A 72089-nucleotide genomic window follows, 5' to 3' on the forward strand; every position below is an offset into this window, starting at 1 on the left:
TATCTAAAACTGATGTGTGCACATAGTGCACAGCAGCATTACTGGTACTAACACCAGCAGAAACGTGGTTGTGCTATTGGCCTGACCAGGGGTATATGAGTAATTCATGTTACCCATGTACCGCTCATCACGTCAGTTGTACAACACGCGGTACTCTGCGTCAGTGTCGGAGCTAAGGGCCCCAGTGCAAATTTTAAATTGGGCCCCCAAACGTATACATAACAATTCATATGGTCCACCAAAACCTGCCATGGACAACCTCAGTATGAGAGGTGTAAGCAGAGGAGGGGAACAGTTTGTTAATGGTTACCACTATTCAAAATATAAATAGACAGCTGCAATTTTTAAGGAGGCCTGGATCTTGCACCAGCAATTTGTCCAGCCTGGCTATGCAACCCTAAGGTATACTTAGAGTGGATACGAGATGAACTTTTACTCATTGCATAATTGTGTTCCTTTCCTATAGTTTATAGGGCATTCCTCAAGCCAAATACTTTTTTGTTTTAATACTCTAATTCCCTATAAACTAAACAAGCCACGCCCACAGGTTTTTAGAGAGCCAAGGCACTTTTAGACAGTAGCAAGGGCTCATGAGAGCTCAGTCTGGGTAGGAGGAGGGGGAGGTATTTCAGAGGAGGAGGGGGGGGGATTAGGTTTTTTTTTTGCTCAAGATGCAGATAAGCCTGCCTCTGTGTAATGTTTACAAACAACATGGCTGCTGTCGTATCACAGGAAGAAATAATCATATTCTATTAAAGCGGTTTGCTGCTAGATTTGCTGTGTAAACTATCTAAACTTTAGCTAAGATATATAGACAAGTTATTTGTTATTGTTAGTTTTTCATCTCGGATCCGCTTTAACCTTGTAGTTCACCAAACGTGCAAGTGATTGTACTGTACCTCCAATGGGAGGACAGAATTGCTCCTGTGCAGCAGAGAATGTACCAGGGCATGTTGGGATATTTCTAGGACAAGTGCTTGTGCTGTACCTCCAATGGGAGGTCAGAGCTGCTACTTTGCAGCAGAGAATGTACCAGGGCATACTGTGCCAATTCTTGGACAATTTCTGATATAGTAATCCACTTTTCCTGGTCCCTTGGAGTTTTCTATAAAGGGAATCTACTGACCTGGGGGTAAGAGGAGGATGCAGAGGGGACAGCAGAATACATGGGAGAAATGGGACACAGGAGGACAGGGGATAGAGGAGGACACCGGTACAGAGGGGGACACCAGGAGGACAGTAAAGGTACAAGAGGGACACCCAAGTGGTGGATCCAGCAGATGAAGCGGCACGGTGGGGAAGGCAGGAGGATGCACTGCACATGAACTTGTGTGTTCATAGTAATATAGGACATCCCCTGAAAATAAGCCCTAGCTCATTTTTTGGTGCAAAAATTAATATGACACCGTTTTATTTTCGGGGAAACACAGTACATAGAAAGTATGCTTCACTGCCACTGTTAACATATGCATTATGTGGTAACGCACTCCATGCACAACACTTCCAATGCGCCATTGTGAACAGTACAATACAATAATAACCAGCCTGGTACACACCTCCAATTTTGACTGGCCAATCACTGACCATTTTGCATGTAGTATTAGAGCTTACCTACACAATCTGCTCACAGGAGTCAAAATCTGTTGGCCCTAATACTACATAAAGGTGGTAAAATGGAAGACGTGTACCAAGATTTTAGATAGGAGACCTATGGAGAGGGAAGACTCTGGGTCTTATACTGGGCCCTCGTTCCACCGCTGTCCCGTTCAAAATTCGCACCTTCGGGACTCCTCAGCAAGCTTCGGCGGCACTTGCATCCCTGAATGCTTCTGAAGCTGGGTGTATCCATATTGTGCATGCGCAGTACAGAGATATACTGGTCTTCGGAAGTATTAGGGAGAAATGGAGCACAACTGACTCCAGGAGCTGCATGTACTGCACATACGTAAGCCTTGACTTGTGCATGTGCAGTATAGATATGCTTGTCTTCAGAAATACTCAGGACAGATGGTACGCAGCCGACTCCAGGAACTGCATGTACTGCGCATGCGTAAGCCAGGACTCGTGCATGCCAGAGATATGCTGGTCTTCGGAAGTATTTGGGAGAAATGGAGCACAACTGACTCCAGGAGCTGCATGTACTGCACATACGTAAGCCTTGACTTGTCCATGTGCAGTATAGATATGCTTGTCTTCAGAAATACTCAGGACAGATGGTACGCAGCCAACTCCAGGAGCTGCATGTACTGCGCATGCGTAAGCCAGGACTCGTGCATGCGCAGTATGTATATGCTTGTCTTCAGAAATACTCAGGACAAATGGAACGCAGCCAACTCCAGGATCTGCATGTACTGCGCATGCGTAAGCCAGGAATCGTGCATGCGCAGTACGTATATGCTTGTCTTCAGAAATACTCAGGACAAATGGAACGCAGCTGCATTTAGCATCCAGGAAAACTGGGCTGACAGAAAACATTGGAAGATGAATGCCCTAAGATAACACTCTGCACACAAGTAAAACGTCTGGCAGGCAATTGTGGATCTTGTTTATTGCTGAGTCTGGCCTGGATAGGAATATACAGATGCACAGTAGAAATAACAGCCAAGTATGTACAAAGTATTCTGATGAATTAGGATGTTTGTGACAGAAAGAAAGACCTCTAATGAAGAATGCATCAGACCTGCAGGATGTGCCTCCCGTTTTTCAAATCCGTATAATAGTAAAATCACGTTTATCAGCAAAGCACAACAATTTATACATTAGTATTAGTGTGTCCTACCCCTGTCTTTGTGCCCCAATGGTGCAGATATTAACAGTTGAGGTCATTCGTGTCACAGCAGTGTGGATTAACTACCTCTGTAAGTTTCACCACATGCATGTTGGTGGGCTTCGAGAACAGGATTGGGAAAGGCTGCATTACATGTATGTTTTGGTTGTTTTTTGCAATGCACACAATTGAAGAGGAACTGTAAAGACTTATTGTAGAATACAGTCAATTGTTCAGGGTATGAAAAACAGAAATTTGCCTTTTAACCCCTTCCCCACTGCTGCTAAGCCCCTTAAAGCAGTAGGATCAGCCATGCTATGCCAGGGAAAAAAAAACATGTATAAGTAGATAAATACTTGATCTACTTACATAACACATATTTTGTACTGTCCACGTTTTGATTTCAGTGAATATTATATAGTAAATGAAGAGAATTCTGTTCCTGGTGGGAACCATGTCGTTTGCCCAAAGTTTAGGCTAAATCCTGATGTCATTTCTGCCCTTTACTTTTTTTTCCCTTTCTTCTCCAATCGCTGAGTCACCTCAGCCTTGCTTGTAAACACACGTGAGCGGGGGATCGTGTTTCAGCTAGGCAGGGAAATAAAGGGAAAAGGAGGAATATATTATAGATCATAAGAACCCCCAGCATGCAACTATTTGGCACTGACTATTAAAGGGCCAGTGCTCCTTAAGTATGTGATAACTCCAAATCATAGCAGAAAAAGTTTTGAATGCAGGATTAGCATCTTTATCACTTAATACACTCAGACCAGTTGCTGTTGAAATTAGATTTTTATGGTGACCCTCCCGCTTTAAAACGTTACTATCGCAACCAGGGTGTAGATATGCGTATTTATTTATGTACCCGTCCGCTCGCTATCCCCAGCGCAGTCCCGTTACTTTCCATCGCCATCTCGGCGGTCAGTAATCGGTGAATGGGGATAGTTGTTCCCAAAGCCGATCACAGTGCCTGTAATGATTGAAAGCTGGCATCAGCGTGATGCCGGTATTCATTCACAAAGTGAAAGTAAAGAACACATACACAACACTTCTTGTGTACTGTTCACAGAACACAGGAATTAAGCGTGACGACATCTTGTTGGCAAAAAGTAAAAATACATCCACGTTCACCGTTATATATAGAAATAAATAATGTTCATTGTGCAGAGCCACAATAATCCAACAGACCGTTTCAGATGCATGTTGGATTAGTTTGACTCTGTAATATCAACAAGCTGACACTTCATTGCATTCCAGCGGATCAGGAGGTGTGGTTAGCTATCAGGGACAACAAAGAGCTGATTTGCATAGCCAGCAGTGATGCATTGTGGGAGACATCATATGCTCACTCCAACCTGCATAATACCTTCTGTTTTAATAAAGCAAATTTCTGCTTTGCATTGCGTTTTAGTAAGAGGGCTTTTTGGTCCTTTTCAGCCCCTTACACATTCCTAGGGGTTCTGGTTCACCATGAGCTTGCTGGACCATTTATAACTCAGATTACTCAGGATACCCACTTTTAGGTTAATCACCCTGGTTTCAGGATCAGAAATGTTTATTATGTGGAATTCTTACTCCTCCCAGAGCATTATGGGAAACCAAACATGCAGAGCTGCACCTGAAAAACATTAGACAGAGCTGAACCTGACAAGACTAAAGAATCTACTGTATCTGCAATGCTGGTTACAAAGAGTTAAACCCTGAGCAGTGCCTAAAAATGGAATTCTGAATTTACCTGGTTTCTCCTCCGGCCCCCGGTAGCCAGCGAGGTCCCTCAGTATCCTACGGGTTCCCTCCGTGCTCCCACTGGCGGCTCCATTAGGTGTGCGACTTTGCTTGGAGTTGAGCGCAACTGCATATGCGCAGCCTGTCCGATTCGATAATACACCCGTCGCTGTGAGCATTCTGCGCAAACGTAGATAAGTCTTTCGAGAACTAGGCTCACAGCGATCGGTGTGGGATCGAGGTGTGCATGCCTCACATGCGCAGTTGCGCACGACTACAGGCAAAATTGTACACTAATGGAGCCACCAGCGGGAGCACGGGGGCCCAGAGGACACTGAGGGACCTCACGGGTTACTGGCGGCTGAAGGAAGCCCCAGATAAGTTAAGAATTCCATTTTTAGGCACTGCTCAGTGTCCCTTTAATCTGTAAGCAGGAGGTGGGTGGGCTGGCTATGTGCTCAGCAGTTAGAGCTGCTTCCAAGCTGCAGATCTTCCACTCTCCATGATAATGCAAGCTTTCATGAATGGATACTGGGTCACATGACCCATGATTTTCCAAAGGGAATTTCTCTGAAATGGCTGCATCAAATATGAAAATGATGTGAGCAATAGCATAGTCTGCTATTCACCTTTACCAATGATGAAAACTCTGGCCAGTGAACTAAGGGCTAGTACACACTTGTCTTCGATTTGATTTTAGAATCGCATACCTTTTTCCAATCGCAAGGTCTCCGTAGGAATAACGAGAATCACAAAGCGTTGTCCACAGGGGTGCAATGCGATTTCATGAAACTGCAGCGACTGCAGTGATTTTTGAACGTTTGCATTTGTGAAAGCGCAGTAAAAATGCAATGGATACCATTTTCATTGCATTTTCTTGGTCAACAATCCCAGGAGACCTTGCAACTTCCTGCTGAAAGGTGTTTTCCTACATGAAAAAAAATCCAAATTGCATCCCAAACGCACAAAAATTGCGCACTGTGTTTGGAGATTCAGTGTGTACAGGCACTAAAGCTCTGAAGCAGTCTTCTACAGTATTAGTGTTTGCACCAGTCTTTGCATCATAGCTTTACTCTCAGTCTGTCTCCCTGACCATTCTTATCTTCCTGACCGGTTTCGTTTCCCTGACCGTTCTCCTTGTCTCCCTGCCCGGTTTCGTCTCTCTCAGCGATCTCGTCTTCCTCTGTCTGGCGGCTGTGATTATCTTTAGTTGCCAAGCTCAGCTGCTGCGCTGCGGACGACAGTCGGAAAAGGACGGGCACCTCCCCGAGGACTGGATTAGTCTTTTGCAGCTCCTGAATCCATCTGATCAGCAGCTTCTCATCCCCCGCCATGCACATGGCGTACACTGGGCCTTCCTCCACTGTAGGGCAGAAGAGACAACAGCCTGGAGTCAGAATTCATTTTACTCATTCATATAGTTCCAACAAATTACAACCAATGGCATCAGTCCCTAACCTGAGAGCCTTGTCTACCCCACACTACTATTGATGAGCTGAAGATATACTTCCTTCTGTCCACTCCCCTCAGATTTCTGTGAAGGCTACTTAGGTTGAGGCCTGGGGGCAGAGCCAAGACAAGGTCCTCCAGACCAGCACCCAAGGCTGAGACCCCAAAGTGTGCCCCTCCATCCCTCCCACCCCAGCCGTCACACACTGATTGCTATTAGACTAAGAGGCGCCCCAGGGCCCCCTATACCTTAATCTCTAGTTATCTGGCTTGCAGTCACTGCCATGTATCGCCTTTTCTTATTTCTCTCCTCTTCAAACACAACAGGGGAATGATAGCTGGGCGAGTTGTGCGCCCCCTCCTACACTGCGCCCTGAGGCTGGAGCCTCTCTCACCTCTGCCTCGGACCGGCCCTGCCTGGGGGGGGTGATCAGCAACCCAAGAGGGGAGGTGTAAGGCTGATGCACAGAGACAATCAGGCTCCAAACATAAAAAGTGGGCTGCACAGGTAAGGGGGAAGTGGGTGGAGAATCTGAAAAATGTAAGTAGAAAAGAGGGCTGCATGTGGAATGAAGGACCCATTTTTTTTTTTTTTTTTTTAGCATTTATATATAGCGCCAACATCTTCCACAGCGCTGTACATAGTACATAGTTACTTAACTCTCTCTCAGAGAGGCTCACAATCTAATCCCATAGTCACATGGCCATCATAACCTAGGGCCAATTTTTAGGGGGAAGCCAATTAACTTATCTCTATGTTTTTGGGATCTGTGAAAAAAATGGGGTGCTCGGAGGAAACCCACGCAGACACGGGGAGAACATTCAAACCCCGTGCAGATAGTGCCCTGGCTGGGATTTGAACCAGGGACCCAGCCTCGCAAGGCAAGACTATTCTATCCACTATGCCACCCTGCTGGCCCACAGGGAGAATTCTCATGAAGGGAGTAGGGCACTGTTGCACATATAAGGGGGGGGGGGGGGGGGGATTGGTCTGGCTGCATGTTGGTTCCAGGTCAGACAAAAGCTATAGATGTCATGGGGTCTGCATGATGATCCCCTCCGTTGTTCTGCTCTCAGCCCAATTACCATCCTCAACTAGGTTGCGCTCAATTGCACACTTGCTAACTGCACATGCTCCTAGCCACAGGAAAGCAATCAAGGAGGTGCCTCGGCTGGGCCAGTGCTTGCGCCATAGTGCACGACTCAGACAGTCGCTGAGGGACCTTGGAGGACACCAATGGGCCTCAGACTACGGCGGGATGGAAGCAGCTCTGGATAGATAAAAATCAACTTTTTTCCCTCCAGGTTTCCTTTAAATGGAATTTTAACCACTTAAGGACCATGGTGTTAAACCCCCCTAGTGACCAGGCCTTTTTTCACAAATTGGGCCACTGCAGCTTTAAAGGGAACCTAAACTAAGAAGGATGTGTTTTTTCCTTTTAAAATAATACCAGTTACCTGACTCTCCTGCTGATCCTGTGTCTCTAATACTTTTAGCCACAGCCCCTGAATAAGCATGTAGATCAGGTGCTCTGATTGAAGTCAGACTGGATTAGCTGCATGCTTGTTTCAGGTGTGTGATTCAACCACCACTGCAGCTGAAGAGATCAACAGGACTGCCAGGCAACTGGTATTGTATAAAAGGAAACATCCATATCCCTCTCAGTTAAGGTTCCCTTTAAGGCCTGGCTGCAGGGCTGCACAACTCAGCACACAAGTGATTACTACCCCCCCCCCCCCCCCCAACAGAGCTCTCTGCTGGCGGGGTCTGATTGCTCCGCCAGTGTTTGTTTATTTTTTAATGAATATTTATTTATTAAATACATTTTACTATTTTATTTTTTTTAAAACCCCCCCGCCAGCCAATCAGCATGATCGGCTGTCATAGGCTTCAGCCTGACAGCGGATCACAATTTTGTTCCCTGTACAGCGCTGCCTTAGAGCGCAGCGCTGTACTTAGTTAATAGACGGAGGATTCGCCATCTAACAGCCTCCGAGTCGTTGGGAGACTGAAGGCGGGGCGGAGCTCCGTCATCAGAGCGGAGATGCGCGCACTCTCCTGCAAAGCCCATTCCCAGCCGTTCACGCCAATTGGTGTGGAACAGTCCTAAGACTGCCGCACTGCTCACGCTAATCGGCCCCCTGACATTGGCGAAATTATTTGTCGCCATCTCGGAGGTAAACAGGAGAGAGATTCCCTGTTCCAAACGTCCGCCAGGGGAGTTCCTACAGGGTTTCCAGAGCTGCCACTGGGCAGCTTACTCTGGCCACGCCCCCTGCTGCTCCCCCGCCTTCCTGCACGTTCTGATGGCCCCTACTCATGAGCTACAAATGTAGCCAGTCGCTAGCACACGGGAGCGTGTGGGTGACAGATCGGCGACAGCTCGTCGCCGGGTCCCTCCGCATACACACTGCAGAAGAGGAATTAGTGGTGCGACGGAAGCTGTCGTCGACGTTCCTCCCCCCCGCCGGAAACTCCGTGCACTGCCTATTGGTTGCTGTCGCTAGTCCGCATACACACGCGGACTAGCGACAGTTGCGGCGGCAACTGTCGCCAGGCGATTGACCGCGCCAATCGCCTGGCGACAGCAGCGACGAGTGACGGTTCGGGGCGCACGCGCCATACTCACAGGCGACCTGTCGCCGCAACACGCGCGTGCCACGTGGTTGCGGCGACAATTGTAGCCTGTGACTATGGGGCTTGAGAGACACAATGTCTCTCGTTGCAGCATCATGACCCAGAGGTCACCAAAGTGAAATTGAGCCAGTGCGGCCCACAGGAGCAGCGTTTTTTGCTGATACCTGATACACTCAGCCCCACGGATCAGGTAGCCTACTTTTTTTGTTGAGCCCACCTCGGGCTCTCTTTCACTAAAAAAGAATAAAAATAAAATAAAAGAATTTACCTGGAGCTTCTTCCAGTCTGGACTCATACTATGCCCACAACTTCCTCCTGGTCCCCTCCGGGCAGCGGCTGCGATCCCACCGCAAAGCTGGGTTACTGCACACACGCGGCCCTTAGCCACGCTCCCTGGTTGTATTCTGCGCATGCATAGTACGCGTAATTCGCTATTGCACATGCACAGAATGCTCCCCGTACCAGGAGCGTGACCAGGGTGCACGCAGCTAGAGGCCACACATGCGCAGTAGCTGCCAACTGACGGCGACCCTGGGCTGTTGCCGCTGCTGGCTCAGGAGATCAGGAGAATGTCGTGGGCACAGTAGGAGTCCAGGGGGCTGGAAGAAGCCCCAGGTAAGTTAAAATCTTTTTTATTTTATTTATTTATTTTTTTTAGACCTATGTTTCCTTTTAAGAACCAAATCTTAAGGTGTAGATCGACTGACAGACTGATCTCTATCTGATCGGAGAGAGATCTGTTGACTGCCCATACAGAGGCGGTCTGCAGCCGTCGTGATATTGAACGCCATCACCGCTATGCACCTGATTTGACCACACTGGACCAAGATTTCAGCTTACGCGATTGAAACATTCAACCAATTTCGGCCCAAAATCATCCATTGGGGATGCTTGTTGTGGCACCAATTTTCATCCGATTCAATAACATGATTGAATCAGATGGACTATCGGGCCGAAATATCACTACATGTATGGCCAGCTTAATAAAAACCCAATCCTAACTGCAAATTTGTTCAGCCAGGCAGAACGGTCTCACCTTCTTCCGTTTCAAAGGAGTAGTCATCTATGAGATCTCTGTCCAGATCCATGTCTAGCTTAATAGGGTAATATAAGCTTCTTTCCGGGTCTACCTCTGTCTGAAAGCAGAAGACAAAACACTGAGTTAGGCCTGGTTCACATTATAGATCGCTAGCACAAGCGCTGAACGCTTTTTAAAGCGTTTGTTTTCAGAGCGATTTGCACTTTGAAAAGCGCTTTTGTCTGGCGATTTAACAATGTATTTATTCAGAAAAGCTCTGGGGAAATCCCTTTTCAAATCGCTTTTTCAAGTGTTAGCGATTTCCCTATACTTTGTATTTTTAATTATTTATTTTTGTATTTATATAGCGCCAACATATTACGCAGCTCTGTTAAGAGTATATATAGTCTTGTCACTAACTGTCCCTCAGAGGGGCTCACAATCTAGTCCCTACTATAGTCATATGTCTATGTATGTATCGTGTAGTGCCTGTATCGTAGTCTAGGGCCAGTTTAGGGGGAAGCCAATTAACTTATCTGTTTTGGGGGTGTGGGAGGAAACCAGAGTGCCTGGAGGAAACTCATACAGACAGGGGGATAACATACAAACTCCTTGCAGACCTGGCTGGGTTTGAAACCAGGGACCCAGCGCTGCAAGGCGAGAGCGCTAACCACTACGTCACCGTGTTGTATTGAAGCGCAAATGCTCAGAAAATGGTGCAGGATGGGAAAGAAATCACAATGCTCAAGTGAGAACACCCTCACAGAAAATCATTGCACTAGCGCTAAACATTGTCAGCCCTAAAAAAAAAAAAAAAAACACGAAACCGCTCATAGTGTGAACAAACCCTTACAGCTGATACATACATGATGCCTGGTACACATCATGCAATTTCCCGTCAGATCAACGGATCAAATCGGTAATTCCAACAGGTCCGATCTGACTTCCAATTGTTTTTCTAATCGATTTTCTGATCGCTTCTGTACAAAATTGATCAGAAAAAGGATAGGAAAATCGATTAGAAAAACAAATGCACATGCGTGGATAGGGATTGGTCTGGCTGCATGCTATAGATGTCATGAGGTTTGCATGATAGTCGGATCCCCTCCACTGTTCTGCTCTCAGTCCAATAACAATCTTCGACTGGGTTGCGTTCAATGGCACACTTGCTAACTGCACATGCTCCTGGCCACAGGAAAGCAATCGAGGAGGCACGCGGCTGGGCCAGTGCATATGCTACAGTGCGCAACTCAGACAGTCGCTGAGGAAACCTGGAGGACACCAATGGGCCTCAGACTACGGTGGGCTGGAAGAAGCTCTGGGTAATTAAAAGTCAACTTTTTTCCACCCTTCTCAGGTTTGCTTTAAATGGAATCTTAAACGGACACTTAAGCCAGGAATAAAAAAAAAATCAGTTTTACTCACCTGAGGCTTCTGCCAGCCCCCTCCGGTCTCCCGCCACCAGCTAGTTTCGTTTTCGCTGGGCCACGCGTATCCTTCATGTTCCCGTTCTCAATAGCGTCCTGCACAGACGCAGGATGCTATTGAGGATGGGAACGCAAAGAAAAATATTAGTGGCCAGGCCTGTCGGATCCGTCAGCGAATGCAAAACTAGCAGGCGTCGGGGGACCGGAGGCTCCGTGAGTGACTGCGAGGGCATGGGGCTGGTAGAAGCCCCAGGAAAGTAAAACTGATTTTTCCTGGCTTAAAGAGAATCTGTATTGTTAAAATCGCACAAAAGTAAACATACCAGTGCGTTAGGGGACATCTCCTATTACCCTCTGTCACAATTTCGCCACTCCTCGCCGCATTAAAAGTGGTTAAAAACAGTTTTAAAAAGTTTGTTTATAAACAAACAAAATGGCCACCAAAACAGGAAGTAGGTTGATGTACAGCATGTCCACACATAGAAAATACATCCATACACAAGCAGGCTGTATACACCCTTCCTTTTGAATCTCAAGATATCATTTGTGTGTTTCTTTCCCCCTGCAGTTCTCATGCACTGAAGTTTCAGGCTGCTCTTTTCTTCCTGCAAACAGCTTTGCCCTTGTCTGTAATTCCTCAGTATGTGAAAGCCCAGCCAGCTCAGAGAAGGATTTATCCAGCTTGTAAAAGATAAGAGAGAAGAGAGAAGCTGCCCTAATCTAAATAATACACAGGCACTGTGCATAGAGGGGCCTGGAAGGGGGAGTTCATAGCAGAACCACAACACTGAAGAACTTGGCAGCCTTCCAGACACAGGCCGACAAGTCTGACAGGGGAAAGATACATTGATTTATTACAGAGACTGTGATAGTAGAAAGTGCTGCAGTAAGGCAGAACACATTAGAATAGCTTTTGGAACTTGTAGGATGATAAAAAAAACAGGATGAAATTTTTGTTACGAAGTCTCTTTAAGTCTCCCTTTAAGTAAAAAAACAAAAAAAACAAAAAGAGGATTTTAACTTCCAACCCCCTGGACTCCTACTGTGCCCATGTCCTCCTGATCCCCTCCGGGCAGTGGTGACCCCCACAAAGCTGGGCTACTGCGCACATGCGGCCCCTAGCCGCGCGCACCCTGGTCGCGTTCTGCGCATGCACAGTACGCGTAATTTCGCCATTGTACAGAACGCTCTTGGCGCCAGGAGCATGACTAGAGTGCAAGTAGCTAGGGGCCGCACGTGAGCAGTAGGTGGCGACAGCTCAGCTTTGTGGAGGGGGGGGGGGGTGGGGATGAGGAGACATTGTGGGCACAGTAGGAGTCCAGGGCTGAGAAGAAGCCCCAGGTAAATTAAAATCTGATCAGATCTGTCAGAAACAACTTGTCCCAATGATCCGACGGGAAATGCATGGTGTGTACCAGGTGTAACAGTGTAATGTGCTGCACAGGAGGAGCGAGGGTCTTGCAGACATTGTTCCTGCTTTCTTTTAAAGCAAATCTTAAAAAAAAAAAAAAAAAAAGTAGCCCCTGGGGGGTACTTACCCCTGGAGGGGGAAGCCTCTGAATTCTAATGAGGCTTCCCTCGTCCTCTTCAGTCTCCTGGATCCAGCGCTGGCAACCTCCAAACAGCCCCAGGTAAATATTTCCCTACCACACAGTACAGGCGCAGTAGCGGCTTTCCGATGGGCTCAGGAGGAAATAGCCCAGCCGATTGGGGCCACTCTACTGCGCAGTCAACTGGCGCCTGCACAGAAGAGCGGACCTGATCAGTTTCATCTATGTCCACCGGAGCCCATCTGAAAGCCGTTACTGCGCCTGAGCTGGATCGCAGTAGGTAAATATTTACATCGCTGGTGTTCGGGTGCTTTCTGTGCTGGATCCAGTAGGCTGAAGAGGATAAGGGAAGCCTCATTAGTGCCCCCCAGGGGCTGTTTTTTTTTTGTTAAAGATTATCTTTAAAACACTCAATGCAAAATTTAAACAAAGTAAACTAACTGTGATCAGGATAATAAGTGAATATAAGCAGTGTACAAACACAAAGTGCTGGACTGGATAATGGTTTCATGACCCAGGAGTCTGCACAGCTGGGACTCGGTCCCTTCTGTCGGCAGCTGCTGGGAGGGCAAATCATGTGACAACGTAGGAAGAACTATGTGTGTGCTTTTTTTTTTCAGTTTTAATAAACAGGCCCCACCCCTTGTAGTTGCTCCTCAGCTGGAATGTCACAGGTCACTCAGGGCTCATGGCGGCTGCAGAGAATACTCACCTCCACTTTGCAAGCACTCGGCTCGGCCCGTAACACATAGTAATGTACGCAGGTCTTCTTCAGCCATAAAGGAAATGGACCTTCCACAAGGACTGGGAAACTGGTGTCATGGTGTGCGAGAAGAGACACCTGATCCGGTGACTGGATACCTGCCATAAATCAGAGAAACAGATAAAAACCGTGCAATGCAATCCTCTCTACCACCACTAGGTGGCAGCAATACAACAACCTATTTGTCACCTATTTGCATATTTGAAATGGAAAGACTGAAAGCAGAACTGAAAACTTTTAAAGGAGAACTGTAGTAAAAGGTATATGGAGGCTACCATATGTATTTCCTTTTAAGAAATACCAGTTACCTGACAGTCCTGCTCAGGGCCGGATTACCGACCAGGCAACAAAAGCAGTCGCTTGGGGCCCCATTCAGAGTCAAAGGGGCCCCATTAGCACATAAACCAGCCCTTGCCATCCTGTCAGCGGTGGCTGGATGGTATAATGGTTAAAGGGACTCTGAGCAGTGCAGTAACTATGGAAAGATGCATATCATTTTAAATCTCTCTTTCTCCTCTTTCCAATGATATCTAAACGGCTGCTCTATGCCTTTTAGTTTTCGATATTTTCGCGATTGAAATCGCGGCCACAGGACGACTTTTCTCCAAAGTCAGCGGTGGCTGGATGGTATAATGGTTAAAGGGACTCTGAGCAGTGCAGTAGCTATGGAAAGATTCATATCATTTTAAAGCTCTCTTTCTCCTCTTTCCAATGATATACAAAGAGCTGCTCTATGCCTTTCAGTTTTCGATATTTTCGCGATTGAAATCGCGGCCACAGGACGACTTTTCTCCAAAGTCAGCGGTGGCTGGATGGTATAATGGTTAAAGGGACTCTGAGCAGTGCAGTAACTATGGAAAGATTCATATCATTTTAAAGCTCTCTTTCTCCTCTTTCCAATGATATATAAACAGCTGCTCTATGCCTTTTAGTTTTCGATATTTTCGCGATCGAAATCGCGGCCACAGGACGACTTTTCTCCAAAGTCAGCGGTGGCTGGATGGTATAATGGTTAAAAGGACTCTGAGCAGTGCAGTAACTATGGAAAGATGCATATCATTTTAAAGCTCTTTTTCTCCTCTTTCCAATGATATATAAACGGCTGCTCTATGCCTTTTAGTTTTTGATATTTTCACGATCGAAATCACAGCCACAGGACGACTTTTCTCCAAAGTTGGCAGCTCGATTCTGCACAATGCAATGAAATATAAGGAACCCAGGGGGATATAATTACAAACATCATGCTGGTAGGTGTGAGGATGTAATGAATTAGTTGTGGGTATGCTTAAAGGCATATCCACAGGCACTGCTTGGAGTCCCTTTAAGGGCTCTGCCGCTGACACAGGAGACCAGGGTTCGAATCTCAGCTCTGCCTGTTCAGTAAGCCAGCACCTATTCAGTAGGAGACCGTAGGCAAGTTTCTCTAACACTGCTACTGCCTATAGGGCGCGTCCTAGTGGCTGCAGCTCTGGCGCTTTGAGTCCACCAGGAGAAAAGCGCGATATAAATGTTATTTGTCTTGTCTTGTCAAATGATGCCGTGCGCTGCTGATTGTCTTCAGAGCCAGGCTCTCCTCCTAGGTCCCCCTCCTGCTACTGTGCGCTCTGCCGCTGCCCACTCCACCCTCCCTTCCCACAGAGAACCACAACTGCAGCAAGAATGATAGCAGCAGATGGCAAACGCTCACTCACCTATCCATGATCCAAGCAAAAGAGATCCCGTCATCTGAAACCCATCTGTCTCTTCTACAGTGCAGCCGCTCGCTCTGAACTTCCTGATTCTCAGATCAGACATGAAGTAGGAAGTAGTAATAGTAGTAGTAACAGAGCGGCAGCACTCTAGAGGAGACAGATGGGCTCCGGATGACGGGACCTCTATTGCTTGGATCGCAATAGGTGAATGTGATTCATCTGGTGCTGTCATTCTCCCCCACTGCGGCTGCCTTCTCTGCTGGACTATCGTATTCACTGGGATGGAGGCTGCATGGTGGCTGTCTAGTTTGGGAGGAAATTGGTTGTTCGGTGGTGGGAGTGGTTATGTAATTCTGTCTGGGGAACGGCTTCCGGTTTGGCGGTGTCCAGAGCTTTCTGCTATTGCCAGGCTGGAGATGCAGGGGGAAAGGGCTGCTGCTGTGATATCTGGTGCCCTCTTCACAGGGGTGCCCCAGCCCCTGAGTGCAAATGTCCCAGCCATTCATCTCTCACTCTGCATTTTGCCGTTGCTATTCCCTGCATTGTGCACCCACAGAGGAAAGCGTGCTGTTGCCCATAGCAACCAGTAGCTCGGCTGCCCGGTGTGTGCGACATATTGCTGTGCAGCTGCATCTTCTGATTCTATTACGACATGATGGGGGGGCCCAAATCAGTTACTTTGCTTAGGGCCCCATTTAGCCTTAATCCGGCTCTGGTCCTGCTGATCCTCTGCCTCTAATACTTTTAGCTATATAGACCCTGCAGCAGATCAGGTGTTTCTGACATTTTTGTCAGATCTGACAAGATTAGCTGTATGCTTGTTTCTTGCGTGATTCAGACACTACTGCAAGCAAATAGCTCAGCAGGGCTGCCGGGCAACTGGTATTGTATTAAAAGGAAATCAATATGGCAGCCTCCATATACCTCTCACTACAGTTCTCCTTTAAAAAAAAATATATATATAAGAGTTTCACTTACCTGGGGCTTCTTCCAGTCCCTGCAGCTGATCTGTGCCCTCGCAGTCCTGGACCATTCCTCAGTTCCCCCGCCGTAGCTCACTTTTTTCCTGTAATGGAGGTCAACTTCTAAGTCGACCTCCACTGCGCCCTGGCCAGGCATATCTTAGTATGCGTTCCTGTAGCTGGGAGCGCTCTGCGTAGGCGTAATACGAGAAAATCAGTATAGGGCCTCAGTGACGAAAAAAACCATAGTAGATTTATACATACCTGGGGCTTCCTCCAGCCCCATCCGCATGGATCGCTCCCACACCGCCGTCCTCCGCTGCCTCCATCGCTGGTACCAGGTCTCGTAATATCCGCCGGATGTGGCCAGTTGTACGCATGCGCGGGGACTCCCTCCGTCTCGCAGGCGCCTGCTTTACACATGCACCTGCACAGTACAGAGGGAGTGCACTGCGCTCGCGTCGACTGACCGAAGTGACAGGACCCAGTACCGGCGATAGAGGCAGCGGTGGAGGACGGCGGCGTGTGAACGATCCATGCAGTTGGGGCTGGAGGAAACCCCAGGTATGTATTAATCTATTGTTTTTCTTATCTCTGAGTCTGTAATCTGCTTACAATATGCACACAAATGGAAATGATCTGCATGGTATGGACCAATGAGCAGATAAAAAAGGTGGGGTGCTGTGGTGGGGGGCATGGCAGAGACAGGCAGAGGTACATACCCACTAGGTGCGTGTGCTCTTTTATCGTCCCATCGTCACACTGTTCTGTTGAAGGCAGCTGTGGGAAAAGTCAGAAAATTTAATCATTACACAGGAGTCAACGGGCAAGAATGAATGATAGTGAAATTACTCCACGCTGCATTTCTGGCCTCACTACAATGCTGATTGCTCCATTCTATGATCTGCTTGCCGACTTACAGAAGCAGAATGCAGCTGTTCAAAATGGATTTATCTATCCAGACTAGTGATGGTCGTATCTGCAAAGCTAGTGAACTGTGTGGTCCATTGTTAGTCGAGGAGCAGAAACGCAGACATCAAACCAACAACACGTTTATTCTGGTAATACCTTTAACCATTGAAATGCATTGTAACGTATTAAAACATCATGCATTACCCGGTTAATGGCAACATGACGTTTTAATACGTCGCGCGTTCCCGCCGCCGCTCCGTACGTGTGAGCGCCGCAACCGCCGCCGTTTTCGCCGGGTTTACACGTTGAGCGATTGGGGGAAGAGGACCGAGCGGTCCTCTACCCAATCACAATGCCTGGAGTGAATGGATGTGACCGCGAACAGCGGCCGCATCCATTCATAAAACAGGAAGCCGTCACATAGTATTTAAAAGTACAAAAAAAAAAAAAAAGCGAACATTTCCTATATCGGGAAATATATCACCAGTGCCATCTTGTGGCCAAAAAGTAAAATTACACCTACAGACACATACATACTTAACCAACACTAATAAAATGAATAACTTTAATTACCAAAGCCCCACCTAACCCCCCCCCCCCCCAAAAAAAAAATTAAAAAACAGAATAAAAACAAAAAAACCTAAAAAATAAATAGCTGCTTTAGGGGCTCAGCTTTTTAATCTATATTTTATGATGGGAACTTACTTTTTACTTTACGGACTTGTAATTGTGGACCAGACAAAAGACAAACAAAACAGAAAAATAACACCTATATTTCAAAATAATATATTGTCGCCGTACATTGTGATAGGGACATAATTTAAACTGTTTAATAATCGTGACAACTGGGCAAATAAAATGTGTCTGTTTTATCCACAGGAGAACGTTTAATTTTAAAACTATAGAGGCCAAAAACTGAGAAATAATGATTTGTTTCCATTATTTTCTTATTTTTCCCTTAAAACACATTTAGAATAAAATAATTCTTAGCAAAATGTACTACCCACAGAAAGCCTAATTGGTGGCGAAAAAATCGAGGTATAGATCATTTTCTTGTGATAAGTAGTAATAAAGTTATTAGGGAATAAAATGGAGGCGTACTGACAGGCGAAAATTGCTCTGGTCCGTTAGGGTAAAAAGCCTTGGGGGTGAACTGGTTAATGACTAACTGTACATGGTTTATTGTTCTGATACAGTTCTGTATAATTCCTGAATTTGCAAAGCTCGGATTTGCTGTGATCACATCCTGCTTCAGCACATGATCACGACTAGCAAATCAGAGACTTACATATCTATCACCAAACTACGCACGCACACACACGCACACGCGCACACACACACACACGATTGTAGCAGAGTGCCGAGCAGAAGTTCTGAAGGCAAACTCCTGTGGCAACGGCTGACGTGTCACTCATAAAAGAACCCGAACTGCACGGCTTTCCACTGGCCGAAACATGCGGTCAATCGCTGTGACATCAATATGAGTAGGCCAGTGGAAAGCCATGCAGTTCGGGACCCATCGATGAGTGATGCATCAGCCGTTGCCATGGTGATGCGTCACTACGTAGGAGGGGAGGGCATTTGCCTTCAGAACTTCCTTCTGCTCAACACTCTGCTACTATTACACTGGGGGATCAGCCGGGTAATTATTAATGTATATGAATACATATATAGATAAAAAGGCAGGACCTATGTTAAACAACTACTCTTGTACCTAACAATAGTTACAAGAGTTTTAAAGAATTTCAACCAACTTTAACAATCCTCCGTGAGCAAATGTTAATGAGAGTTTCAGAGCTGACGTATTAAAATAAGACTGAAGCGAAATTAAAACAAGTTTGATACTCACCTATGGAGAGGATTGCCAGGGCTGGGCAATCTTTACGTGGCCCGGGCCGCATGCTGTAAACCACGGGTGGCATTCTTTACATTCCAACCCCCCTCCCTCCTTGCAGAGTTGGGAGTGGGCAGTGGGGGACTTGAAACTCACCTTCAATCAGTGCTTCCCGTGTCACGTCTACATGGCAACAGAGCATCACGTGACATTGGCGCATCATGTCATGTGACGTTCTGTTACCATGGAGATGCGACGTGGGAAGCGGTGATTGAAGGCGAGTTTCAAATCCCCGCCGCTTGCTCGCAACTCTGCAAGGAGGGTGGGGGAAGGAGAGGAATCCGGCCGCCTTTCGGCAAACCGGTGTAACAGCGCACGTGGAATCCGGCCCGCAGGACGTAGTTTTTGTCCATTGCTAAGATAGGCTCTGGATTCCACAGAGCCTTCCGGCCCTCGTTCCCCAGCTGTCCCGTTCTGGTAATTTGACCTGCAGGTCCGATACGTCTTCGGCCTTCCTCAGGAAGCTTTCAGATGTACTCATGTACCCGACTACTTCCATATACGAGTCCGGGCTCACATGTGCAGTACAGAGGGGCCCATCTGCAGAAGCACTTGGGGAAACGAGGGCTTCCAAAGCATGCCGGGGAGTCCCGTAGCCATGAAATCTGAATGAGGAACAGTGGTGGAATGAGGGGAAATAGCGCAGACCAGAAAGGCTCCACGGCATCCAGAGCCTTATTTCTAAATGTAGAGGGTAGTTGTGTGGCACTCTCTGTGGCTTCCAAAGGAAATGTGCCCAGGCAGATCCGGAAGCGCATGAATCGCAGATCAGCGAAATCGAAAAGCCGGTACCATCCAAAGAAATGTATTAAAGCTCTTTTATTGCTTCAACATCATCTTAGTACAGAATATGACATGCAACGTTTCAGAGTACACCTTTTTAAAGAGACACTGAAGCGAAAAAAAAATATATGATATAATGAATTGGTTGTGTACTATGAATAATTACTAGAAGATTAGCAGCAAAGAAAATATTCTCATACTTTTATTTTCAGGTATATAGTGTTTTTTCTAACATTGCATCATTCTATAATATGTGCAGATTACACAACACTCAGCATTCAAAATGATTCTTTCAGAGCAGTCTGTGAAGTAATGACCTCTCCTCTGGCAGAGAAAAAGTAAATAGTCCAGGAACAGTTGAGATAATAAAAGTCAGATAACAGCCCTCTCCACGACTAACTTAGTCGGAGAGCTTAACCACCTTAGCGGTATGGACGAGCTCAGCTCGTCCATTACCGCCAGAGGGTGCCGCTCAGGCCCTGCTGGGCCGATTTACATGAAATAAAGAGCAGCACACGCAGCCGGCACTTTGCCAGCCGCGTGTGCTGCCCGATCGCCGCCGCTCTGCGGCGATCCGCCGCGAGCAGCGGCGAAAGAGGGTCCCCCCAGCCGCCTGAGCCCTGCGCAGCCGGAACAAATAGTTCCGGCCAGCGCTAAGGGCTGGATCGGAGGCGGCAGACGTCAGGACGTCGGCTGACGTCCATGACGTCACTCCGCTCGTCGCTATGGCGACGATCTAAGCAAAACAAGGAAGGCCGCTCATTGCGGCCTTCCTTGTTTATTCTGGGCGCCGGAGGCGATCAGAAGAACGCCTCCGGAGCGCCATCTAGTGGGCTTTCATGCAGCCAACTTTCAGTTGGCTGCATGAAATATTTTTTTTTTTATTTAAAAAAAACCCTCATGCAGCTGCCCTGGCGATCTTAATAGAACGCCAGGGTGGTTAATGGCTTGTTTGCATAGAGATAACAACTGGAGTTTCTCAACTCTTCCTGTACTGGAAACAATTACACTGATGTATCTGATCTTAATGTTTTATTTCTTAGCTGTACTACACATACAAATCATAATATCATCATTTTTTTTTCGCTTCAGTGTCTCTTTAAGTTATGCTGCATTTCAAATGACAATTTCACAACATCCTTTTATACCCAAGATATCCTCAGAGGCTGGCCAATCAAATGCATCTAGGTCCAGGCAGACCTGATGGGGAACAGTCTGCCCAATTTCTGATTGGATAAAGCAAAGTGTCCTCCGAGGAAACTCCCACACCCATCTATGACGTCAGGGAGTGGCGGAGGGTTGCATCACTGCATACGCGTTACGCATCCTCCACAGTCCCTCCTCAGGCGGACCTGATAAGCACCACACGCTGAATGGAAAGTCCACCCATCAGTTGCTTTGGAAACCCTCCAGAACAACCCTAGTGGCAGAGTAAACAATAACATGAAGCGGCGCCAAATGGCACGCCGAGCACACAGCAGGGCTGAGAATACGCTGAGCTATGCTGCCGGAGCACCGCAACACAGATTTAACGACATATCACATATCATCCAAATGGCAATATAAAATAACAATATCAAATAGCACAGGTACCATATATCAATATACACAAAATAACACAGAGGGAAGAGATAGGAGGAAGGCCAGGAAATAAGAAAGGGCACCATCTATATAAATGGCATCATGTCCAATTCTCGATTCAGACCTCTAGGTGACATATTATCTACCCTTTTTTATCCAATAGGCCTCTCACCATAATAATTTTTTAACCCTATCTCCTCCCTGTCTTGGTGGCATAACTTGTTCGAGAATCATAAATCGTAATTGCGACACATTGGGCAGGATTCACAAAGCTTTTTCACCTATTTTCACCTTATCTGTTACATTTTTAAGCTTCCAAAGAGCAAAACTATAATATAATTAAGGTAAGAAAAGTAATATTGAAATGAATCAGGAACAAGTTACTTTGAGTGATTATTTTGCTTGTAAATGAGCTGAAAGGTTATTTTTATCAATGAGGTGATAAATAAGACATTTATGAGAAGTTTTGTGAATAGAGCCCATTGTGTCCTTCTGAATGAAAATGAGACGGATCTGCTCGATTCACCAAGTTCTCTCGGATTGCATGTTTGTGGGAGGAGAGGAGGACCTTCATCTTCTGTGTAGTTTGCCCCACATGAGGCCACATGGACATTTTAAAGCGTAAACAACGTAATTCGAGTCACCCATGCATCTTAAATTTAGCACCACGTTTCTGGCATTAAAACGCAGCGTTTTAAAAGTAACGTTTTTAGGGATCTACCGCCCTACCATGCAAGTGAATGGGGGCGTATAGTACAAGCTTTTGCAGGTTTTCATGAAAGCCTGGCAGTTGATCCCAGTGTCTCCTCTCATCTCAAATGCAACATGCAGCTTCTAGAAGGCGTTTGAAAGCCAGCAAAGGCCACTGAAAGCCAATGAAAGCCCATAAAAGCTAAAGTAAGCCCATAAAAGCCAAGCCTTTCCCTATACTTCCTGCAAATGCCACCAAAAGCCCAGAAAATGCAACGCTCTCCTGAAAGCCCTTAAAAGCCTTCAGAAGCCATTAAAAGCTAAGCTGTTATATGCTGGCATTCTTAAAAAACAAAACAAAAAAAACACGGAGTTTGAACAAAACGCTCAGCAGAAGCCCACGTGAACCACCCCCAAGTAATCAATCTGCTCTGAGTGTTATAACGAGCAACAAAAGGGATGCGTTGTACTGTATTCCTTTTTCCATGACTGCAACCTCCTAGACCAAGTCTCTCACGTGCATGAGAGAGAACGTCACTTGGATTACCTCTCTCTCTCTGAATTTATCACGTATCTCCTCCAACCTCCTATCATGCAGCGCTTCATCCTCAACAATGGTCCCAATTCTCTGTAACTGACTAATGAGGACCGATCTCTTAGTAGCCTCAGGATGGAAGCTCTCAAAATGCAATAGGGAGTTAACATCCGTTGGCTTGACGTAGAGATTGGTCTCCAGCCTATCACCCCTTCTCTTGACCATAGTATCCAGGAAACTGACTTGGCCCCTGGAACTATGTAATGTTAATTTAATATCGGTACATACAGTCATCAACTCATAAAAAAAGGTCTCGAGGGTCCATAGAGGAGTATCTACATTTTCTATTCCTGGCTTCAAGTTTGTTTTAATAAACCCACTGCAAGTGACAGTTAAATGGGAAGTACAGAACTGACAGTGTATTTACGCTGTACAACATCTATGTATGTGTGCACTTTTTTTTGCTATTGTGCCTCTTTCAATGATCACTTTAAAGGACCACTGACGTGAAAATCTTAAAATGTAAAATACATGTAAACACATACAAATAAGAAGCATGTTTCTCCCAGAGTAAAATGAGCCATACATTACTTTTCTCCTATGTTGCTGTCACTTACAGTAGGTAGTAGAAATCTGACATTACCGACAGGCTTTGGACTACTCCATCTCCCTATAGGGGATTCTTAAATTAGCCTTTATTCTTTATAAAGACACTCGTTGCCAAAGATTTATACAAAGATGCTGGCCAGCCTCTGTGCTGGCTGCACACTTTTTTGGCAGTTGGATGGAGCAACTGCCATTCTCTAAGTGCTTTGGAAAATACAGAAAACCTTGAGACTCCCCCATTAGGAGATGAGCTAGTCCACAACCTGCCGGTTCTGTCAGATTTCTACTACTTACAGTAAGTGACAGCAACATAGGAGAAAAGTGATTTATGGCTCATTTTACTCTGGAAGAAATGCATTTTGTATCTGTATATATTTACATCTATTTTACATTTTAAGATTTTTCGCGACAGAGGTCCTTTAAGTGCACTTTAAATACAACAGGTAGGTAAACAACGATGGTTATGCCTATCCTTAGTGGCTATGGCTAAGGTTAGGCGTGTATGTCCTCACCTGGTACACAGTGATGGCGGCGTCCTTGTCATCGGCAACGCGCTGCAAGCAGTACTTTGACAAAGTGATGGGATCAGCCTCTATACCTTCTGGGACTGGATACGGATTGACATGCTTGAAGCGGGGGAACCAGTACATCATCCGCTGATATTTCTTTATAGGGTGATTGAGTTTTCCAAATGTCTGCATTAATAGGTATTTGGTATGCTTGTTGGGGGTGATACCTTGAGAGAGGGAAGAGAAACTGTTACTGCCCAGCTCAAAGGGGAACAAAAATCTATATTTTTAGTTTAGATAGTGGTAATGGGCTAGAACCTCTCTAGGATTTATGGGCTGCCCTATGTCCACATCTGTGATTATTACCCTCACTTCCTGTCCAGACAGGAAGTGGGGAAACTTGTGACAATATGACAAAGACGGCAACAAATAAAGAGATTTCTGTAGTTGGGAATGCTAGGAAGGCATAGATTGCATTCCAGTGGCTCTGGAGGTGTGTGTTAGCTTTCAGGGAAAATAAACGATTTGCATAATCAGCAGTGATGCATTGTGGGTGACATCATATGCTCACTCCAACCTGAATTATCGCAAATACCTTCTATTTTAAAGAACACCTGTAAGTAAAAAAAAAAAAAAAAAAGCCCTCTGGGGGATACTTACTTCAGGAGAGGGAAGCATCTGGATCCTAACGAGGCTTCCCCGTCCTCCGCTGTCCCGGCAAATCAGAGCAGCGACCCCCGAACAGCAACGAGGTAAATATTTACCTACCCCGATCCAGCGCAGGTGCAGTAGCGGCTCTTAATTTGGGGCGAAGGCAGAAATAGCCGAGCCCGATCGTATCCGCTCTACTGCACAGGCGTGCCTCCTCTGCGCCTGCACAATAGAGCGGATACAATCTGGTTCGGTTATTTCCGCCTTACCGGGGCGAAGAGCCGCTACTGTGCTGGATATTACCTACTGAGTATGTAAATATTGCACCGCTTGTGAAGGGGGTTTCAGGGGAGCCAGCGATGGATTCCCCCAAACTACAGAGGACGGGGAAGCTCATTGGGACCCAGAGGCTTTTCCCTCCCGAGGTAAGTATCCCCCAGAGGTTTTGTTTTTTGTTACAGGGTCTCTTTAAGAAGGCAAATTTATTTATTGAATAGTGTTTTAGTAAGGAGGCTTTTTGGACCATTTTAGCCCCTTACACACTCCTAGGAGTTCGCCATGAGCCTGCTGGGTAATCTGTAACTGAGTGTTTCAAGCTTTCAAGTCCTTCCCCATACAGCCACTTTAAAGGGAAGGTCCAAGCAAAATAAAAAAATGAGTTTCACTTACCTGGGGCTTCTACCAGCCCCATGCAGCCATCCTGTGCCCTCGTAGTCACTCACTGCTGCTCCAGTCCCCCGCTGGCAGCTTGCCGACCTCGGAGGTCGTCTGGACGCATTGCGTACATTTTTACGCATTCCCGCTAGTGCAGGCACATTAACACATACATTTTTACGCGTTACTGGTTCAATGCGTACATTTTTACGCATGGAACAAGTAATGCATAAAAATGTATCTGTTAATGTTCCTGCACTAGCGGGAATGCGTAAAAATGTACGCAATGCGTCCAGACGACCTCCGAGGTCGGCAAGCTGCCAGCGGGGGACTGGAGCAGCAGTGACTACGAGGGCACAGGATGGCTGCATGGGGCTGGTAGAAGCCCCAGGTAAGTGAAACTCTTTTTTTATTTTGCTTGAACCTTCCCTTTAATCCATGCCATGCACTGATGAGGGCTAACCAGTCCGAAACAGTCTGTATGCATATTGGGTTATTGTGGCTCTGTACAACTAACTGACACATCATTGCATTCCAGCAGTTCTGGAGGTGTATTTAGATTTCAGGGATAACAACGGGATGATTTGCATGTTCGGCAGTGATGCATTGTGGGAGGCCTTATATGCTCACTCCAACCTGAATAATTGCAAATACCTTTTGTTTTAAGAAGGCAAATTTCGGTTTTGCATAGAGCCCACATTACCGTTTGTCTCCATCTGATCCAACACCTTGATTGCACACTCCTGCTGCCGCGGGTAATGGAGGAACAGGACCTGGATGAAGTTTTTGGGAATAAAGACCTCCTTCGGAAATACGTCAAGTATTTTGTTGTAGACCTCCAAGTCTTTCTCCACCCCAAAATACGGCATAAACTTCAGAGCAGCCTCGATCATCTCCACGTGTCCCCTTCTCCTGACATCGGCTCTGCAGAACACCTCCAGCACCTGCACAAAGGAGGCTTTGTCTTTCTGCTGCTTAGCAAATTCTGCCTCAAAGGGGGTCATCGCGCTGTGGGGATCAGTGGGCCTCGGAAAGCTCGGTGGGTTTGCGGCCGCTTTGTGAGCCATTCGCACTAGTGGTGCCTGGATAACAATACAAAATAAAGGCTTAACAGTTGTGCGCAAACCAAGAATCACATTCACAACTCGTATCCAAATTATTTTTAAATAATAGGTATTGCAACTGCATAATTCATTTACTGCATGTACTGCTAAACTCTCTGCTCACACTGGCATGGATGAAAAACTGATCCATGTAATAACTGATCCACAATGGACAATTGTGGATGGAACAATGGATCCTTTAGCATCCGCTCCAATCTGCTAAGTTGCTACCGGTCCGTTTTTTAGTGCCAGTGTGGCCCGGGCCTGATCCATCTATACGGAAAATGGATCAGTTTTCGTCCAGTACAATGTGAATATGGCCTCATTATTCATGACCTACTCTGTTCCGTTACCCGTTATATGTCCCACCACTTCGTTTCTCCTTGTTGTCACCCCGCCTCCTTGTTGTACCCAGCATTCCCTGCCAACCCACCCTCCCCCGAGTACCCTGCATTCCCTGCCAACCCACCCTTCCCCGAGTACCCAGCATTCCCTGCCAACCCACACTCCCCCGAGTACCCTGCATTCCCTGCCAACCCACCCTCCCTCCGAGTACCCAGCATTCCCTGCCAACCCACCCTCCCCCGAGTACCCTGCATTCCCTGCCACCCCACCCTCCCCCGAGTACCCTGCATTCCCTGCCAACCCACCCTCCCTCCGAGTACCCAGCATTCCCTGCCAACCCACCCTCCCCCGAGTACCCTGCATTCCCTGCCAACCCACCCTTCCCCGAGTACCCAGCATTCCCTGCCAACCCACCCTCCCCCGAGTACGCAGCTTTCCCTGCCAACCCACCCTCCCCCGAGTACCCAGCATTCCCTGCCAAACCACCCTCCCCCGAGTACCCAGCATTCCCTGCCAACCCACCCTGCCCGAGTACCCAGCATTCCCTGCCAACCCACCCTCCCCGAGTACCCAGCATTCCCTGCCAACCCACCCTCCCCCGAGTACCCAGCATTCCCTGCCAATCTCACCCTCCCCCGAGTACCCAGCATTCCCTGCCAATCTCACCCTCCCCCGAGTACCCAGCATTCCCTGCCAAACCCCCCTCCCCCGAGTACCCAGCATTCCCTGCCAAACCCCCCCTCCCCCGAGTACCCAGCATTCCCTGTCAAACCACCCTCCCCCGAGTACCCAGCATTTCCTGCCAACCCACCCTCCCCCGAGTACCCAGCATTCCCTGCCAACCCACCCTCCCCAAGTACCCAGCATTCCCTGCCAACCCACCCTCCCCCAGGTACCCAGCATTCCCTGCCAACCCACCCTCCCCCAGGTACCCAGCATTCCCTGCCAACCCACCCTCCCCCGAGTACCCAGCATTTCCTGCCAACCCACCCTCCCCCGAGTATCCAGCATTCCCTGCCAAACCCCCCTCCGAGTACCCAGCATTCCCTGCCAAACCCCCCTCCCCCGAGTACCCAGCATTCCCTGCCAAACCCCCCTCCCCAGAGTACCCAGCATTCCTTGCCAAACCCCCCTTCACAAGTACCCAGCATTCCCTGCCAAACCCCCCTCCACGAGTATCCAGCATTCCCTGCCAAACCCCCCTCCCCGAGTACCCAGCATTCCCTGCCAAACCCCCCTCCCCCGAGTACCCAGCATTCCCTGCCAACCCACCCTCCCCAAGTACCCAGCATTCCCTGCCAAACCCCCCTCCCCTGAGTACCCAGCATTCCTTGCCAAACCCCCCTTCACAAGTACCCAGCATTCCCTGCCAAACCCCCCTCCACGAGTATCCAGCATTCCCTGCCAAACCCCCCTCCCCCGAGTACCCAGCATTCCCTGCCAAACCCCCCTCCCCCGAGTACCCAGCATTCCCTGCCAACCCACCCTCCCCAAGTACCCAGCATTCCCTGCCAAACCCCCCTCCCCTGAGTACCCAGCATTCCTTGCCAAACCCCCCTTCACAAGTACCCAGCATTCCCTGCCAAACCCCCCTCCACGAGTATCCAGCATTCCCTGCCAAACCCCCCTCCCCCGAGTACCCAGCATTCCCTGCCAAACCCCCCTCCCCCGAGTACCCAGCATTCCCTGCCAACCCACCCTCCCCAAGTACCCAGCATTCCCTGCCAACCCACCCTCCCCCGAGTACCCAGCATTCTCTGCCAACCCACCCTCCCCCGAGTACCCAGCATTCCCTGCCAAACCCCCCTCCCCCAAGTACCCAGCATTCCTTGCCAAACCCCTCTCCACGAGTACCCAGCATTCCCTGCCAAACCCCCCTCCACGAGTACCCAGCATTCCCTGCCAAACCTTCCTCCCCCGAGTACCCAGCATTCCCTGCCAAACCTTCCTCCCCCGAGTACCCAGCATTCCCTGCCAAACCTTCCTCCCCCGAGTACCCAGCATTCCCTGCCAAACCTTCCTCCCCCGAGTACCCAGCATTCCCTGCCAAACCTTCCTCCCCCGAGTACCAAGCATTCCCTGCCAAACCTTCCTCCCCCGAGTACCCAGCATTCCCTGCCAAACCTTCCTCCCCCGAGTACCCAGCATTCCCTGCCAAACCTTCCTCCCCCGAGTACCCAGCATTCCCTGCCAAACCTTCCTCCCCCGAGTACCCAGCATTCCCTGCCAAACCTTCCTCCCCCGAGTACCCAGCATTCCCTGCCAAACCTTCCTCCCCCGAGTACCCAGCATTCCCTGCCAAACCTTCCTCCCCCGAGTACCCAGCATTCCCTGCCAAACCTTTCTCCCCCGAGTACCCAGCATTCCCTGGCAACCCAACCTTCCCCTGATTACCCAGCATTCCCTGCCAAACCTTCCTCCCCCGAGTACCCAGCATTCCCTGTCCATGTGCTCACCTGTGCTTTACACGGTTCCCCCATCATCCATCTTCCTGCGGCACAAAACCTCTGAGCCGACACCAGCCAGCGTAACGTCCTCATTGCTGCCAGAACTGACGCTGTAATGCAATACATACATATAAAAACACGTAATTCACACAACACAACCAGGCTGTATTAATAGTTACCTGCATGGTAATGTGATGTCCAAAGTAATCACTATGCTTCAGCTAATGGCAGAATGATGTCTCATTAAAGAGTAACTGATAAAATCAAAAATCAATTCTTTATTTTTATCTGGTAAACAAGTAATACGGATGCTAACCAGGCAATCCAAAAGTTAAAATCTCTATTACTTTTCTTGTTTATAAATTATCATTCCCCAGTTTACCTGACTCTTATTTGGTACGTTGCCGCAAAAAGGAAGTTGCAGGGCATGCTGGGTTATCCTTTTTTGTTTCTTTATTTCCCCTCAGACTTAACTAATGTACAGAAACAAAAAAGGACTACCCAGCATGCCCTGCAACTTCCTTTGTGCGGCAACGTACCAAATAAGAGTCAGGTAAACTGGAGAATGATAATTTATAAACAAGAAAAGTAATAGAGATTTTAACTTTTGGATTGCCTGATTGGCATCCTTATTACTTGTTTATCAGATAAAAATAAAGAATTGATTTTATGCCCGACAGTTACACTTTAATCACAGGATCTCACAGAATACCCAGACAGCTCATGAACCACTAGGAAAGTATAAGGGGCTAAAAGAGACCAAAAAGATCCTCCTACTTTGTGTTTTCTTTTAGCCCCTTATATTTTCCTAGTAGTTCTGGGTCACTATGGGTCAGTGTTCTCCCCAGGCTCTTTTAGCCGGGTGCTCCACCCGGCTAGATTTGGTGACCACCCGGCTGTCATTGGCTCAGCTCCTCACCTCCTCCTATGCTGTAAGCAGAGTTGCCCTGCATTTTCATCTCGCCCCACCCGGCTACTTTTTCATGCCACCCGGCTAATATTTCATGCCACCCGGCTGGAAACAAATTCTAGGGAGAACACTGGGTCACAGCAATCTGGGTATTCTCTAGTACTGGTCCAAGCCCTATATCACAGAGCCATATCAATCCCTGCCATGCACTGATGAGGGCCAGAAAGTCTGAAACAGGCTGTCTGCACGTTAGACTGATGTGGCTCTGTAAAATGTATAAGCTATAGGCTTGCTATACACCAGCGGTTCTGGATGTGAGCCTGGCTTTCAGAGGTATAAAGAGATGATTTGTGTATTTGGAAGTGATGCATCATGGGAAACCACAGTTGTTTACTTAAAGGAACACTATCGCAAAACATTTCTTTTAACAATCTTGTAGTACTGTACACTGCAATGCAAAAACCACTGCACTGACAATGTTTGGAAACTACCAGATATCAAAGGTTGGAGAGTGAAAGATGTGTTGTGGAAGGGGATTCCAGAGGAGAGGTGAAGCATATGAGAAATCTTATATATGTGAAAGCGAGGATGAGAGGTGGAGCCCAACATGTAGCACAGTTGCCAGAGGTGGTGACTATGGTAAGTTAACTCAACCCACAGCCGCTGCACATAGGCAAAGATTCAGGTTCTGAACCACAGCATTCATAATAGCATTCCATATTTGAACACATCGACACTTTTCAATTCACCTGTGGGTAGTTGTAATGATGTTGCTGCTCGGCGTATATATGATTATTTAGTATTTATAAAATGCTGACATATTCCACAGCGCTGTACAGAATACAGAGTCCTGTCACTGAACTGTTCCTATCTAATCCCTATAGTACTAGTCTTATGTCATTCTCAAGCAGCAGAGATATTGTTCACCATCAATGAAATTTGTGAAGATACATACATACATAAATACATACATACATACATAAGAACACACTGTATACAATACAATACATACATACATACCCAAACTGAGTTCCCATATAAGCTCCCCCCCCTCCTTCTTTGTCAGCCCTTGCACTGATGGTGTGCACAATACAGTATACACAAAGCACAGTGCAATATACACAGTACACTCCAGTAATACTCACCGATTAGCTACATTCAGAATATGTCTGTCACACTCTGAGAGTCACCTCCTGTCCCTGAGCGCCGCCATCTTGCCGGCTGCCGTCAGACACAGCTCGTCACTAGAGGCAGAGCGCTCCTCCTGTCCTCCCACCAGTAACCACAGCCACACCATGTCTCCCTCTGCTGCCACTTAGTGTGTCTCCGGGAAAATGGCAGCTGGATGAGATCTGCGCTTCAGTCGTGCATATTGCAGCTGTCATTACTTGCAGCATAAAGAGGCACAGCCAATTCTCATAACATCCGACATCTCTGTGAATAGTGTTGTTAAAACATAGCACTTTTAGCATAAACTTGTCAGATGTTGCCATGAAATGTCATATCCTGAAAGCCCTGGCTTGTAGCAGTAGCAAACTATATCTATATTAATGACAAACATTATTTTAGCTATATTACTATATTTTGTGTGCGCATAACAAAAACAACAACAAGGGGGAAAAAATAATTATGCCTGTTTCATATGCACATTCAGACTGGCCTGGTGTTGCGCTTATTAACATCTTGTGCACTTATATGTATAACTGTATATGCTGTGATTGGGGGGGGAACTTACCTCATTTTGATTTATGTATTATAACCTTTTATTGTTTTATATGTAAGAAACTGAAGAGTTGTAGCTACGGCTGACTGAGGGATATATAAGCACGTCGTCCCGTCAGCTCCGTAGCCCCTGTTAAGTTGCCTAGCAACGAAACGCGTTGGGCGGAGCTACGGAGCAACGTGGTAGCGTGTGACGTCACCGGACGCGGTACTTTGGCAACACGCGAGTTACTGGATCTGAGCGGGGTTTTTCAGCGGAGTAGCTGGCGGCTGAGGTATATACAACCTAATGCGGCGGTTATATGCTTATAGCCCGCATCAGCCTAGCATCAGCTTTGCAAATTGACCGCTGTATTCCCATTGCAATACTACTGTTTTTAAACTTTGGCAGCTTGTTTGATCTGCCGTTTTAATAAAAAGTGATCTTTTTATGCGATGTTAGCGTTTTATCTTTTTTATATACTGACTGGAGGATACCGGTGTCTATTGCTTAACTGGATGGAATACACCTACTAAGTTCCTGATCTGGTCGAGAGGCTGTGAGGTGGCCTATACCTCAGAGGCGTAATCGGGCCCAGCTAGGCCGCACAATCTGGTGAGTGGGAACAAGAAGGGGGGAAGTTGTTCCCTAATTGTATCTGCTGCTAACCATCACTGCTAAGCATTACTGTCTGCCTGACGCCTACCTGCTATGAACTTTGCAAAGTGCTTTATGCCTGCTTATGAATTCATTAGCTGTGAACTTTTAGCCTAACCTATTGAGGATTTATCAGCCATATTGGCCGTATACAAATCATTTCCACTGTGAATCTAGCCATATTGGCTGTATACGAATTGGCTGTATATGTACTGTATGTAGCGCTTTTTTACCTCATTTGTATAAAATTTGTTTTTGGCTGTGCACGCAGCAGGGGAGCGCTCTCCACTTATAGGTCATTTCTTTATTTTCTGTGAAAGGCTGTAGCGCTAGTCTAATTTTGTGTCTAAGTCCTTATATATAGCTAGCAAACCTGTAGCAAGGAAATGTGGCTACTACTTACCTAAGAGGGAAGGATCTGGATCGCATAGTCTCCTTTCCTTTCCTCTTTGTTCTCGCTTTCCACTGATGTTTCCTGTTCAATCAGGCTTCGCCCTCCATGAATCTCCAAACCCCAGTTGAACCGCACCGGAAGTGTGCTGGCTGTCATTTCTCCCTTACTTCCCTTGCCTGTCACAGGTAGCTACAGGTGTCCCGTAGTATTAGGTAGCCAGAAGTACCCTCAATATTAAGTAGTTAGAGGTGCCCCCAAATATTAGGTAGCTAGAGGAACCTCCGTATTAAAGAGACACTAAAGCAAAACAAAAATTATGATATAATGAATTGGTTGTGTAGTACAGCTAAGAAATAAAGCATTAAGAGAAGAGACATAAGTCTAATATTTGTTTCCAGCACAGGAAGAGTTAAGAAACTCTAGTTGTTATCTATGCAAATAGCCATTGAGCTCTGCGACTTTGAAAGTGAGAGCTCTGACTTCTGATTAGGTTATCTCAGCTGTATTGTGTTTTTCTTTTGCAGAGAACAGTTCAGGACAGGTCAAAAGTTCACTGCCTGTTCTGTAAAAACTTTTAGGGCCTGTAGAATGCTGAGTAATGTGTTAACTGCAAATATTAGAGAATGATGCAATGTTATAAAAAAAAAGCTGTATAACTGAAAATAAAAATATGAGAATATTTTTTTTTGCTACCAATATTCTGTTAAATACCTCTACTACACAACCAATTCATGATATCATAACTTTTTTGTCGCTTCAGGGGCTCTTTAAGTAGCTAGAGGTGCTCCAAACTGAAGGGAGATCTTATCAGTGGAATGCCGAGACCCGGGTGAGTAACCTCACATTTACACTGCACTCTGGACTCTGCAAAGGTAAGGCGAGAGGGAAGCACTCGGGGAGGGGAGTGAGCCACCTTTCTATCATCAGGCGCCTGTAGGCATGTGCCTACAGTGCCTACAGTGTCTTATGGTAAGCCCTGCATTCAATATTTGTGCCCTCAGGACTCCTTTGGCAAGTATGGATGCACCCCTCTTTGGAAGTACTCAGGTATATGAGTACTTTCGAAGAGGGGGGCATCCGAACTGCGCATGTGTGAGCCCAGAGTCACAAGTGCCCAGTACATCTGCTCGTCTTCGAAAGTACTCAGATATTCAAGACGTTTCAAATCCTACGCGAGGAGTCCCAAAGGGTTATGTGACTGAGCTGGTCCAATAACTTCACTGGGGACAACTATGAGGGCACAGGGAGAGGGCTCGGAAGGCTCTATAGGGGTCCAGATTCTTTCCTCTTAGGTAAGTATCTAACTCTTTTTCAAAAAAGTCACTTCAGGTTTACTGTAAAGAGAGCCCGACACAGTTTAAAAGTTAGAAACTTACCTAACTAGAGGGAAGCCTCTGGTGAAGCAGGCAATGTGGGAGCCCATTAGCGGCAGAAGTTCAGGCGCATTGAAATATTGAAATATCAGTGATGAGGGGAAATTTGGGCACCCGCCTGATAAATTAGCCCTCGGTGCTGCTTTTACAATGGGTGCCTATGGTTGCGCCTGAAAAATGATGTATATTTATTTTTTTCTTTGGCATCAGGGGGCAGCAATTACGGGTAGGGGGGTGGTTAAAGTTAGGCGTGAAGGGGTGGTTAGGGTGAGCCATCAGGTAGGGTGTTTGTGCAGGGGAAGGGGGACTAGGGACTGTTAGGGTGAGGCGTCAGGTAGGGTGTTTATGCGGGGGAAGGGGGGCTAGGGACTGTTAGGGTGAGGCGTCAGGTAGGGTGTTTATGCGGGGGAAGGGGGACTAGGGACTGTTAGGGTGAGGCGTCAGGTAGGGTGTTTATGCGGGGGAAGGGGGACTAGGGACTGTTAGGGTGAGGCGTCAGGTAGGGTGTTTATGCGGGGGAAGGGGGACTAGGGACTGTTAGGGTGAGGCATCAGGTAGGGTGTTTATGCGGGGGAAGGGGGACTAGGGACTGTTAGGGTGAGGCGTCAGGTAGGGTGTTTATGCAGGGGAAGGGGGACTAGGGACTGTTAGGGTGAGGCGTCAGGTAGGGTGTTTATGCGGGGGAAGGGGGACTAGGGACTGTTAGGGTGAGGCGTCAGGTAGGGTGTTTATGCGGGGGAAGGGGGACTAGGGACTGTTAGGGTGAGGCATCAGGTAGGGTGTTTATGCGGGGGAAGGGGGACTAGGGACTGTTAGGGTGAGGCGTCAGGTAGGGTGTTTATGCGGGGGAAGGGGGACTAAGGACTGTTAGGGTGAGGCATCAGGTAGGGTGTTTATGCGGGGGAAGGGGGACTAGGGACTGTTAGGGTGAGGCGTCAGGTAGGGTGTTTATGCGGGGAAAGGGGGACTAGGGACTGTTAGGGTGAGGCGTCAGGTAGGGTGTTTATGCGGGGGAAGGGGGACTAGGGACTGTTAGGGTGAGGCGTCAGGTAGGGTGTTTATGCAGGGGAAGGGGGGCTAGGGACTGTTAGGGTGAGGCGTCAGGTAGGGTGTTTATGCGGGGGAAGGGGGACTAGGGACTGTTAGGGTGAGGCATCAGGTTAGTGTGTTTGTGCGGGGGAAGGGGGACTAGGGACTGTTATGGTTAGGCGTTCGGTAGGGTGTTTGTGAAAATGGGGGGTGTTTAGGATTAGGCATCAGAAAGGAAGGGTGGTTGTGTGGGAGGGGTAGGTGGTTAGGGTTATGCATTAGGTAGGGTGTTTGTGCGGAGGAAGGGGGACTAGGGACTGTTAGGCTTAGGCATAAGGTTGGGTGTTGTAGGTTTAGCTATAGTAAAATATTGGTATTTATTACCAATATTTTACAATCCTTTACACTGTACTAGTAGAATATGGGTAAATTTACCGATATTCTATCGGCTTTCCTGGGCTCCCAAAATTCCAGGCCTAAAACTGGCAATTAAAAGCCAGAATTGTGGTGAGGAGCTGCGAAAATGACAAATAGGGACCCAGGAGATCACAGTGACTCAATTGGTATGTTATTTATTGTACAAATTGGACAGTTCAGATTCTCTTTAAAGGAAACCTGAGATCAGTAATACTAACAATAATAATAAATACTAATAAGTACAGAATAATGTGCATAATGTTATTTTAGCCACTAGATGGCAGCAGATTGGCTAGTTAGTACAAGGTTGAAGAATGCATGATTTTATTTCAGTCACTAGATGGTAGCAGGACAATGCCTGATTTGTACGTATCATTAGTTCAGTACATCTTATAAATTCAGTTCCGAAATGGTAATCCCAGATAACACTGTGGCTTCCGGTGAGTCTGAAGTAATAAACAAACAAACAGATTACCTAAGGAGAGGAAAGGCTCTGGGTCCTATAGATCAGGGGTCCCCAAACTTTCTGGGGAAAGGGCCGGGTCAACATACCTCAGACTGCTGGGGGGCCGGAACATACATAAAGTGATGATGAAAAACATTACATTGAATCTAGGTATAGATTCTCCCCAATTATACCCAGAGCAGCCATTCAGTCATGCGGCGCCCAAAGAACGTCTTCGTGCACCAGACAGGGAAGCATACCCAGGTGACAACCTGCCGCCCAATTGGACAGCAGTGTCACCTGATGCAGAATTTGATTGGAAGCCAGCGAATTACTGCTCACTGGCTTCTACAGTATGTGGATGGGTCATGGGTGGTGCCAGCACTGCTATTCTATATGCGGGGTGCCGATATGGTGCAGTGAGCCTTATCTATAAGTTATACATTTTCTGTTTGGGGGCCAGCGAAAAAGTCTCAGGGGGCCACATTCGGCCCGCGGGCTGTAGTTTGAGGACCTCTAATACTACATATCTTCCAACTTTTTGAGATGAGAAAGAGGGACACTTAAGCCATGCCCCTGCCACACCCCTAATCACACCCCCAACACATCCCTAGTTATGGACACCATAAAGACGTCATAAGAAAAATAAGTTGTTTTATAGTTCAAACCACACTGGTCCTTTCTATACTGGTTCATTTTCCTTCATATTAACATTTTAAAATCAGTAATATATCAATTTAAGGATGGGAATAAAGTTTAGAGTCAATCAAACACATTTTTTAATATAGAAATATATATATTTACATAAAAAGAGGGACAAAGTCCTGAAAGAGTGACAAATGAGGAGGAAAGAGGGACAGGGCTCCCAAAGAGGGACAGTTGGGAGCTATGCCATACCTCCCAACTTTTTCAGATAAGAAAGAGGGACACTTTAAGACACGCCCTGCCACACCTCTAACCACGCCCCACCACACCTCTAACCACGCCCCACCACACCTCTAACCACGCCCCCACCACACCCCTCATCATACATTTCACAAAGCATTTATTAATGTATGTATCAAAATAGCGCTACAATTCCAAATGCAAAATCAAGCCTATAAAAACCGGCAAAAGTCACTTTGTTCAAAGCTATAGACTTCAAATAGTTCCAATTGTACTGTGTATGCGCCCTTCTGCAGGATGTAGCCAATCCTTTCTATAAAATTCACGTATGTAGAAAGCGCTCCACTTCACATATAGATGAATAAAGATGAATAAAGATGTCTTGTCCCCTTTGGGACCGCACTCACCCGTTGAGGTGGACCACTATTAGATTGGTCAATTGGGCTCAGCAGATGTTCCTCCCTGGCATCCGGGCGTCCTTAGTGCGTTGTCAATCTGTTGTTCGTATAGAGGATAGTTCCTGTAATCCAGCTGCTCCTCACAGAGGGTATATGTCTCCCATTCACCTCATAGAGGGAATAAATATGACCATAGCATAATTCCGTAAAAATAAGCAAATTTATTCATTAAAAAGGTACTCACAAGCTTGGGTATACTACAGGCGTTTAGAGTATATAACGGGCTCTCCCCCGTGCCTCCCGGGTAAGGCCTATGAAGGTGCTCCGCTCAACTCTGGTCCCGCCGTCCGTTCCCGTGCTGGAGACAAGTTCCTGGTTGTCCTGTGGCTCCACCCGACGCGTTTCGTCACACGCGTGACTCATCAGGGGCGTGGTTGGCCACAGGACTCCAGGAGGATTTATAGGTGCGCGTGCTCCGTGTTGCTGCCCCTCTTCCGGCTTGTGCGGCCAGCCATAGGGGTATTGCGACTGCTCCAACATGGCGCTTGTGCGTCATTAACGTCACATCCGAGTGCGCTATCTACTGTGACGTGGGGCGGAAGTATGGGCGGTGCGCTCCACAGAGCGGAAGTTTAAAATCTATCGTGCGCTTCACCGTGGGGCGGAAGTGCCGGTTGTGCGCACCAGTGTGGTTACGAGCTCGGGCTGAGAGACCGTTGTACAAGCCACATTTTAGAATAAATATACTTTATACACCAATGATTGCAAAATTAAAAAAATTGTGAAATTACAACGAATATACATAATTTAAGAACATCCACATTTCATTTTAAAATCCACTGTGCCATCTTCTGGGGAAAGTTAGTATGGCATCTCTCATGTTAAAATTAGAACCATTATCTCTCAACCTAAATTCTACTGCCATCTAGTGGCTTATATCCGTCTCTACTAGTTGTTAGTTATATTACAGCACCAATGTTCTACCCAATGGCTCTAAATTTGATTTATTGGTCCCCGACAGTTCCAGCTATTTGCCACAAAGCATCCTAGATCCATTCTGGTGTTAACTCTAACTGTTTGCTATAAAGCAGTTCAGATCCAGTTCGATGTTATGTCCATTAGGTTGTAGAGTTCCCATATTGAAGATCCATTTGGTTTCCCTTCTGGATATATCTCTTGTTTTGTTGCATCCCCTCCAGGAGTATTCTGCTTTTTCTAATCCGCAGAATTTCAGAGAGCTTGGATCTGAATAGTGGTGTATTCTGTAATGATCAGAAACACTATGTCCTATATGGCTCCTCCTTATGTTCCCTATATGTTCACCTATCCTGGTTTTAAGTTGCCTGGTAGTGCGTCCAATGTATTGAATATTACAGGGGCACCATACCATGTAAACTACCCCTTTTGTATTACACGTAATATTTTGTCTAATTTTGTAGGTTCTTCCATTTGCTGTGGAGGTTACTTCCCTACATTTTACCGATATTGCTTCTCTACACCCCACACACCCTCTACATGGGTAGTAACCCTCCTTTTGCCAGAAGGGGTGCACTGTTCTGGGTGGATTGACACAGCTTGGGGCTAAGTAGTTTTTGAGATTTCTTGCCCTTCTGTAAATGAATTTTGGCTGTTCAGGGAGATTTTTTCCCAAAATGGTGTCCCCTTTCAATATTGGCCAATGTTTCTTAATAATATGTTCCATTTGTCTATGTTGGGTTGAATAATCTGATATAAATGGCACGTTCTCCTTTTGCTGTAATGCATCACCTTTTGGGGGGCCTTTCCTCAACAGATCTCCTCTATGTCTCCTTCCCACTTCCATAATTTCCTTTTGTATCTCAGTTTCATCGTACCCTTTATCGACAAATCTTTCTGCCAATATTTGTGCCTGTTGTACATAATCTTCTAGTCTGCTACAATTCCTACGTAGCCTCACGAACTGGCCCTTGGGTATTGCTTTTTTCCATTTGGGGTGATGGCAACTCTGAGTAGATAGGTACCCGTTTCTGTCTGTCGGTTTGAAGTATGTAGTCATATTTAAAGTTGTTCCTTTCTTCTCTATATTCAGATCAAGGTAATGAATTACATGCTCACTTGCTTCCATGGTAAGTTCAATATTCATTGTATTATTATTTAATTGTGCCATAAAAGTCATGAGTTCACTTTTCTCCCCCCCCATAGTATAAACAAATCATCTATGAACCTCCGCCAAGTTTTTATTCTAGGGTCCCGCTCATTTCCCAGCACCTGTTCTTCCCATTGCCCCATGAATAAGTTTGCTAATGAGGGGGCGAAGCCCGCCCCCATTGCACAGCCTTTAATCTGTAAATAGTAGTTACCCTGATGCCAGAAGTAATTCCTCGTCAGTGCATAATTGAGAAGCTTCATTATAAATTGACGCTGTTTTAATCTAATAGATTGTTCCTTCTCTAGATAATATTGAACTGCTCCCATTCCCAAGTTATGCGGGATATTTGAATACAAAGATGTTACATCTGCTGTAACCAACACATCGTTTTGTCCCACCTCCAACGAGTCCAGAATCTGCAACATGTGTTTTGTATCTTTAACCACTTGCGGGAGCTCCCCCACCATTGGTTGGAGGAAAAAATCTAGGTATTGTCCTATCCTATGTGTCAGTGATCCAATACCACTCAAAATTGGTCGTCCCGGCGGATGTTCTGCATTCTTATGCACCTTAGGCACCTGGTAAATGACTGGTGTTCTGGGGGCTGTGGGCATCAAAAATTCAAATTCCCTGTCATCCAGGATGCCCTCATCTAGTCCTTCTCTTAGGATACCTCTTAATTCCTCAGAATAAGCAACAAGCGGGTTACCTCTGAGTTTTCTGTAAGTGCTTTCATCATTAACTATCCTATCTAACTCAGTGCCATATTGTTCTTGGTTCATCACCACCACCCCTCCTCCTTTGTCTGCTGGTCTGATCACCAGCTTCTTATCCTCCAACATACTTCGGACCAATTTCGTTATCCCTTTCGTTTTTCTAGTTTCCATTTTATCCATGTCATTCTCCACCATTTTCTTAAAAGTCTCTATTGTGTTACCACTACATGTATTCTGAGGATTAAACAATGATCGGTTCTTCATCCCTGTATGTTTATATTGGCTAACTGGATTAATTTTAGTAGTTGGTCCCTCTTTGCTGAGGAAATACTTTTTAATGTTCAAAACCCTTGTATATTTTTGTAAATCTATATAGGCATTGAATTTGTTTATTGGTTGTGGTGGTGCATGCTTGAGGCCAGAGTCCAATAGTTTTAATTCCTCACTATTCAGTTCCACTCCAGATATGTTATAAATTCCTTTGCCTATTTCTCTCTTCTTCTCTTGAATGCGCCTCCCCCCTCGTACCCCCCTTCTGGTCGCCGTTTGTTTCCTCCAGGTGTCGGCTGCTGTGTCAGCTCGTATTCTGGTCTCTGATGGTAATTCCACGGGGGTCTGTAGGGGCCCCGATTGTACCCTAAAAAAGGTTGGTATTTATGCTCTTGTCTGAGGGGGTCATACCGGTTCTGCAGGGGTATCTGAAAATTTCTCTTTTCATAATTGTTCCTTTGGTCGGATTGCTGTGTATACCTATTATTTCTTCCAGCCCCATTTATATCTCTTTGATGCTGTTTATTCTGTCTATATTTCCTTCCCCCCAGTGTTTCATATTCTTCTTGAGGTATTCTAGGATTATGATTTATTGGTTTTTTCGGAATTGCTCCTCTCCCCCTATTTGGTGTAGCTTCCTCAGGCAATTGCTGGTTGGTTGCCCCATAATTATGTAATTGTTGGGGTTGCTGATTCTTAGATATAGGTATTGAGGATTGGTTGTTTTTGTTCTTACTTTGCCATTTGTAAGCTCTCTTAAGTTTAAATACATTCCAATCCAATTGGAAGTTTCTCTTTTTCTTTATAATAATTTCCCTTTCCTGTTTAATCAGTGTTGCGCAGGTTCGCTCCGAAATGGTTTTGTATAGGTCCTCATTTGTATGTGTTTCCAAACTTTTTTGGATCTGTGCTATCTCTCTTCCCAGTCGGTCCAGACGTGCTGTTTTCCTCTTTACTAAAAGTTCCATGAGTCCTATACCGCACCCATCAAAGAACTCCCCCCATTCCTTGTCATTCTCCTCACTTTCCTCCCCGTCATCCGGGGTTAAGTCCCATCTCAATTTCTGTGGTATTATACCCTTATTGATGTACTTTGTTAAGGTGGTAATGTCCCACCATGTTGTTTGTTCCTTAAGCAGGGTGTGCTCTAAAGATCTAAATTTCTCTTCAATATCTTTTTTAATATCATCCTGGCTCTCTTCCTGCATATCATCCTCCACATTAAATATTACCTCTATGTCAACATTATGTTTGGCTCGATACTCAAATACATCTAAATTGCCTGCTGCCATAGTGTAGCTAATATTAAACAATGTATGTATCAAAATAGCGCTACAATTCCAAATGCAAAATCAAGCCTATAAAAACCGGCAAAAGTCACTTTGTTCAAAGCTATAGACTTCAAATAGTTCCAATTGTACTGTGTATGCGCCCTTCTGCAGGATGTAGCCAATCCTTTCTATAAAATTCACGTATGTAGAAAGCGCTCCACTTCACATATAGATGAATAAAGATGAATAAAGATGTCTTGTCCCCTTTGGGACCGCACTCACCCGTTGAGGTGGACCACTATTAGATTGGTCAATTGGGCTCAGCAGATGTTCCTCCCTGGCATCCGGGCGTCCTTAGTGCGTTGTCAATCTGTTGTTCGTATAGAGGATAGTTCCTGTAATCCAGCTGCTCCTCACAGAGGGTATATGTCTCCCATTCACCTCATAGAGGGAATAAATATGACCATAGCATAATTCCGTAAAAATAAGCAAATTTATTCATTAAAAAGGTACTCACAAGCTTGGGTATACTACAGGCGTTTAGAGTATATAACGGGCTCTCCCCCGTGCCTCCCGGGTAAGGCCTATGAAGGTGCTCCGCTCAACTCTGGTCCCGCCGTCCGTTCCCGTGCTGGAGACAAGTTCCTGGTTGTCCTGTGGCTCCACCCGACGCGTTTCGTCACACGCGTGACTCATCAGGGGCGTGGTTGGCCACAGGACTCCAGGAGGATTTATAGGTGCGCGTGCTCCGTGTTGCTGCCCCTCTTCCGGCTTGTGCGGCCAGCCATAGGGGTATTGCGACTGCTCCAACATGGCGCTTGTGCGTCATTAACGTCACATCCGAGTGCGCTATCTACTGTGACGTGGGGCGGAAGTATGGGCGGTGCGCTCCACAGAGCGGAAGTTTAAAATCTATCGTGCGCTTCACCGTGGGGCGGAAGTGCCGGTTGTGCGCACCAGTGTGGTTACGAGCTCGGGCTGAGAGACCGTTGTACAAGCCACATTTTAGAATAAATATACTTTATACACCAATGATTGCAAAATTAAAAAAATTGTGAAATTACAACGAATATACATAATTTAAGAACATCCACATTTCATTTTAAAATCCACTGTGCCATCTTCTGGGGAAAGTTAGTATGGCATCTCTCATGTTAAAATTAGAACCATTATCTCTCAACCTAAATTCTACTGCCATCTAGTGGCTTATATCCGTCTCTACTAGTTGTTAGTTATATTACAGCACCAATGTTCTACCCAATGGCTCTAAATTTGATTTATTGGTCCCCGACAGTTCCAGCTATTTGCCACAAAGCATCCTAGATCCATTCTGGTGTTAACTCTAACTGTTTGCTATAAAGCAGTTCAGATCCAGTTCGATGTTATGTCCATTAGGTTGTAGAGTTCCCATATTGAAGATCCATTTGGTTTCCCTTCTGGATATATCTCTTGTTTTGTTGCATCCCCTCCAGGAGTATTCTGCTTTTTCTAATCCGCAGAATTTCAGAGAGCTTGGATCTGAATAGTGGTGTATTCTGTAATGATCAGAAACACTATGTCCTATATGGCTCCTCCTTATGTTCCCTATATGTTCACCTATCCTGGTTTTAAGTTGCCTGGTAGTGCGTCCAATGTATTGAATATTACAGGGGCACCATACCATGTAAACTACCCCTTTTGTATTACACGTAATATTTTGTCTAATTTTGTAGGTTCTTCCATTTGCTGTGGAGGTTACTTCCCTACATTTTACCGATATTGCTTCTCTACACCCCACACACCCTCTACATGGGTAGTAACCCTCCTTTTGCCAGAAGGGGTGCACTGTTCTGGGTGGATTGACACAGCTTGGGGCTAAGTAGTTTTTGAGATTTCTTGCCCTTCTGTAAATGAATTTTGGCTGTTCAGGGAGATTTTTTCCCAAAATGGTGTCCCCTTTCAATATTGGCCAATGTTTCTTAATAATATGTTCCATTTGTCTATGTTGGGTTGAATAATCTGATATAAATGGCACGTTCTCCTTTTGTTGTAATGCATCACCTTTTGGGGGGCCTTTCCTCAACAGATCTCCTCTATGTCTCCTTCCCACTTCCATAATTTCCTTTTGTATCTCAGTTTCATCGTACCCTTTATCGACAAATCTTTCTGCCAATATTTGTGCCTGTTGTACATAATCTTCTAGTCTGCTACAATTCCTACGTAGCCTCACGAACTGGCCCTTGGGTATTGCTTTTTTCCATTTGGGGTGATGGCAACTCTGAGTAGATAGGTACCCGTTTCTGTCTGTCGGTTTGAAGTATGTAGTCATATTTAAAGTTGTTCCTTTCTTCTCTATATTCAGATCAAGGTAATGAATTACATGCTCACTTGCTTCCATGGTAAGTTCAATATTCATTGTATTATTATTTAATTGTGCCATAAAAGTCATGAGTTCACTTTTCTCCCCCCCCCATAGTATAAACAAATCATCTATGAACCTCCGCCAAGTTTTTATTCTAGGGTCCCGCTCATTTCCCAGCACCTGTTCTTCCCATTGCCCCATGAATAAGTTTGCTAATGAGGGGGCGAAGCCCGCCCCCATTGCACAGCCTTTAATCTGTAAATAGTAGTTACCCTGATGCCAGAAGTAATTCCTCGTCAGTGCATAATTGAGAAGCTTCATTATAAATTGACGCTGTTTTAATCTAATAGATTGTTCCTTCTCTAGATAATATTGAACTGCTCCCATTCCCAAGTTATGCGGGATATTTGAATACAAAGATGTTACATCTGCTGTAACCAACACATCGTTTTGTCCCACCTCCAACGAGTCCAGAATCTGCAACATGTGTTTTGTATCTTTAACCACTTGCGGGAGCTCCCCCACCATTGGTTGGAGGAAAAAATCTAGGTATTGTCCTATCCTATGTGTCAGTGATCCAATACCACTCAAAATTGGTCGTCCCGGCGGATGTTCTGCATTCTTATGCACCTTAGGCACCTGGTAAATGACTGGTGTTCTGGGGGCTGTGGGCATCAAAAATTCAAATTCCCTGTCATCCAGGATGCCCTCATCTAGTCCTTCTCTTAGGATACCTCTTAATTCCTCAGAATAAGCAACAAGCGGGTTACCTCTGAGTTTTCTGTAAGTGCTTTTGAGTGGTATTGGATCACTGACACATAGGATAGGACAATACCTAGATTTTTTCCTCCAACCAATGGTGGGGGAGCTCCCGCAAGTGGTTAAAGATACAAAACACATGTTGCAGATTCTGGACTCGTTGGAGGTGGGACAAAACGATGTGTTGGTTACAGCAGATGTAACATCTTTGTATTCAAATATCCCGCATAACTTGGGAATGGGAGCAGTTCAATATTATCTAGAGAAGGAACAATCTATTAGATTAAAACAGCGTCAATTTATAATGAAGCTTCTCAATTATGCACTGACGAGGAATTACTTCTGGCATCAGGGTAACTACTATTTACAGATTAAAGGCTGTGCAATGGGGGCGGGCTTCGCCCCCTCATTAGCAAACTTATTCATGGGGCAATGGGAAGAACAGGTGCTGGGAAATGAGCGGGACCCTAGAATAAAAACTTGGCGGAGGTTCATAGATGATTTGTTTATACTATGGGGGGGGGGAGAAAAGTGAACTCATGACTTTTATGGCACAATTAAATAATAATACAATGAATATTGAACTTACCATGGAAGCAAGTGAGCATGTAATTCATTACCTTGATCTGAATATAGAGAAGAAAGGAACAACTTTAAATATGACTACATACTTCAAACCGACAGACAGAAACGGGTACCTATCTACTCAGAGTTGCCATCACCCCAAATGGAAAAAAGCAATACCCAAGGGCCAGTTCGTGAGGCTACGTAGGAATTGTAGCAGACTAGAAGATTATGTACAACAGGCACAAATATTGGCAGAAAGATTTGTCGATAAAGGGTACGATGAAACTGAGATACAAAAGGAAATTATGGAAGTGGGAAGGAGGCATAGAGGAGATCTGTTGAGGAAAGGCCCCCCAAAAGGTGATGCATTACAACAAAAGGAGAACGTGCCATTTATATCAGATTATTCAACCCAACATAGACAAATGGAACATATTATTAAGAAACATTGGCCAATATTGAAAGGGGACACCATTTTGGGAAAAAATCTCCCTGAACAGCCAAAATTCATTTACAGAAGGGCAAGAAATCTCAAAAACTACTTAGCCCCAAGCTGTGTCAATCCACCCAGAACAGTGCACCCCTTCTGGCAAAAGGAGGGTTACTACCCATGTAGAGGGTGTGTGGGGTGTAGAGAAGCAATATCGGTAAAATGTAGGGAAGTAACCTCCACAGCAAATGGAAGAACCTACAAAATTAGACAAAATATTACGTGTAATACAAAAGGGGTAGTTTACATGGTATGGTGCCCCTGTAATATTCAATACATTGGACGCACTACCAGGCAACTTAAAACCAGGATAGGTGAACATATAGGGAACATAAGGAGGAGCCATATAGGACATAGTGTTTCTGATCATTACAGAATACACCACTATTCAGATCCAAGCTCTCTGAAATTCTGCGGATTAGAAAAAGCAGAATACTCCTGGAGGGGATGCAACAAAACAAGAGATATATCCAGAAGGGAAACCAAATGGATCTTCAATATGGGAACTCTACAACCTAATGGACATAACATCGAACTGGATCTGAACTGCTTTATAGCAAACAGTTAGAGTTAACACCAGAATGGATCTAGGATGCTTTGTGGCAAATAGCTGGAACTGTCGGGGACCAATAAATCAAATTTAGAGCCATTGGGTAGAACATTGGTGCTGTAATATAACTAACAACTAGTAGAGACGGATATAAGCCACTAGATGGCAGTAGAATTTAGGTTGAGAGATAATGGTTCTAATTTTAACATGAGAGATGCCATACTAACTTTCCCCAGAAGATGGCACAGTGGATTTTAAAATGAAATGTGGATGTTCTTAAATTATGTATATTCGTTGTAATTTCACAATTTTTTTAATTTTGCAATCATTGGTGTATAAAGTATATTTATTCTAAAATGTGGCTTGTACAACGGTCTCTCAGCCCGAGCTCGTAACCACACTGGTGCGCACAACCGGCACTTCCGCCCCACGGTGAAGCGCACGATAGATTTTAAACTTCCGCTCTGTGGAGCGCACCGCCCATACTTCCGCCCCACGTCACAGTAGATAGCGCACTCGGATGTGACGTTAATGACGCACAAGCGCCATGTTGGAGCAGTCGCAATACCCCTATGGCTGGCCGCACAAGCCGGAAGAGGGGCAGCAACACGGAGCACGCGCACCTATAAATCCTCCTGGAGTCCTGTGGCCAACCACGCCCCTGATGAGTCACGCGTGTGACGAAACGCGTCGGGTGGAGCCACAGGACAACCAGGAACTTGTCTCCAGCACGGGAACGGACGGCGGGACCAGAGTTGAGCGGAGCACCTTCATAGGCCTTACCCGGGAGGCACGGGGGAGAGCCCGTTATATACTCTAAACGCCTGTAGTATACCCAAGCTTGTGAGTACCTTTTTAATGAATAAATTTGCTTATTTTTACGGAATTATGCTATGGTCATATTTATTCCCTCTATGAGGTGAATGGGAGACATATACCCTCTGTGAGGAGCAGCTGGATTACAGGAACTATCCTCTATACGAACAACAGATTGACAACGCACTAAGGACGCCCGGATGCCAGGGAGGAACATCTGCTGAGCCCAATTGACCAATCTAATAGTGGTCCACCTCAACGGGTGAGTGCGGTCCCAAAGGGGACAAGACATCTTTATTCATCTTTATTCATCTATATGTGAAGTGGAGCGCTTTCTACATACGTGAATTTCACAAAGCATTTAGAACCAAAAGATGCAGTTTTATCATTTACGGTAAACTTAACTGGTCCTCTCTATCATCTCTAGTTTTTCTTAATTTTAACATTTGAAAATAAGAAAGATTTCTGTTTAATTGATTTGATTAAAGTTTATAGTCAGTTTAACACATTTATCAGTTGAAAATACAAATATTTACACAGATCTGTACATCAGTCCTGAAAGAGGGACACATGAGCAAGAAAGAGGGACAGAGGGATTTGATTTTGGAGGGAATATCCCTCCAAAAGAGGGACAGCTGGGAGCTAAGATTTCATTGTGTAAGTTCATTTTATTTTGGATGTAAGAACCCACCCAGTCCCTCCTATCGGCTCCTGGAGTCCACTTTCCTCTGCCCACTTTGGTTAAAGGATACCCGAAGTGACATGTAACATGATGAGATAGACATGGGAATGTACAGTGCCTAGCACAAAAATAACAATGTTGTGTTCCTTTTTTTCTTTCTCTGTCTGAAAGAGTTAAATATCAGGTATGTAAGTGGCTGGCTCAGTCCTGACTCAGACAGGAAGTGACTACAGTGTGACCCTCACTGATAAGAAATTCCATTTCTTGTCAGTGAGGGTCACACTGTAGTCACTTCCTGACTGAATCAGCCACTTACATACCTGATATTTAACTCTTTCAGGCAGAGAAAGAAAAAAAGGAACACAGCATAGTTATTTGAGTGCTAAGCACTGTACATACCCATGTCTATCTATTCATGTCACGTCACTTCGGGTATCCTTTAAGGCATTTGTGATATATTTCTGTTTCCTGGTTGGCGCCTCAACTGCAGTTCACCAAGACAAGTTGCTGTGTGTCCAGCCCAACCAGCTGAGCCAGTTCACGTTGGAGCTTGTGCTGTGAATCCAGTCTGTGCTGAGAATACTGTATCATTACTGTTCTCCAGTTATAGCGGAGATCGCATCTGACTTTTATTTACCATATTCTGGCTGAGTAACACGGGCGCTTGGCATCCGCTGTCAGCTGCTTCCATGGAACTGTCAGGTGCTTGCAGGCAGCTTTAAGCGTTCACCATGGCAGCGGTACAAGGTTTGACCTGTTCACATACCGCTGAGTGGCAGTAGCAGCAGGCCCGGTCCGTCCATGATGCCAAGTGAGGCAAATTCCTCGGGCGGCAGAAGTCGGGGGGCAGCACCAGGCAGAAACAGGAAGTGAAGAGAGTGCCTGGCCAACCTATACTGGGGGCAACTGAACCTAGCTACCAATACTGGGGGAACCTATACCTGGCTACCTACCTATACTGAGGGTGTTTTTTGGGGGGATCACCACAGCTATACATTGCAGTGCAAATTGTCAGGTGCTGTGCGAATATTCCAATTGGGGGAGGGGGGGGCATCCTCACAAGTTTGCCTCAGGCAGCAAAAAAGTCTAGAATCGGCCCTGGGTAGCAGCCTGCCTTTTCTTACCGTGTGTCACTGGCACTGGTAGGAGTCCTGCTAATCCTTGTTTCTTCTGCTCCTGGCACTAATTGCTAGGACATCTCTGGATTTCTACTACCCACCAGCATGATCAGCTGCAACTCCCTGTTCTAACAGCAGGTGGCATTTGCCTGGATTGCTTTGCACTTCCACTTGAGACCAGTAGGAGGCCATCTGCTATCTTTCTGGCAATCGTGCACCAGCTGTGGGCCTTTTATTTATGGGTCTAAAGCAGGGATGTCAAACCAGTCCTTCGAGGGCCGAGGCCCTCACACATTTTTGAAACAGCTCAAATGAATTGATGGGTCTGAATCAGGAAAGGTGTGGTCCATCAGGTAGAACACATTCCTCTCTTTCTCAGTCCATCCTAAACACTGGCATGGATCTGGCCCTCCAGGCCTGGAGTTCCACACCTGTGGTCTAAAGCATACATCCCAACTCCTTGAGATAAGAAAGAAGTTTTAAATCAGGATGATACCATTTATTGGCTAACTAAAAATGAATAAAATAAGCAAGCTTTCGGCCTTGCAGCCTTCGTCTGGCTTATATCCTGTTAGTTTGCAAACTGGTGGTACAGACAGCTTATATACATGCAACATCAAAAGGGAAAACAGATATTTTTTTCAAGCATAAATACATGTCAATAAGCTGCCTTAATTCACACAGACCATCGACCTGGGGTTAGAGGTTGTAAGCCAAGATAATAATCCTTGTTTACTCCCTGCTCACATACCTGGGAGTTGGACTGACACAGAGGTATCGTAAATTCTTAGTTCACAAGTTCAGCTATAATGGCTGAGAAAAGTTCAAATGTCATCAGTCTCATACCAATATAGAAAGTTGTTGTCCTTATTCAAACCCTTCTGCACAGCTTTGAACCAATTTATAAATTGAGATAAGAAAGAGGGACACATGCCACACCTCTAACCACACCTAGCCACACCCCTCATATATCACACACAAAAAAAATCTAAACCAAAAGATGTGATTTTATCATTCAAACCACACTGGTCCTTTCTATCATCATCTGTTTTCCTTCATTTTGACATTCGAAAATAAGAAATATATCAATTTAATTGATGGGAATAAAGTTTAGAGTCAGTTAAACACATTTTTAGTAGGAACATACATACAGGGCCGGATTTGTATGTTTTACCGCCCAAGGCCAATATCACCAGCCACCCCCAGACAAACAGCAAACCCCCTACCTCATACACACACTTTTATTGCTCCCAGTAATTATTATTATTTAGTATTTATATATCGCCGACATCTTCCGCAGCGCTGTACAGAGTATATTATCTTGTCACTAACTGTCCCTCAGAGGAGCTCACAATTTAATCCCATAGTCATATGTTAAGGTCATCAAGTTTGCGGATGACACCACAATCATTGGACTCATCAGCGGTAACAGTGAGGACGCCTACCGCGGTGAGATAGACAGGATCTGCAACTGGTGTACAGATAACAACTTAGCCCTCAATGCAGCAAAGACAGTGGAACTGGTCGTGGACTTCAGGAGACGCCCCCCCCCCCACTCCACCCAATTCTCATAAGGGATATCGAAGTCTCCATGGTCCCCTGCGTTCGGTTCCTCGGCACAACCATCACTAAGGACCTAAAATGGGGGCAGAACTCCACCATAACCCAGAAAAAGGCACAGCAGAGGTTATTCTTCTTGCGCCAACTGAAAAAATTTGGCATCCCACGCTAGTTGCTCAGGTGCTTTTACACTGCCACCGTGGAGTCCATTCTTTGCACATCCCTCATCGTCTGGTACACAGGGGCATCTGCTAGCGATAAGTACAAACTCCACAGAGTAATCAGCACTGCAGAAAAGATCTGCCACTGCCACCGCTCGATCTCCTCCACACGGCCAGGATGAGGACGAGGGCCACCAAGATCTCGACCGACCCCTCCCACCCGGGCAATTGGTTCTTCAGGCTCCTTCCACTGGGCCGCCACTATAGGGCTGTCCCCACTCCCCACCAGAACCACCAGACGCTGGAATACCTTCTTCCCCCAAGAGGTACTCCAACTGAACTCGAACCCCACATGACAGCTTGTGACTTTTCTCTTGCATATAACCCCGGTTTGACTGAATGCCTCTCACTATGTACATGTCTATGTTCATGTTCATGTTTATGTAGCCTACCCTACACCGTATGTACGTAGGTCTTATGTATGTATGTACATACATGTGCTCCAAAAACAATTCCGGGTATGTCTCTGGCATACTTGGCGAATAAAGCTGATTCTGATTCAGATATGTCTATGTATGTATAGTGCAGTGTATGTATCGTAGCCTAGGGACAAGTTTAGGGGAAAGCCAATTAACTTACCTGTATGTTTTTGGGATGTGGGAAGAAAGTAAAGTGCTTGCAGAAAACCCACGCAGACAGGGGGAGAACATGCAAACTTCATGCAGATAGTGACCTGGCTGGGATTCGAACCAGGGACCCAGCACTGCAAGGCAAGAGCGCTAATCACTACGCCACTGTGCTGCCCTCAGTAATCAATGTATTTGAAGATGTTTATTAATGATACAATTTTACTAAATGATCAACCTTCCGTTCTGTTTTGTGGATTGGTTACACGGAATGGTTATAATTTTTTTTTTCATTTATAGGCCAAATTGATGTTTTCTGCTCTGAGTTGGACTCAAAGAGCAGCCGACGGTGATAATGAGTGACAGCTCAGGTCACAGACAATAAGCTGCCCCTGTTTGCTGCCCCTTCATCCCCCCGAGTCCCAGACACTTTCCTGGTTACTGCAGTTCACATTTTTGGCAGCTTGATTGCAAGACTGTGGCAGCCCACAGCCCGCCCCTTGCTTCCTGGTGCCCTAGGCCATGGCCTATGTGGCCTTGCCTGAAATCCAGCCATGCATACATATATTAACACAGATCTGTACGTCAGTCTTGAAAGAGGGACAGATAAGGAAGAAAGAGGGACAGATAAGGAAGAAAGAGGGACAGAGGGATTTGGTTCCCAAAGAGGGACTGTCCCTCCAAAAGAGGGACACTTGGGAGCTATGCCTGAATCCAAATTTAACTTAAAGTGAACCTCCGGACTAAAAATCGACTTAGCAGCACTGAAAAGGCCTGGTGTTTCTTTAACAGTATCACAGCATCAGAACTTTGTTTCTTTTATCCAAGCCTCATTTTTAGCTGCACAGTAGAAAACTGCCCGGGCTTTTTTCCCCTGATGCTCTGCAAAGCATGATGGGATTTTTTGATGTTATTGCTCTCGTTCTGCTGTTTTGGTGCAAATTTTTTTTTTTACATTTTGAATTTGACATTTGAAGCCTAGCGTGTGCAGCTGGGAGGGGTTATCAGGACACAGGACAGTTGGAACTGTGTCTCCTGCTCCTTGTCACCTCCTTTCAACCAAAAAGATGGCTGCCCCCATGAATCACAAACATTTGCCTGTTCTTTTAAAACAGTGTGGGTAAAAAATTATATTACCTATCTATTCTAATTAACATAACTAATGTAACTTAATGACAGTATGTTTGTTTAGGCTGAAGTTCCCCTTTAAAGGGGAACTGAAGAGAGAGGTATATGGAGGCTGTCATGTTTATTTCCTTTTAGACAATACCAGTTGCCTGGCAGCCCTGCTGATCCTCTGCCTCTAATATTATTAGCCATAGCCCCTGAACAAGCATGCAGCAGATCAGGTGTTTCAGTGGTTCAGACTTATAAGTCTGATCTGACAAGACTAGCTGCATGCTTGTTTCTGGTTTTAATCAGATACTACTGCAGAGAAATAGACCAGCAGGGCTGCCAGGCAACTGGTATTGATTAAAAGGAAATAAACATGACAGCCTCCATATACCTCTCTCTTCAGTTCCCCTTTAAGAGAAACAAATACTGTATATTCTGGTGCATAAGGCTACTTCTTAACCCTTGAAAATCTTCTGAAAAGTCGGTTGTCGTCTTATATGCCGGTTCTCATGGGTGATACGTTCTATCCTGTTACCGCCTCCCAGATCTCGCTGTTGAGGACCATAGGGAAGCATCGCAGGTGCAGGCGCAGGAGGTAAATAGGATACAAGGGTGGGCCGGACGGAACAGTACAGCACCAGTATCTGTTCATACACAACACCAATTGGGGCAGTTTCTAGGCTAAATTGCACCCAGGGCGAGGGTGTAAAAATTGCGCCCCCTTCCCCCCACCCCCGTGGACTCGGGAACCCTTACTCTTTAGGAACAGAAACGCAGCCACAGGTCACAAGTAGATCTGCCTACTTTCTAGTGACCAGCCACTCATCCAGGAGGAAGCAAGAAAACACCCAGGTGAGGAGAGCCCAGAAAGCCGACTCCTCCATGGGTGCCGCGCACTGACACTGACAGCCTGCAGTACCGCTACAAGACATCAGGTGTCATCACGTGGTGGTGACGTGATGATGACTTGAAGTCTGACGCAGGCAGCCTAGGAGGAGTCAAGGCAGGTGATCGCGCTGGTAATCTTCTTTCTTCTTCCATTTGGCTGGACCGCGCGTCACCAGCTCCCTAGCGGTAATGTCCTTCTGCCTGCGCCCCCCTTCATCTACTTGCTGGTCTGCGCCCAGTGCGGTCGCCCTGCCCGCACTGCCCAAGAAACGGCCCTGACACCAGTATATGTTTTTTAATTTTTATTTGGTGTGCGTTGGAAGAGGGGTAGTCTTATACGGTGAGTATATCCCAAACTCTATATTTTAACTGAAAAAGTTGGAGGATTGTCTTATACGCCCAGTCATCTTATACGCCGGAATATGCGGTAGCGGTACTTACAGGGCCGGTTTAAGCAACAATTGGGCCCCAGGGCAAAATAAACCTGGGGGGCCCCCCCAACATATACCCCGGAACAAAAATCGGCATTAAGAGACCTTTTTTGCAGCTGGTATAGTCAGGGTGTGAAGCCCCAATCGGTCGGAGCTCCACATTCTGGCTATTCCAGCCTGCATGGGGGACAAGGGGTTAAAAAGTTTCAGGAGGGGGGACCCCACAATTTTTTTTTTAAATTCCCACACTCTAAACATAAAAAAAAAAAAATTGGGAAAATAGGAAAACATGCCAGGGATCTTCATACAGCCATATTGCGGCTGTATAGCGATCCCTGGCCAAAGCGCTGCGGCTGCGTATAGACCCCCTGGAAACCCCGTCAGGAAATTTATTGCGCTTTCGTTTGATGCATGTAAAATTACACTACCGTTAGGTTTGCTACTAAAAGTGACATTTACCGCATTTAAAAGTATACTTTTTTTCCTTCGAAACTTTAAAATCGATTTTCTCAAAAACTATAAGGTCTTTTTGAAAAATTGTTTTTTCCTCTTATTCCTAATGATCTCCTTAATATACCCTGCAAATTTAGGGTTTCTAGCATTTAAGGTGAATTTGCTATTAACCATTAAAGTTGGCAGGTTTTTAAATGTGTTTTTTTTTCCTTTGAAACTTTAAAATCGATTTTCTCAAAAACTATAAGGCCGATTTTGAAAAAATTTTTTCCTCTTGTAGCCACTGGGGGCCCCTACAAGCTCTGGGGCCCTGGGGCAGCTGCCTCCTTTGCCTTAATGGTAGCGCCGGCCCTGGGTACTTATCTTTAGAGGGGGAAGGCTCTTGGTCCTACAGAGCCTTCCTGTTCCTCTCCTGGTCCCCTCGTTCCAGCGCCGTCACATCTCCCACCACAGGAAGCTTTGGAAACCTTCAGGAGTCCGAGTGCTCCCGAAGACGGGCGGCTCTGTACTGCGCCTGCGTGAGCGCAATCTCTCACACATGTGCACTACGGAGCCACCCGTCTTCGAGAGCACTCAGGCTCCCGAAGACTTCCAAAGCCTCCTACGGTGGGAGATGTGATGGCGCCCGAACAAGGGGACCAGGAGAGGACTGAATGGACTGACAAAGAAGAGCAGCATTTGAGGATTTAGAGGGGAGGAGGATGAGATGAGTGGCAGAGTTCAGGATGGGGATGTTATGGGGTAAAATATAACAAAATGTAGCCACTGTAGACTAGAGTCTGCTAGGCCTTGAGTCCAGGATACAAAATACAAACTTCCTGATGAGATGAAATAGGTACAGTATACCTGCCACCAGAAAAAGTGTTGGGACCCCAGTTCCCACCCCAGCCTGGGGGCACTATCTGGGCAGAGTTTGTCCCTCCCTCCCCCTGTGTATGTGTGGATTTCTTCTGGATACTCCAGTTTCCTCCTATATCGTATAATCATACATATGAATTTATTGGGGTAACACAAGGTACCTTGCCTGGGGCACCATAATGACCAGAAATGGCCCTGCCTGTTATAATCTGAAATTTTAGCTCTCATGTAGGGAATGGCATTTAATCTTTTGTTCACATTGGCTATCATTCATAAAGCATTCCCGCATGCGGAAATGCGTAATACCGCTGACTTTACCGAGCACTGAGCAAGTTTTGTATTCATAAAGCCTCTTTCCACATGCGGACCTGACATTCCCGTGCAGAGTGACAACGTACCGCCTTGTGCGGTGTGGATACGCAGTTATCCAGAAAAAGTATCAAAATGTTCATTCATAAACATTTCCGCATAGCGGTATGCGGAAGGGGATTACCGATCCCCTGGATGTAGCGGGAAGCTTGCGGAGTACATGTAAGTGAATGGGACGGACCTCCCACACATCAGCAGAGAGAGCACCGCATGGAGGGACTCGGCCAGCTTTTCTGTTTCCGCATGCCTACCGCCCGCCTGCCGACACCATTCTCCAGAAAACCTCCGCACTGCTACCGCCCCAGGCACAAAGTTTATGAATGACCACCCAGAAGGATAAACTACCGACGGCGGTATTCTCCCGCACGGGTACCCGTTACCGACAGCCTGTTCATGAATGATAGCCATAGCAGGAAGTCTATAATGCAGTTTAAAAGTTTGTGAAACCTGATGATCTCAATATTTCTGTATAACTGTGACCTAAAATGTCATCTGCAGGCCCAAACTACAATACTGCCCCCACCATGTTTCACAGACGGCACAATATTTCTTATTTTGAAAGGCATTATTTGCTTTTGTCCAAATATAAACCGTTTCGCTCTAGCCAATGTTCTTTTTGGATATCAGTGGCTTTTTCTTACAATCCTGCCATGCACATCATTGTTGCCTGGTATTCTTCTGATAGTGGACTCATGATTGCCGATAATGATTATTTCAAGAGAGGCCTTTCCTTCAGGGGTCTAGTCAGGGCCGGCCCAAGACTTTTTGCCGCCTGAGGCAAATTTTGAAAAAATTATTGCTGCCGCCCCCGCGCTGGAGTGGTAGCGGGCAGGACGGGGGTATTGGGCCCAGTGGGCGGGGAGAACTCACCTCTTCCTCGCTCGATCCAGCGTGCGCTCCACTGACGTCACTTCCTGCAACGCCGGCCACTTACAATACAGTGGGCGGCGTTGCAGGAAGTGACGTCAGTGGAGCGCACGCTGGATCGAGGAAGACGTGAGTCCTCTCCGCCCGTGCCTCTTACGAGTAGCGCTTCTGATCTATTTAAGGCTGGAGGGGAGCGGAGGACGGGGGACCCAGGCGAGGGAGGGGGGGGTCCGACCCCCCTCCCTGCCGCTAGGTCCAATACCCCCGTCCTGCCCGCTACCCCTCCAGCGCGGCGGCCGGCTCCCCGCACCCCCCGACGGGCGGATGTAGAAATGTGCCGCCTGAGGCAAAAGTTTCACCCCGCCTCATGAGCGGGCCGGCCCTGGGTCTAGTCCTGGAAAAAGAAGTGAGTGGACTCACCCTAAAAACCTCTGCGCCGCGCTAAGCGCCCAAAAATGGACGTGGTTAAGCATAGCGTGGGCGTGGTCATGGGTGAGGCCAAATATACATGACCTTAGCAGTGGTATAAAAGGTCTGCCAGGGGAAGTTTGAGCTCTGTCGTAGTGTATCCCCAAAAAGTAGATGTAATCTGACAGCATTTCACCAAAAATACACATAATCTGGCAGAGGTTCCTCCAAAATACAGATAATATGGCAGTGGTTCCCCCAAAATAGACAATCTGGCAGCAGCAGTTCCCCCAACATACACATAATCTGGAAGCAGTTCCCCAAAATACGTGAAACCTGGTAGTGGATCACCCAAAATACACGTAACACCCAAAATACATGTAATCTGGCAGCAGTGGTCCCCCAACATACACAATCTGGCAGCGGTTCCCCAAAATACACGTAATCTGGCATCAGCGGTTCCCCAAAAATACAGATCTGACAGCAGTTCTCCCAAAATAGGTACCCCCAGTATAGCTAGCAAGGTCTATAGGTGTCCCCAGTATAAGTAGCCATGTGTATAGTTGTCCCCAGAATAGGTGGCCAGATGTAGAGATGTCACCAGAATAGGTAGCCAGGTGTATAGATGTCCTTAGAATAGGTGGTCAGGTGTATAGATATTCCCAGAATAGGTGGCCAAGTGTATAGATGTCCCCAGAATAGGTAGCCAGGTCTATAGGTGTCCCCAGTATAGCCAGGTGTCCCCAGTATATGTAACCAGGTGTTCAGGTGTCCCCAGTATAGCCAGGTGTATAGGTGTCCCCAGTATATGTAGCCAGTTGTATAGGTGTCCCCAGTATAGGCAGGTGTATAGGTGTCCGCAGTATATGTAGCCAGGTGTATATGTCCCCAGTATATGTAGCCAGGTGTATAGGTGTCCCCAGTATATGTAGCCAGGTGTATATGTGCCCAGTATACTGTATGTAGCCAGGTGTATATGTGCCCAGTATATATAGCCAGGTGTATAGGTGTCCCCAGTATATGTAGCCAGGTGTATAGTGGCCCCAGTATATGTAGCCAGGTGTATAGGTGTCCCCAGTATATGTAGCCAGGTGTATAGTGGCCCCAGTATATGCAGCCAGGTGTATAGGTGTCCGCAGTATATGTAGCCAGGTGTATATGTCCCCAGTATATGTAGCCAGGTGTATAGGTGTCCCCAGTATATGTAGCCAGGTGTATATGTGCCCAGTATATGTAGCCAGGTGTATATGTGCCCAGTATATATATCCAGGTGTATAGGTGTCCCCAGTATATGTAGCCAGGTGTATAGTGGCCCCAGTATATGTAGGCAGGTGTATAGGTGTCCCCAGTATATGTAGCCAGGTGTATATATCCCCAGTATATGTAGCCAGGTGTATAGTGGCCCCAGTATATGTAGCCAGGTGTATAGGTGTCCCTAGTATATGTAGCCAGGTGTATAGGTGTCCCCAGTATATGTAGCCAGGTGTATAGTGGCCCCAGTATATGTAGCCAGGTGTATATGTCCCCAGTATATGTAGCTAGGTGTCCCCCAGCTGGAGGGGAGCAGCGGAGCATTGGGCAGAGCAGCGGGGAAGGGCGGACGTTTCCTCCCCCCCCCCCCCCCCTTCCCTCACCTTGGGGCTCCTCTCCCTGGCTCTCCCCTCCATAAAGATTGCGGCAGTGGCTGGCGGCGGTGATTGGCAGCGGTATCAGTGGGCAGGACTTACCTCCTCCAGTGTTCCGGCAAGTGGACGCTGTGCGTGCAGCTAGTCTGGTCTAGTGAAGACCAGAGCAGCGGCAGGCACAGCGTCTACTCGCAGAAACACTGGAGGAGGTAAGTCCCGCCCACTGATGCCGCTGCCAATCACCGCCGCCAGCCACCGCCGCAATCTTTATGGAGGGGAGAGCCAGGGAGAGGAGCCCCAAGGTGAGGGAAGGGGGGGGGGGAAACGTCCGCCCTTCCCCGCTGCTCTGCCCAATGCTCCTCTCCGCTGCGCTGCTCCCCTCCAGGGTGCTAGGGGGGACGGCGTCCACTCTCCAAAAAAAGTGAGTGGACGTCGTCCCCCCGCGTTCACGCAGGACTCGACCCCTGCTTTCCTTGTACATAACTCTGAGGTTCTCTGAGACCTCTTGGAGTGTCACTATTCTCTTCCTTGGTGTAAAATGAGGGTAAGAAGCACCCAGAAGTAGATAAAACAGTTAAAAAAAGAAAAATAGGAGGAGGGCAATAAAAAAAACGCATTGCCTGTGCTTATTAAAACTCATATTTATATGTACTTATTGTGATAAGCCACTATATTTTTCTATTTTTAGCTGTTTTTAGCTGTTTTTACTTCTGGGCGCCTCTTACCCAGTGGCGTACCTAGGGCATTTGACACCCGGTGCTAGGTATTGAAAGACACCCCCCCACCCACGGTACACCACCTGCGGCGCGCAAAAAATGGGCGTGGCTATGACCAGATGGGGCGGAGCTAATTTAAAAGTGCACCCAAGTTTTAGTCAACCTTTCTCCAGAAAATTCACATCATTGCGCAGCTTTTCTCCAGAAAATACACAAAATGTCAGAAGCTTTCAACATAAAATACACGTAATGCGAGAACATTTCACCAGACATTACACGTTATGTGAGCAGATTTCACAAGAAAATACATTCAATCATGTCGGCAGATTTGACCAGAAAAAAATCATTCAATCTTGCGGCACATTTGACCAGAACATACACAATGTCAGCACCAGATTTCACCACAAAATACACAATATCGGTAGTTAAACTGACCACAAAATACACAATGACGGTAGTTAAACTGACCACAAAATACACAATGTCGGCAGTTAATCTGACCACAAAATACACAATGTCGGTAGCAGATCTGACCACAAAATACACAATATCGGTAGCAGATTTGAGTGTTGGCAAGCTGATAGCCTGGTGGGTAGGTGGTGAAGGGTGAGCAGCCTGATTGCCTAGTGGGTAGGTGGGCAGCCTGCTGGGTAGCAGTGGTGGGTAGGGGGGCAGCAGTGGTGGGTAGGTGGGCAGCCTGCTGGGTAGCCTGGTGGGTAGGTGGGCAGCCTGGTGGGTAGGTGGGCAGCAGTGGTGGGTAGGTGGGTAGCATGGTGGGTAGGTTGGTAGCATGGTGGGTAGGGGGGCAGCAGTGGTGGGTAGGTGGCCAGCCTGCTGGGTAGCCTGGTGGGTAGGTGGGCAGCAGTGGTGGGTAGGTGGGTAGCATGGTGGGTAGGTGGGTAGCCTGGTGGGCAGCAGTGGTGGGTAGGTGGGCAGCAGTGGTGCATAGGTGGGCAGCAGTGGTGCGTAGGTGGGTAGCAGTGGTGGGTAGGTGGGCAGCAGTGGTGGGTAGCCTGGTGGGTAGGTGGGCAGCCTGCTGGGTAGCAGTGGTGGGTAGGTGGGCAGCAGTGGTGGGTAGGTGGGCAGCAGTGGTGGGTAGCCTGGTGGGTAGGTGGGCAACAGTGGTGGGTAGGTGGGCAGCAGTGGTGGGTAGCCTGCTGGGTAGCCTGGTGGGTAGGTGGGCAGCAGTGGTGGGTAGGTGGGCAGCAGTGGTGGGTAGGTGGGCAGCAGCGGTGGGTAGGTGGGCAGCAGTGGTGGGTAGCCTGCTGGGTAGCCTGGTGGGTAGGTGGGCAGCAGTGGTGGGTAGGTGGGCAGCAGCGGTGGGTAGGTGGGCAGCAGCGGTGGGTAGGTGGGCAGCAGTGGTGGGTAGCCTGCTGGGTAGCCTGGTGGGTAGGTGGGCAGCAGTGGTGGGTAGGTGGGCAGCAGCGGTGGGTAGGTGGGCAGCAGTGGTGGGTAGGTGGGCAGCAGCGGTGGGTAGGTGGGCACTGGGCAGCAGCGGTGGGTAGGTGGGCAGCAGTGGTGGGTAGCCTGCTGGGTAGCCTGGTGGGTAGGTGGGCAGCAGCGGTGGGTAGGTGGGCAGCAGTGGTGGGTAGGTGGGCAGCAGTGGTGGGTAGCCTGCTGGGTAGGTGGGCAGCAGTGGTGGGTAGGTGGGCAGCAGTGGTGGGTAGGTGAGCAACAGTGGTGGGTAGCCTGCTGGGTAGCCTGGTGGGTAGGTGGGCAGCAGTGGTGGGTAGGTGGGCAGCAGCGGTGGGTAGGTGGGCAGCAGCGGTGGGTGGCCGGGCCGGTGCACCTGTAAAAGAAAAAAAACATTCACTTACCTGCAGATGAAACCTCTCTTCCGAATCCCAGGCAGCCTCTCTCTCCGCAGCTCCTCTTGAATGTCCCGCGCCGTCTCCTGCTGCGTCATCAGTGCAGGGCTACGGGAAGATGGCCGCCGAAGCCCGCACTGGAGACAAAAATAGACGGCAAGATGGCGTCGGCGGCCATCTTGCTGTCTATTTTTGTCTCCAGTGCGGGCGTCGGCGGCCATCTTCCCGTAGCCCTGCTCGGGTAAACTGAGGGCGGCTATCAGCCGCCCTGTCAGTGTTCGTTGCCGGCGCCCGTGGAGGGGAAGCGCCGAAGGAGGGGACCCAGGTGAGGGAGATGTGGGGGGGTATTTCCCCCCTCCCCGCCGACGCTGCCACCCCTCCTTCAGCGCTGCTTCCCCTCCTGTGTCATCAAGGCTTCTGGGGAGGCCTTAATGACACCCCCCTGGAGCTGACACCCGGAGCGGAGCGCTCCTGGCCGCCCCATGGTAGGGACGCCACTGCTCTTACCCCCTTTGTGCTTTTCACCCTCCATCGGGAGGGGTGTACATCAGTATCTAGTGGCTTTGCCATCAATAGGACCTTTTATTGTTTTTTCCCAAGGGTGCGACCGCATCCAGCTCCAGCCGGACCCCCGAGTGGAGTCAGGTTTATAGATCTGCACCTGGTTTCAGTGGTTGGTTGCCCCTTGTGTAACCTTCCTTTGTGAGTAGCCTTTTTTGTTTTCCATCACTCTTCTTGTGACATACTGCACCATTTGGGCTCCTGTTGTCTCTGTATTCTTCTTTTTTAGGGTGTTTGGTCACCCTACCTTGATGCTTCTCCCTTGGAGTGAATTTTGTTGGTCAGCCAATGATGAGGCTAAGGTGGCCACACACCGTATCATTTTTTAAATATCTTTTCAATTCAAGAATTGCAATCAATTTTTTTTCTGACTGATTGTAACATCTCAAAAATCTGACCAATGTACCACACATCTATGTTCCATTTTTCCTCGGTTATGAACAAAAAATGATTGAAAACTCTGAAAAAAAATGCTTGGGTCTGTACATCAAGAAACGGTTAATCTACCCTACACCATTCAACTTCCATAGAAATTGATCAGAAAAAGCCAACACTCCCGATCTTCTTTTATCAAATAAAAATTGGGAAATTTAATCAGATTTCTTAAACGAATGAAAAAAAAAGCTTTCGATTTTTCTTGACAACCCATCGCTTTTAATCGAATTACTGCAAAATTATATCATTTTATTGTATGTTGTGTGGCTACCTTAAAGGAATACTATCGATACCCAAGTGTTCTAAAATGCCAATGTGCAAATAATGTCCAAGTAGCTGTGTAAACATTTTCCTACTTTTCATGTTAAATATCAGAGGCAAAAACTGTAATTTATTGATGGTAGGATTTAGCTATATTGGGACAAATCAATTGCAGAAGGGGTGTCTGCTTCAATGCACAGCCAGAGTTGCATATCAGACTACAGAAAGCAAATATCAAACATATCAAACTCTGAAAGCAAAAACAGTATGAAAAGCTGTGACAATTAGTTACATTTCCTCTGCACAGGACACAGGAGCTGCAGCTGTTCTCTCTGTCACACACATAGCTACACATAGGCCCAGTGCACACCGAGCGGTTTTTGGAGCGATCCGCCGGCCGCATCCGCCTCTAAAAACGCTTGTCTAATGTATTGCAATTGGATGGTGCACACCGGCGGTTTGCGTTTTTTGCCAAGCCGCAAACGCGCCTCCTGCTGCGCGTTTGCGGTTTTCGGAAGCGTTTCGTCCTCAATGTAAAGTATAGGAAAACCGCAAACCGCTCTGAAAAACGCTAGTTCAGAGCGGTTTGCCAGGCATTTTTGTTACAGTAGCTGTTCTGTAACAGCTTTTACTGTAACAATATGTGTAATCTGCTACACAAAAACGCACGCAAAACCGCTAGGTATGTTTAGAAAACCTCTCTAAACATACCTAGAATCGCTCTGAAATCAGCTCCCAAAACCGCTAGCGTATTGCGGATCTGCTAGCGGTTTTGGTGTGCACTGGGCCATAGAGTTAACTGATCAAGTGTGAGGGGAATTTCCCCTCTCCTCATGGCTCAGTCAGCCATCAGTTTTGGGGTCAGTAAAGTTTAAAAGTATTTTGCTAACAGTAAACAAAGAAGTTGCTACTAAAATGTATACACCAGTACTTAGCAGCACTTCCCAAACAATTCCTGTGTCAATTGAAAAAAATATGTAAATCGATAGTATTCCTTTTGTTCACATCTAAAATAGAAATTGCTGTGGCTAGCGGTTTTTGATTTTTTTTTTGTGCAATTCTTTTTCCCCTCCCCGTGCTTACCCGCACGCTTCGATTTTGCATAAAACGATTTTCTAAGCGCTTCTGCAGAGCGGTTCTGTTTGTTCACTTCCTGACGTCAGTCAGAAAGTGAACCCTTTCACCCGGAAATGAATAAATACAATGTATTTATTCATGAAAGCGCTCGGGAAACCGCTATACAAAGCACTTTTTCAATCGCTTTGCGATTTCCCTATACCTTCCATTGAGGCAAATCACCTCATAAATGGTACAGGCAGCTCTTTAGTGAGCGGATCCGAATCAAACCGCTCAGTGAACACTCTCATAGGGAATCATTGCACAAGCGCTTTTAGGGCGATTTTGAAAATCGCCGGTGCTTAAAAAAAGACGAAAGTGTGAACAAGTCCTCACAGTGGTGACTGTGGACCTTACTAAATGACCAGGAAACTGCTGAGGAGGACAATGAAAGCTAGTTCTTCGGCTGCCAGTGAACAGGCCACTTAGAGTGTCAACTCCTTAGCCAAGCTTTTCCTCGCTCCACGTTTTTTGCTAATATTCCTTTTGTTTTTCAGAGGATTGCGTAATCTCCAGCAGGATTTGTGCTCCTGCCATCCTCCTCGGCTGTGGGAATAGATTTGGACGATTAATCTTTAATCTGCTTGCTGAAAGCTGCAAGACTTTCGGCGGTGCCGCTGCTCAGCCGTTTAATCTCCGGACAAGCGCCTCATTCTGGAAGAAAGAAAGAGAGTCTCAGGAAGACGCGGGGACAAATTACAACTGCCCAAGAAGAAAAGGGAAACATGGCTAACGGTTACATAAGCAGAGAGCGGAGAGATTAGAGCTGCCTCAGACGAGCAGAACGCATTTTAGTGACATGTAAATCCTGAAGTTCTTCCTTTGTATCCGCAACCTGCAAGTTTAACGGAAGTTATTTCTCAGCAGCCAAGAAAGCATATTATTGAATTTCAGTGGTAGGGATTACTATGAGGCTAGAAGTGAGGGAGGTGGAATTTCAAGTGCGCCAGAGCCACATGGACTTGTGTGGAGTCGAAGATTCCAGATATAATTCTGTTTGTACTGCTTCCCACAGCAGGATCTCTGTCTTAAAGAGGAGCTGTCAGCCATACTATCTCACAAAACAACACATATATAAGTAGATAACTACTTGCTCTACTTACATAACACATGTATTGTACTGTCCACGTTTTTATTTTAGTGCTTTTTCTACAGTAAAAAAAGAGAAATCCTTCTTAGCATTCCCCATTTTAACTGTGGCTATTTTGAAGCCAATCCTGATGTCATTTCCTCCCTTACTCTCCTCTTCCTGATTGTGTATGCTTTACCCGCCCTTCACTATAGAAAGTGCATTGTCTCTGCATGAGAAATATTGCCTAATCAGAGAGGAGCAGAGGTGTGGGAGGGGAAAACAGGAGGGAAAGAGGCTTCAGCCAATCAGGCGGCATTAGTCAAGTCTGTAGGGAAAGTAGAGACGCAGAAATGGACAACCCAGCATGCCCTGCAAATTCCTTTGTGTGTACCAAATAAGAGTCAGTTAAACTGGGGAATGATCATTTATCAACAAGAAAAGTAATAGTGATTTTAACTTTTAGATTGCCTGGTCAGCATCCTTATTACTTGTTTACCAGATAAAAATAAAGACTTGATTTCTGATTTTATTACCGAAACTTCATTCCAGTCAGTAGCTGATACCCCCTTTACCATGAGAAAGCTTTACCTTTTCTCAAATAGATCATCAAAGACATCTGTATGGCTAATAATGTGGTGAAACCCCTCCAACAGTGTGATGTCATGACCATGGTCCTGACAGTTTGCTGTCTGTGAACCTCGTTGCATCGTGGGGAAATAATGTTTTTTTCCAACTGTCAAGCAAGCAATATCTCCCTCTGTGCATAGAACTCTCAGTGATGAACATTCCGCACAGATCACCTGGCAGAACTAAAGATGTCACCACCAGTGATAAATTTCATTAAGTAGACAACACACCAATAACCTCAACTCCTAAAGCTCGCTGTCGGGGGGAAACTCTGGACTCTGAGCTCTCATTTACACCTCACGCATTAACAACCTCCTGCTACTTCCATCTCAAAAATATTTCCAGAATTCATCCCTTTCTTTCACAGGCGGTAACCAAAATGCTTGTGCATGCTCTACTCATCTCCTGTCTGGACTACAGTAGTGCCTAGTACACACCATACAATTTTCTGTTAGAGTTTCTGTTAGATTATTTTCTGTAGAGACTGGTCATTATCTCTGGTGCGTTGTCTTCTGGTTATCTCCTGCTGATCAGAACAATGCCTGATTGCTAGGCAGATAGATGGTTAGATAGATAATTTACAACATGTTGGAAATTATCTATCTGGCAGGTAAATCTTAACCACTTTACCCCCAGCGGTACGAATTTCTCCGCCCCTTTTTTCCCTCCTAAAAAACCAGGGACGGAGAAATCCGTACCTTCCGCGCTCCCGCCACTCGTGCGCGCGCACCCGCCGCTCGTGCACGCCGCCGCCCGCTCGCCCGGAGATCAATGAACGGGAAAATCCATTCCTGTTCGTTGATCTAGCCCCCGCAATGATCTGCTGCTTCTTTCAGAAACAGCGAGATCATTGTGCGTCTCCCAGCCTCCTACTGCTTCCTGTAAGCGTCCTTCCGGACGCTTACAGGTCGCATGTAAACAGACTCACTGTGGCCATCTTGTGGCCAAATAGTAAACTACACCCTAAAAGCATTTTACATATACAAACATTACATTTACACAATAAATTAACTCATTACCTCCCACACTCCCCAATTTTTATTTTTTTTTTGTAATTAAAAAAAAAAAAAATACAATTAAAAAAAATACATAAATAGTTACCTTAGGGACTGAACTTTTTAAATATTTATGTCAAGAGGGTATAACACTGTTACTTTATAAACTGCGGGCTTGTAATTAGGGATGGATGCAAAACTGAAAAAAATGCACCTTTATTTCCAAATAAAATATTGTCGCCAAACATTGTGATAGGGACATAATTTAAATGGTTTTATAACCGGGACAAATAGGCAAATACATTTCATGGGTTTAATTACAGTAACATGCTTTATTTAAAAACTATAATGGCCAAAAACTGAAAAATAATAATTTTTTCCCACATTTTTTCCTATTTCCCCATTAAAACACATTTAGAATAAAATAATTCTTGGCATAATGTCCCACCTAAAGAAAGCCTAATTGGTGGCGAAAAAAACAAGATATAGTTCATTTCATTGGGATAAATAATAATAAAGTTATAGACGAATGAATGGAAGGAGCGCTGAAAGGTGAAAATTGCTCTGGTGGTCAGGGGGTAAAACCCCTCAGTGGTGAAGTGGTTAATGCTGGATACACACGGTGCGTTCCCGCACTCGATGCGCCGCTCGATTCCCGTCAATTCGCATCGACTCGATTATTTCCGACATGTCCGATTCACGTTTCGATGGATCATTAGGTCGATTTGGCATACTTTACATGTGAATCGACCCAACAATCATCGACATGCGCTCGGAAATCGAGCGGCGCATCGAGTGCGGGAACGCACCGTGTGTATCCAGCATAACAGAAAATCTAACAGAAAATTATATGGTGTGTGTGTACCTAGCATAACACCCTACTCTGTGGTCTACTAAAAAGCAGACTAGCTCCTTTCCAATCTCTCCTGAACTCTGCTGCCCGTCTCATCCACCTCTCCTCCCGCTCCTCTGATGCCACCCCTCTCTGCCAATCCCTCCATTGGTTACCAATTACCCAAAGGATCCAGTTTAAACTTCTCACACTATCATACAAAACTCTACACAAGCTATCACCTCCATACATTTCCTCATTAATGTCTAGATACCTCCCCGCCCGGACCCTCCGTTCCACACAGGAGACCCTATTGTCCTTTAGCTTGGTCACCTCCTCTTAAGGCCCATACACACGTCTGATTTTCGTGAACGACGGGTCGTTTGAACGCTCCGTCGTTCAGTCGTTCGCCCGCTAAATCGGGCGTGTGTACAGACTGTCGTTCGCGTGATAAGACTGATCACTGATCTTATCACGCGAACGACAGTCTGTACACACGCCCGATTTAGCGGGCAAACGACGGAACGTTCAAACGACCCGTCGTTCACGAAAATCAGACGTGTGTATGGGCCTTTACTTTTTTATCCAGGACTTCTCACGGGCTGTTGCTCTCCTTTGGGACTCTCTCTCACAGCCTGTCCATCATGCTCCGAGCCTGTGAACCTTCAAACGCACTCTGAAAACACATGTTCAGACAAGCCTATAGGTAGAATTGGGAGTTCACTGCCCCGTCCTTTATGTTTCCTTCCCTATTGTTTTCACCCCACTACCCTCTAGATTGCAAGCTCGCCAGGGATCTCCTCCTATTGTTTCTTATTTTGCTGTAATTTATCATATGAACATGCACCAATTTTAGTGATATCTCAAACCACACATTAACCATGTATGTATTTGTGCTTGTATTGCTGGATGTCATGACTGTACAGTGTCTTGAACTTCTCATGTATATATATTCCCCAATATTTGTTTTGTACTATGTACAGCACTACAGAAGATGTTGGAGCTATATAAATGAAAAAATAATAATAATACATACACACATACATACACTACATGATACATATATAAACACCTGATGTGACTATGGTAGGGATTAGATTGTGAGCCCATCTGAGGGTCAGTTAAGTGACAAGACTCTGTACGGCGCTGCGGAAGATGTTGACGCTATATAAATTTTACTATTATTATAAATGTGAATGTTTGGATGTTTGCTACTCAATCACACAACAATGGCTGGACGGATTTGAATGAAATTTGGTCCACACATAGTACATTACCTGGAATAACATATAGGATACTTTTTATTCCCATAACCAAAAAGTGGGCGGAGACAAATTTCACTGGGAAAATGTAAACTGTAGCCATTCTTACACTGTGAATAGCAGGGTTCTCAAACAGTTAGTCACTCGGTGACTGGGATTAATATTCAGAAAAGTGGGTGGAGCCTACAACAGACAATCAAAATTTACCTATAGATTTGCAAAGGGAATATTTAATTTCTGCCATTCTTGCACTGTTAATGACTCAAGCCTCAAACCTGGTACAGTTGGTCATTGGGTTCAAATTCAGAAAAGGGGGTGGAGCCATAGCCAATCAGATTTGTTTCATTTCATTGCAAATTATTGATGCCAAAGACCGCAAAGCTCACAAACTAGCTCATTGAGAAATTGAGTGTTTGTGCGTTAGGGTTAGTAAAAGTGGGCGGGGCCAACACCTGCCAAATACATACCCGGGCAACGCCGGGCCATCAGCTACTACTAAATAATAATAATGTGATTACAATTCATGTTTGGTTCATCGACTTAACAAAGCTTTGGAATCCGAGTTCAATGTGCAAAAGTTAACTTTTTAGCAATGAGGCAGCTAAACCGCTGAACATATGTTTCTTTCCTGGTGAAATGATTACAGTTTAAGTTTTTGTAATATTTGTTCTTGTCCCTGCTGTCCCAACCACACAAACACAGCAGTATCATGTATCCAGGCTACGAGCCAATCAGAAACACAGGCCTCCCACTCTCCACAGATAATCTGTGCAGATATTTCATCATGAATCTGTTCCAGTAGTGCTCTCGTGTGCTCATATGACTCTGATGTATCAGCTGCGTGAACTGATAATGATAATCTGAAATCCAGCACTGTAACTGTTTGATGAGGAGGTTATGAGAAAACAACGTGTGACAGATTCTTCTGAGAAGACTCCCATTCCAGGTCACAGCGCATCCAAAGATAAACCTCTTCTGTGGGAGAGCTTTTTCTTATCTTGGGGTTGATCGAGCGAAAACTTATCTAGTGAATAATTTCACCTCAGGGGCATAACGATAGCCCTGGCAATGTCATGGAGGGGGTCTTAGCAGGGCCGGTTCAAGTAACAATTGGGCCCTAGGGCGAAATTAGCCTGGGGGCCCCCCAACAGACACCCCGACCAAAAAGCGTCATTAGAGGCCCTTTGTTGCAGCCAAATTTCCCTCTTGGGCCCCTGAGCTGGCTACTTACCCTCCCCCAATCACCTCCCAACTTAACAGACTCTGCAGAGTCCCTGGGGAGCAACAGTTAAAGGGAACCAGAGAGGAACGAGGGGTGAAAAAGGGCAAAGATTTTATACATACCTGGGGCTTCTTCCAGCCCCATAAGCCTGAATCGCTCCCACGCCGCCGTCCTCAGCTTACTGGATCCGCCGGTACCGGGCCCGTCACTTCCGGCGGACGCGACCAATTGTCCGCATCACAGGGGCTCCCTCCATACATGTACGCATATGGGGAGAGCACCCTGTGATGCGGAGAATTGGCCGCGTCCGCCGGCCGACTTGCCGACTCGCGGCAATGACAGGACCCGGTGGCGGCAGATCCAGGCAGCGGAGGACGGCGGCGTGGGAGCGATCCGTGCGTATGGGGCTGGAGGAAGCCCCAGGTATGTATATCTCATCCTCTCTGGTTCCCTTTAAGATGGGGGAGGAACAACTTGGGGCCCCTACAGGCTCTTGGGCAATTGCCGATTGTTTCCTATGGTAGCTCCGGCCCTGGGTCTTAGGGGAAGCAGAAAATTTGGGCACCTGCTAACGGTGGAAGTTTGGGGGCTGCCATAGACTCCCATTGAAATAGTGATATTGAGGGGAAATTTGGGACCCCAATAAATAGGGGGCGCTAGGTCCAATACCTGATGTTTATTGGCATCGTGAGCACCGAAATTTCACCTCAATACTGCAATTTTATAGGAAACCTTAGGTAAAAAATAACAGTTTAGCTCACCTGGGGCTTCTACCAGCCCCCTGAAGCCACCCTGTGCCCGAGCCGTCACAGAAGGATCCTCCGGTCCCCCGCCGTGACTCAGTTTCGATTTCGGCGACTGAGCCAGTCAATGGCCACTGCACCTGCATGGCCCTGGCCGCACGCATTCTCCACCACATGTGCAGCACAAGATTTTGGGGCACTATTGGGTGTGATTTCCAGGATACTCCTGGCGGCAGGAGGATCATTCCAGGGCGGTGCGGGCACCGGGCGGCTGCAGGGGGGCGGTAGAAGCCCCAACAAGTTTTTTTTTTAACTTTAGGTTTCCTTTATGGTGCACCTATTGCCGCACCCAAAAAATTTAGATTTTTGACTTCTAGTGAAGAGGGGGGGGGGGGGGGGGGGCGGGCGGGGGGGGGGGGGTTTGGATAGGGGCGAAGAGCCCTTCACAAGTCATGCCTAGCCTGCACTGCTGCACAAGCTGTGCAACAGCTATTAAGCACTTCTTAATCTGCTGAACTTTAGGAATGGATTTGCACTTTTCTTAACTCTAGTGCAGTTCTAGAAATTCACGCTCAAACTGCCACTATTAAGTAGGTTTTAAGAAGTTTCTTATTATCATGCAGAAGACTCCCCGCTGGTTACAACAGTTTAAAGAAAATCTGTAATGAAAAAACCTCCCCTGGGCGGTACTCACCTGGGGTGGAGGAAGCCTCTGGATCCTATTGAGGCTTCCCCCGTCCTCCTCAGTCCCACGGTGGCGGTGAAAATCCTCCCGGAGCGGCAGCGATGTAAATATTTACCTTTTGGCTCCAGCGCAGGCTCAGTATCCGTTCCTTCCCACAGAGATAGGCGGAAATAGCAGCAGTAGAGCGGACCCGACGGAGATCGGCAATTTTTGCCTATCTTATTTAGAAGAGCCGCAACAGCGCCCCCGCTGGAGCCTGGAAAGGTAAATATTGAACAGGCTGACGGATTTGTTGGGCCGGCTTTGAAGGGCTGCAGCGAGACCCCCGTGGGACAGAGGAGGACGGGGGAAGCCTCATTAGGATCCGGAGGCTTCCCCCTCCCAAGGTGAGTGCCCCCCAGGGGACGTTTTTCTTTTAGAAGAAAAAACTGTCAGTAATGCATTGATAAATATGGCCCTTAAAGTTTTGAAAGCTTGCAGAGAAATCGTGTACAGTTAGTCATTAAAGGTGTCACCTAAACAACTTTTGTTGTTATGCCTTCGGATTCTCTCCATGACTAATACTGGACCACACGCAGCTGGCTTTACCACAGGAGTTTTCACACCCTATAAATAAAATACCTTTTTGACGCTCCCTGGGGAACATGGCAAACCCCTTACGCATGGGGGATAGAGGAGCAGCCCCCTGTAGGTAAGTAATGCAGATCACCCAACCGCGGACGGTTTTAGGCATAGGCAAATCAGGATTCAGGAGTGACAACTATAGGTGGGGGCACCACAGAGCTAGTATTAGCACACTGTACTTTATGGAATTCTTATAACCGACTGCTAGTTCCGTTATGAAAGGGATGGATGGTAATTTTAACATCTAAATGGCTGGATAGTGTACTGGCTAAGGGCTTTGCCTTTGACACAGGAGACCAGTGTCTCTTCCTGTTTAGTAAGACAGCACCTATTTGGTAAGGAGTCCTTGAGCTAGTCTCCCCAACACTGCGCCTGCCTATAGAGCGCGTCCTCTTGGCTGCGGCTCTGGCGCTTTGAGACCCCCAGGAGATAAGCGCAAAAAATAAAATAAATATTATTTGTCTTGTCTAAACAGGCACTGTTGTGTCGATTGTTACAATTCTGATTGGATTTCCAAGACAATGTTTTAACCTGTAAAGACTCTGGCTGTACATAAACAGTATAATGTTTATAAAGTGGATGCACACTCCTCAAAACCTTTATAGGAAGGGTTTGTAAGGGCTGGTTCAGAGGACGTCTGCGTGGCGGCGCTTCTGGGGGCGTTGCGGCGGCTGCACGGTCAGGCTTTCAGTAGCCTTCGCGTCGCGTTCTGATGCAGTCACGTTTTTTCTTCCCCTAGGGGGACGGTAGCCGTCGCGGTTGGCCGCCCCATGGAAGCTACATGTCGCTTCCAGGGGCAGCTCGAACGCTCGCAAAAATCGGGACCAGAACGCCGCGATCGTGCAAACACGTGCAAAAGCTCGGTGTAAACGCTCCCATTCACTTGAATGGGAGCGTTTACTGCGACGTTCCGAGCGCTTGCAGTAAACGCTCCGCAAGCGTCCGTCTGAACCAGCCCTTATATGGGTTCAGTGAGTTGACCAGCAAGATGTACATGGCCTGGTAATACATTGTGTATCCTTTACAAATGTATTTTAAAAGCAACATTGTTTCTATGTAAACTATCAGTTTCTTGCTGTTGCCCACAAAACTAATTGACATAGGTTATGATCTTCCTATTCACTATATTGGAGTAGGGAGACAAAAAGTG

The 72089-nt window shown here is 46.6% G+C and overlaps 1 protein-coding gene across 1 annotated transcript; it reads right to left on the reverse strand.

The window, feature by feature from the left end:
• Positions 1 to 2528: 2528 nt before the first annotated feature.
• On the reverse strand, positions 2529 to 30861 carry ECSIT (ECSIT signaling integrator). The gene is made up of 8 exons (XM_068274279.1): positions 30756 to 30861; positions 28710 to 28810; positions 25509 to 25887; positions 23504 to 23727; positions 16713 to 16770; positions 13287 to 13435; positions 9616 to 9715; positions 2529 to 5855 (listed from the first exon to the last, which is right to left on the reverse strand). The coding sequence occupies exons 2-8, from the start codon at positions 28791 to 28793 to the stop codon at positions 5554 to 5556; spliced, it is 1296 nt and encodes a 431-aa protein (XP_068130380.1). The 5' UTR covers positions 28794 to 28810; positions 30756 to 30861; the 3' UTR covers positions 2529 to 5553.
• Between the last annotated feature and the right edge of the window lie 41228 nt (positions 30862 to 72089).

This window comes from Hyperolius riggenbachi, chromosome 3 (assembly GCF_040937935.1).
Source record: "Hyperolius riggenbachi isolate aHypRig1 chromosome 3, aHypRig1.pri, whole genome shotgun sequence".
Classification (NCBI taxonomy): Eukaryota; Metazoa; Chordata; class Amphibia; order Anura; family Hyperoliidae; genus Hyperolius; species Hyperolius riggenbachi.

Coding starts and splice junctions, on each gene's coding strand:
- ECSIT (XM_068274279.1), bottom strand. CDS start 28,793: ATGAGGACGTTACGCTGGCTGGTGTCGGCTCAGAGGTTTTGTGCCGCA. Junction 25,888..28,709: donor GGGAACCGTGTAAAGCACAG/GTGAGCACATGG, acceptor ATTGTTATCCAG/GCACCACTAGTGCGAATGGC. Junction 13,436..16,712: donor AGAGCACACGCACCTAGTGG/GTATGTACCTCT, acceptor GATTTATGGCAG/GTATCCAGTCACCGGATCAG.